We start from the raw sequence: 72,089 nt of genomic DNA on the forward strand, positions 1-72,089 counted from the left end.
TATTCCAATCCTAGTCCTCCATCGTCTCCTCTCCCCACCCCTTTTGACAGCTATAGGCCAAGCGATGTCATCCAAGTCACGAGAATTAACCTATGGGGCTTATTTAAAACAGAATTCCAGACCTCTTCCCAGAGATTCTGAGTCAAGAAAACTCAGGGAGAGGAAGGAATTTGCCTTTTTAAGCACCCTAAATGATTCTTAAGATCAGGTGACTTTGGAAAACACTGGCCTAGAGCATTAAATGAAACAGCGGGACAGGAATTGGTGGCACCATTTCTTGCATGCTGTACACCTGAGTTCCTTCCTCCAAGATGGAAAGACATACAGGCTTGGAATTAACCCGTAGGTTAATTCTTGTGACTTGGGAGACCCTCTCAGTCAGCCCCTTTGCTGGCCGCTTCCCAAGAAGGGGAAGTGAAAGCCTGGCTGCCAAGACCACCTTGTGGAGATCTGGGAGAAGTCTGGGGTTAGTTCCTGGGTATTGACTATCTAGTTGATGAGGGTGAAGGCCAGAGGCAGAGAGAATTGGGCCAGAGGGACTTAGGCAATAATGGAAGCCAAAGCAAAGAGAAACAGCTTGTAGGAATGGAGTTGTCCACAGCGGTGGTGAGGGGTGCAGGGGAGAAACTACAACCCTCTAGTACTTGGCCATTCAGGAGATGGGCCTTAGTTTCTTTTTCTTTTTTTTTAATAAAAAAGACGGAGATTTATAAATGTGTAAATATCCATGCATACTTTTACAATAATAGCTACTGGAAGAATGAGACTTAATAAAATGCCAATTTACACAAGATTCCCTTTCAATCCCATTGCTTCTTTCCTATAAGTTGTTAATACCAGGAGTCCTAAGAGAGCTGCTGTGGTCAATGCCACGTTCACCCCAGCCTCTTTTCTAAGTGTGTAGCTGATGATGAAAATGTGATGAATCTTCTACCTCAGCTTTGGTGCTTTTTCATTAATTCACTTCTGATAGTAAACTGTGGCAGGTCTTCTATTCAATGCCATTAGCTACTTCCACGACCTTGTCTAACAGTCTTTGTTGTAACTGCAATCCAGGAAGAGGTGGCTGGCCCAGACCATGGAGAGACACAGCAGCTGGTCCAGGCGGCCGACACCACGGGTGGGTCCCAGTGGTCCGACAGGTGGCTCGGGATGAGTTCCATGCAGGCCTTTCCTTGCTTCTTGCTGTGTGGCTGCCTTGCCACTCAACCAAGACCCCTCAGCCCGGCCTTAGTCTCCTGACTCTCAGCCTGCGGGGACCGGAAAGACCCACCTTGAACCAGCAGCTTTCTAGTACAGACTGAGGAAGCCGGTGGTCGAGGCCTCAGGCAGCTGGATGCTGGGTAAGCCCTCCTCCACCCCCAGTGTAGCAGCTAAATGAACTCCCTTTCATGGGGAAGGGCTTTGTTCACCTGGTTCCTGGGAGTGTCAAAATAGCACAAAAGTGCAAAACTCGTGGATTCTTGATACTGGATAAGATCAATGTCATCTGAATTAACAAAAGATGGTAGATAAGAACTCACTAGTTGTTAAACTCCAAGTACAGCTAATTATTTACTGTAGTATAGAGTCTATAGTACAAGTTGACCCTCTCAGGACTACAGAACCCTGGGCCTCCCACTCCTAATATTGTAGATCCAAGAATACAGAAACATCTAAGGGATGGCAGTGAAAATAAAACTGCTGTGGTAAACACAGCAGAAAGCCCTGATCAAATGAAAGAAAAATTCAAGAACTTTCTCAGAATTTCCTTTATGTTTATAAAGATCTTAAAATTAACAGACAGAGAAGGAAAATATTTTAGGCTAGAAAGATAATCCTCACATATCTCTGATCTGGTCAGCTGGTTCACTCTAGCAGAGCTTTACAAATTGCTGGTCATGACCCACTAGTGAATTGTGAGATCTTTCACAAAAAGGAAATGAGAGGGAAAAATACCAGAACATGTTGCATGTAGAAAGGATAATATTTCCTGGGATTTTTAAAAAAGTAATATTTGTAAGTATGACGTGTGATAGTTTACAATGTGAACTGCATTTATTGTGGCTCACAATGACAATAAAAAGCTTAAAATGGATTTCATAAAATAACTCCTACAGTTCTGTCCCAGGGCACACTTAAACATGTGATTCAAACATTGTTCTGCACATGAACTCACATGGCCATTCTGCATTTCAAGATAGTTAATGTTTTCAAGATTAAATACTAAGGACCAGACTCCACCTCAGCTTTAACTGCTTAATCATTTACTGAAACTAAAAACGTAATGGAGTGGAGGGATAGATGAAATAGGTGAAGAGGATCAGGGGGTACAGACTTCCAGGCATAAAACAAGTAAGTTATAGGGATGAAAAATACAGCATGCAGAAATAGTCATTCATAATGTAATAACTTGGTATAGTGACAGATAGCAACTCTTACCGTGGTGATGACCTCACAATGTATATCAATGTCACATCACTATGATGCACACCTGAAGCTATCATAACTATCATTTAAAAAACCCTCAACACAAAGCACCTTAATATTCCCATTAAAGTAATAAAATATAAATTATTTATCTGCACAGCTTTTAAAAATAAAGAACAAAAAATACAAAACAAAAAAGTTATTTAGAAAATGTGATATTCTACAAAGATTGTTGACTGCTATTTACTGGATTAGTCTTAAAGAATTCATTTTGGATTTTGTTTTTAATTTATTTGTCTCTAATAATTGTATTTCTTTTATATGTAAAATATATTTATATTTATTTATTTTTATGGAATTGAATTATTCCTTGGGATAGCATGGTGCAATTTGAAGTTATCTTTAAAATTGTGATAGGGACCATTAAAACCTCTATTTTCACTTCACTATGACTGTTACAGAAAACTGCAAATATACTGGTGATACAACGAAATAAGGTCACCGACAGCACTTAACTTGAATTTATGATCAAAGTATATCTCCTTGAAGACCTGCAAGGTCAAGTTTAGCAAATTCTAAAATATCATCCAACCTTTCAAAATTCTAGGTGACCTTTAAAAAAGTTCTGCCTTAGCTTTAAATTCCACCATGAGAATCTTCCCTCATCTTCTACTGCTCCTCATGTCATAAACCTTAGACAGCAATCATAGTTCCTTGGTACAAACAGATTGAAAAGTAAAGTAAAATAAGCTTTTTATTAAGTGTAATTCTGGAAATGATATTGATTTCATATATGTATTAAGCTAGGAAAGTATGAACATTAAAATAATTAAACTCACACTTTTAAAATAATTCACCTATTATGAAGAAAGGCACTTCTTCAGACCAACATTTCTACTTCCACAGTGCTCTTCTCATTTAGTCTACAGTTAATTACTAATGTTAACTAAAGCTATTGATCTGCTAATTGGTTGAACAACTCAACTTCTCTGATGTGAGTTATGGCTATCCACTGTCTTTGCTAGCAAGTGGTAAGATCCTTACAATGGTGGTTATAAAAACTGACATCTATAAAGGCCCATCTAAAAGTAAGTAGTTTATTTTCTTTTGTTTTCATATATTAAAATTATTCCATCTCCAGAATCTGCCTTTTAGCTATTTTACTAAACATAATGTCTGGCATATAATATGTGTCCTATCAGTAATTGTTGAACGAAAAAATTACTATTTCACTCAGAAAATGACTGGCAAAGAAAGGAATCATAACTCACGATCCCTCTTAATAGGCATACCTTGGAGATACTGCTGGTTCAGAGACTATAGCAATAAAGAGAATATTGCAGTGAGTCAAATGAATGTCTTGGTTCCCCATGGTGTGTAGAAGTTATATCTACACTATACTGTAGTCTATTAAATGTGCAATAGCATTATGTCTTAAAAAAGTACATACCCTAATTTAAAAACAGTTTATTGCTAAAAGGTACTAACCATCATCTGAGCTTTCCACAACTCAGTCTTCTTGCTGGTAGAAGGTCTTGCCTTGAGGCTGATGGCTGCTGACTGATCAGGATGGTGGTTGATGAGGGTTGGGGTGGCTGTAGCAATTACTTAAAATGAGACAACAGTGAAGTTAGCACATTGCTCTTCCTTTCATGAACAATTTCTCTGCTGCATGCAGTGCTGTTGATAACATTTCACCCACAGTAGAATGTCCTTCAGACTTGGAGTCAATCCTCTCAAACTCTGCCACCACTTTATTAACTAAGTTTGTGTAATATTTTAAATCTTGTTTTCATTTCAATAGTCTTCATAGATTCTTCACCAAGAATAGATTCCATCTCAAGAAAGCACTTTCTCTGCTCATCCATAACAAGCAACTCCTATCTGTTCAAGTTCTATCATGAGATTGCAGCAATTCAGTCATGTCTTCAGGCTCTACTTCTCATTTTAGTTCTCTTGCTCTTTCTACCACATCTAGTTACTGCTTCCACCGATGTCTTAAACACCTCAAAGTCATTCATGACGGTTGGAATCCACTTCTTCCAAACTCTTGTTAATATTGATATTTTGACATCTTCCCATGAATCACAAATGTTCTTAATGGCATCTAGAATGGTGAATCCTTTCCAGAAGGTTTTCAATTCAGTTTGACCAGATCCATCAGAGGAATCACTATCTGTGGCTGCTATTGCCTTATGAAATGTATTTTTTAAAGAATAAAACTTGGAAGTCAAAATGATTCTTTAACCCATGGGCTACAGAATGGTTGCTGTGTTAGCAGGCATGAAAATAACATTAATCTCATTGCCCATCTCCACCAAAGCTCTTGGGTAATCAGGCACATTGTCAGTGAGCAATTATGTTTTGAAAGGAAACTTTTTTTCTGAGCAATAGATCTCAACAGTGGACTTAAAATATTCAGTAAACCATGTTGTAAACAGATGTGCTGTCATCCAGTCTTTGTTGTTCCATTTATAAAGCACAGGCAGAGTAGAGTTATTCTAATTCTTAAGGGCCCAGGGATTTTTGGAATGATCAATGAGCACTGACTTCAACTTAAAAAGTCACCAGCTGAATCAGCCTCAGGAGCCATTCTGTCTTTTGGAGTTTTGAAGCCAGACACTGACTTTTCTCTAGCAATCAAAGTCCTAGATGGCATCGTCTTCCAATAGAAGGCTGTTTCATCTATGTTGAAAATCTGTTGTTCAATGTAGCCACCTTCACGGAGTGTCTTGGCTAGGTCTTCTGGATAACTTGCTGAGGCTTCTCCTTTGCCTTTGCTTCTTCACCTTGCACTTATGTTATGGAGAAGGCTTGTTAAACTTTCAGTAACCAACTTCTACTAGTTTCTAGCTTTTCTTCTGTAGCTCCCTTCACCTTCACAGGATTGAACAGTTAGGGCCTTGCTCCAGAGCAGGCTTTGGCTTAAGGCAATGTTGTGGCTGGTTTGATCTTCCACCCAACACACTAACTTTCTCCATATTAGCAATATGGCTGTTTTGCTTTGTTATCATTCATGTGTTTGCCGGAGTAACAGTTTTAACACTGTCAAGAATTTTCCTTCACATTCACAACAAGGCTAACTGGGGCAAGTGACCTAGCTTTAGGGGTGTCTCAGCTTTCAGCATGCTTCCTCCCTAAGCTTAGTCCTTTCTAGCTTTTATTTAAAGTGAGGCATGTGCAACTCTTCCTTTTGCTTAGACACTTAAAGGACACTGGGGGGTGGGGGGTTATTAACTGGCCTAATTTCAATACTGTTGTGTCTTGGAGAATAGGGAGGCCTGTGGAGAGGAAGAATGATGGGGCAATGGCTGGTAGGTCGAGCAGCCAGAACATGCACATGTTTATCAATTAAGTTGGCCATCTTCTATGGGTGTGGCTCATGACACCCTAAAAAAATTACAATAGTAACATCAAAGATCACTCATAACAGATCAATGTAACAAATATAATGGAGAAGTTTGAAATGTCATGAGAATTACCAAAATATGACACAGAGACACAATGCTGTTGGAAACATAGTGCCAAGGACTTGCAGGGTTGCATAAACCTTCAATTTGTTAAAAACAAAAAAAAACAGCAATTGTTTAGTGCAATAAAACAGGGTATGCCTGTATTTACCACATTGTATGGGCATGTGGTCCAGCTCCATAAAGGCAGGAAAAGCCAAGGCTGAAGATGGAGGAAGGGACCAGCGAGGCAGGTTCTTGAAACCGCTGTTAAGGAGTTTGACTGACATCTGTAATGGAGAGCTACAAAGGGACACACGAAGCAAGGAGGTACAAAGCATGGTTGGAATTTTGGTGGCCACTCTTGGTCTTGTGTGGAGAACGGAGAGGATGGATGGATAAGGTTGAGACATCGGTCAAGAAGCTATTGAGATCTAAGTAAGAGGAGAAGGTGGTCCAAACCAGGATAATAGCAGAAGAGACGGAGAGAATAGATCGAATAGATGTTAGGAAGGCCGAACTGAAAGAAGTGGTGATTGGGAGGGAAGCAGGAGGTCAGTCAAGGATGAGGCCCAAGTTTCTGGCAGGGACACGAAGGAGAATAGTCATGCCATCACAGCATAAGATTTACCAAGAAGGAAGCCAGTTCAACTTTGGATGTAGACTTGAGAGTCTTCTTATAGAAGATTCTAGAAAAAGTATGCCAGTGACTATTTTAATTATAGGCCTGAAGCTCCAGACAAAACTGGAATTGAAATGTATCATTTTTACTTTAATCTACATCAGTGTTTTGTTTTCTTTAAATTATTAAAAACTGGAGGTAAAAGGTTGAATACAGCTAAGACCAAAGGCTTATTTTTCCCATGTTCTGAATTTGGTATATTATTGCTTCTTAGAAAGCCAATTATCAGGAAGAGGTATATACATTTTCTTCTGATATTTAATACTCTGTTAATACTATTTTCAGTGCTAGTTATTTAATGGATTAGGAAGAAAATCTTCGTTTACTTTCTTCTCCGAGTAAAGTACATTTAGAAGACTGCTCCTATTTGTTCTTGCATAAAAGAATGGTATTTTTAAAATACTCCAGCATTGTAGCAGTAAATCCTAAACATGAAGTCTCCCTTTTCATATTTGTGAAAGTAGGACATTTAAGGGGACATTTGGTGAGGCTGCTTATAGTAGTAGCTGAGAGGGTGGATTCCTGAGTCAGACTCTAGGCCCCCATATGATAAGTTATTTCATCTCTTTGGCCTCAGTTGTTTCATCTGTAAAATAGGAGTGATAATAATACCTAACTCTCAAATTCATGAAGATGTTATAAAAAAGCACTTAAGAGCAGTACCTGGAATATTGTGCGTACTCATAGTCAATACATATTATTAGTAAATAATTCTGTTAAGCATATTTTCTTTCTCCTAAACTCAACATGACCACTTTTTAAAAATCTTGGAATTAGATCAGATTTTCCAACCCAAAATAGGATTTCATTTATTTAACATCTAATACTAGCTTTCTCTGAGAACTCTTAGAGGGAATCTGTAAGTCATTATATAGAGTGGACTCTTAGAAAAATAATTTCCAGACGGCTAGGGGTTAGGGGGAGAGCAGCAAGGATTAATATCTGAAGTTTTCTGAGTAACAGTCTTATAGTTCAAACAGTCATGTCCCCATCAAAAAATATGTAGAAGTAAGAAGGTTTAAAAAATGAAGTGTAAATTCAATTTAAACACAGTGATTTATCCCCATTTCCATAAAATGAAAGCTGGTTAATCGGGACAAACACATTTTCCTAAAGGGATCTAAATAGGGCCAGTGAAGCAGTGATATGCACGTACAGTAAGCAACCCCACCAAGATGAAAGACATCTCTCCTTATCACCAGAGACCTTTCTGCTCCCAGAAAGATTAGTTATGAGTATGATTGAAATGAAAAACTTACCAAATCAGGAGCATGATACGTGCTTTTGAATTGACAGTTAACACTCTTGAAAGCAATGGTTTAACAATGGTTATAAATGATGTATTGCTTAAAGTAAAACATACTATACTCAGTTACAAATTACATCCACTCCGTATTAAGTTGAATGCATACCGTACTTTAATAAATCAAGACAGTTCAGGTGTTTTTCTGGAGTAGTTTCAAACAGTTAGCATATAACCCGTATATAACAATATTGCTGTTTCTAGTCATTTTATAATTAAGGGTCCAAAATATGTTCACAAAATAACACTGTCCATAAATGCCAACCGGTGTTTGATTTGTATTTCTGCAAAAACACTCTACCCTGGTTATACACACTAACCTGCATCACTAAAAATAACCAAAAATGATAATTCACAGAGTCTCACCTCCACATAGAAGTTCTAATTGGCTTAGAAACCTGCAGGTCAAGTTCTCAACCTTTGAAAATGAGCAAAAAATGTTCCAGAGCAGTCACTGTAGCCATAGATTTGGACTTTGTATATATAGCTTTACATTGGTGACCTACACGAGGTCATGCATATCGCAGTAAGCTAAGTCTCATAATAAATTGCAAAAGGAATTGATTTTTATAATTCCAGTAGCACAGACTTAAAAAACGGAATGCTAAAACATACTCCCACATCTGAATTTCACTAAGAGGTCATTGCCATGCTTACAGGTTTGAGGCAGGAATCTACATATCGATGTGATTAATCAGAGTGCACTACGGTGAAGCTGACTCCCATGCCATAGGATTATTTTCACCCGTCCCCCAAAGAATCATTTGCTTTTGAAGTGATAGGCTTTTAAGGCACATTTGAACAAAAACCCATCATATACCCCACCTTAAAATGGAAGCTCTACCTGGTTACAGTAATACATATACCTGTGTGTGATTTACTAGATAGGCAAGTGTCTGTCTTGAGGATCAAGTCGCATTAGAAAAGCAATTCTTTGCTTATTCAACAAGAACTACTGTGTAAAAAAATCACAGAATTAAGTTTATAAGAACGACCCATATGCACCAGGCCTGTTGGCAAAGACCCAGCAGGGAGTATATAGGTCCAAAGTTAAGGAAAAGACTTCCCTGGAGCCCTGGGTTCCTAACCCATCCAGGTTTCCCAGTAGGAGTCATGGAGTTAGGGCACCTTAGTGATTTTTTACAAATTTCCTCCTAAAATGCAGACCCTTGGGGGGGAGGGGCTCAAATCAGTTCCCATCTTAAATTGCAGTTACCAGTCAAACAGGACTTGGGGAAGGAAGAAGAGGACAGAAAAGAATCCCCAAATACAAGTAGGGTAATTTCAAGGACAGGTTGCTGTAGGAAATTGATACATTTTTGCTAGGACCAGCTTTTACTGTCCCTATGAGGCTCTGGTAAAAAAACAAGAAAACAAAAAACCTCCCAAGCATGCTTTAGGACACTGAGTCTTGGGCTGGACATTGGTTCTAGCTACTTGGAATGGTTTAGGGTGGGGGTAGACTCAAGAGTCTCCTAACTTCCCCATAGTCAAGTAAACATGCCAAGGAAGAATTTCCTAGAAACAAATATGTAGCAAACTGTAGTGCCTCTGCTGGCCATTCTCTTTCTACTGATATTTAGGGGTTTTCAGGACAGATGTTTCACTGTGCAGAGCGTGCTACCAGTAAGCTGAACTCTGGTTCAGTCACAAGGTGGGAACGGGCAGAGTCCACTAGGCACACTGCAGCAGATGAGGCTCAGGGGTGACAGCTGTGCCCATCAGCATTAATCACTGTGCTAGAGAGATCTAGACATTCCCCATGGTTACAGAGCAGTAAAAAAACAAAAACAAAAAACTGGTTCTAAGTACTTTAAATGTTGCAGTTACAGGCCCATTTAACATGGGCCAAACATATGTAACTGCACAGGTTTTTAAATCTGCAGTTGCCAGCCGCATTTGGGAAAACATGTGGCTCTGATGTTACTTGGGTGTGGGTAGCAGTTACAGAAAAGCTTCCAGAAACCCCACAGTTCTCAATTCTGTCCAGTGATCGGCACCACTTTGGAAATGTGGTCCCAGAGGTTCTGAAGAACTGTAATGCGGCAAAAGGAAATGACCCCTCTGTATAAGTAGGCAGAAATGTGTTGAGGTAAAGAGCTATGTCAATGGCACTAACATTACTCCACGAAACTCCTGTTTACACCAGTTATTACCAGACGACAGCTCTTACTGCTCCTAGAGCTTGCTGCCCACCCCCATCTGTTCCAGCTCTAATGAAAAATGATTTTTCCTCAACAATTGGTAGCAAAGATTCTCAGATTTATAAAAAGTCATTGCCCACTCACTGCCTTTTGATTAATTTCTGATTGCCATATACACATGGACTACAGTATGCATGTCCTTGACTCCACATACAGAAAAAAGCTTAGAAAAGTTGTTTTATCAAAGATCAGTTCAGTGAAACATGAAAAAGTGCAAAATATATACAGTTCCTGGCAGTTCTTACACAGGATTTTTCTGACTGCAGACCATAAAAGTTTACGTTTGTGTAATGCAATTACAGTGGATTTCACTTCATTGTTAAAATACAAGTGTTTGCTTCAAAGTGCTTACTTTATTTAAAAAAGACTAAGAGGGTTGCAGGAATTTTTTTCTTTTTTACAACAAATATGTCATGTGTCCCAATCTCCTCCTCCTTTTCCTTTAGTGCAACACAGCACAGCAGCCTCAGTGAAAGGTCTGATTTCAACAGACGGTCCTGACACCTTACTACAACAGCACTCTTGGGGTCCCATTGGGGGGGGCTCCTTTCTTCTGCAGCCGATTCTGAACCTTTCGTGATTTCACCACTTTCATTCTCACCTCGAAAACTTCATGGATGGCCTTCCGGAAGCAATGAAAATTATAGTCAATAAGCCCTGGAGAAGAAAACAAAGATATTTAGAAATGGCACAGAAATCATCTCCATCTTTTCATGGCTGCCGTGACCAGGATGAACAAGTAGTGGGAGGCAGAGGAACAGCCTTAACCGTAAGTCCGCAGAGTCCCCTAAAAGGTCTGCAGCTGGGCTTCAGGCATTGCAGGCAGAGTCTTATGAATGTATATTTTTTCCTCAGCAAATGTTCCAGAGTATATACCACACTTTCAAAGACGTCTACTACTGAAAAGATCTGAAGAACCAGCTGAACTGTCACATTGTTCTAAAACCTGTCAGGATGAGAGATTTCTTACAATAAAGCGGTATCTTCAGTGAAATTATTTTCCCTTCAAAGGATTATTAAATTGACACTAAAAAGGAGAGGCAGACCCTGACTTGGAGAGTGGCTGATCTCAAAGCTATGGTGCCAATCGATCAACTGCATATCTATTATATTTAAACCATTGTCAAAAGCCCAGGGGAAAGCAAAGTCCCTGACTGTAGAGTGGTCACAAGTCACCTCAGGTCAGCTCCAAGCTCAGGAATTCAACAACCAAGGACACTCTCAGTTTTTCAATATTAAGTAAATTTTAAATGGAGAAATGGCAGAGGAGAATCTTATGTTTCCAGAAATATAGAGTGGTACAAAATATAGTGGTACAAAAATAGAATCAGAGCTGCCGTCCAAAGTCTGGAGCGCATTTTTCATCATCACCACTAATTTGTACAAGTGCTGAGAGCAACATTACGCTTACACCACTTAGGATAAGGCAGTTGGTTCTATTTAACACCCTTTAAACTTATTAAAATAACTTGCCCAAAGATTACTTCTATCCACTCAGGTGATTAGAGTTCCAACCAACAAAAAAAGAACTGGGATTCCCCGCAATGAGTGAAATTCCCCAAAGCAGTTGTGTAGCTGAGGCAAGGGCACTGTAGGAAACGGTCACCGGGCTTCCAGAAGCAGGAGGCCCTGCGTGGCGCCCTCTGCTGCTTCCGCAGAGGTAGTACCCACTGTGCAGTAAGACCAGGAGACATTTTCTCAAGGAAAGACAATTAAGGCAATAGGGGGAGAGAAACAGGAAATACACAAGCTGGGGTATGGATACATCTTCTCTGTCTGAAGCTTCCTTGGCCCCACAGAACTTCCCTGACCGCACACGGACAGGTACCAGGGCTCTGAGGGTGCCCCTCAGACAGTGGCACGTGGGAGCTGGCGAGGTATGCCACAGTCTTGCATACTCACTGGGCCGAACCTGAGTTTGTGATTCCCCCACTGGGACTGAGCATTAAGTGCTCATCAATGACACATGGATGGCCTCTCTACCTGTATTTTCCCACTTTCTCACTTGTTTCTTGGGATCATCTTTAAAATAAAGCATGTGATTTAAAAAAGAAAGAAAGAAAGAAAGAAGGAGCAAAGAAATTATTTATTTTAGTAGGAATGTGGATACGAGATGTGAGAACACCTCAAAATTCTCTGCCTGTATGTGCAGCCAACTGTCTTAGGAAGAAAGCCCAGCCAAAGGGCTTTGGCTCAATAAGAACTTGGGAAATTTCAGACATCTTACTCGATTGTTCCTAACAAATCTTCACTAATTCATCTTTGCACAATTAAAATGTAACGGTAATCTTGCTGTATCTGGATTTTAAAGAGCAAAATTCACAACTGAGGTCTTTAAAAGATATAAGAATTCATATAAAGTGTTTGTTGTTTATTTTAACCCATTCATTAAAAGCAGTTAAAAATACAGGAACACAGACATGAACAGAACGTTGTCTTCATCACCACGCACATCTGTGGCCCCACAATTCTTCAATGGGTCAGTGGTTATCAACCCCAGCTGCGTATCAAGAACATCCAGGGAACTTTTGAAAAACTAAACCCCAGGTCCTCCTCCTAGGAATTCTATTCTAATGGTTTTCAGGAGGGCCTAGATGTTGTATTTTTTAACCACCTCCCTTCCCAAAGTGCCTCCAGCATGTGGCCAAGGCTGAAAACCCCACATCTGCTTCCCATTGTCTCCTTTCTGCAAAAGCAGTGACAGAGATCAGTACTGAACACTCAGATGGAGCCCACCAGGAGGAAAAGCTAATCAACACGCACCCACAGGACGCGACACCACTTGACGTTACAGCAACAAAACCTAGCCAACTACCCCCAAGCATTGATAAGCACTAAGTTCTCTTTAAAGACAACTACCTGATAGGGGAACCAGCTCATCCTATCTGCTCGGGACATTCTAAGTTTCAGCACTGAAGGTCTCCTATCCCAGAACACCCTCTGTCCCAGGCAAATGGAGACACTTAGTCTCCCTAAAAAGCACACAAGCTTAACATAATGGGGTTAAACTCTGTCTACCTCTTTATTTACATTTCTTAGTTGTAACATTAAAACGAATACCTAGGTTTCTGGTTAGTTTAATAAATTCTACAAAATCTGCCTGTCCTCAGAGATGATCCCACTTAGAAGGTTTAGCAATAACTTACCAAAGATCCACATGATAAATTTCCACTTAAATTTACTTCCACAACCACAGATGGATGTTAAAATTAATGGGCAAAAGTCTGAAGAGAAACAAGAATTGCAAAGTTTGAAGTACTTATTAACTACAAATGAAAGACGGAACTTTCCAGTGGGAAAATCCTGGCACACAGCACCTTAACTAAATGAAGGTCAGCATCACCAATAAGCTATCTATATCATGAACCACTTGATAGGATACACTGAGGACACATCATTTCCATGTGGTATTCTTGCCAAAGTGCACAATTTCATTCCAACTGGGTGAAAACATCAGGCGAATCCAATTTGAAGGGCAATATATAGAGTAATTGATCAGTACTCTTCAAATGTGTCTAGGTCATGAAAGATGAAGAACTGCCACAGACTTGAGACTCGGAAAAATAACAACTACATCAATTTGGGATTCTGTATCAGAAAGGGTATTTTTGGAAAAACTGGTGAAATTTGAAAAAACTGGTGAAATTTGAATAAGGTCTGTAGTTTCATTACTAGTACTATACCAATGTTGATTCCCTGGTTTTGGCAGCTTTAAATAAAGATGTCCACATTTGGAGTAACTGGATGAGGAGTATATGTAAGTTACATACTATTTTTGCAACTTTTCTGTTAAGTCTCAAATTAGTTCAAAATAAAGAAGTTGTCAAGGTTGATCCTAATGTAGCCTATGTACCCTAAATTTTAGGGCCTGTCTATCCTAGATGGTTTTGGGGCTGTAGTCATACTATTTGTATTACTCTTTCTTTCACTTCCAAAATCAACTTGAAATATTAATAACCAAATACAAATTCTGGAATATCTTTAACCATGGGAATGTATGTATAATGGTTTGAAACACAATATATGCGACTGGTTCTATACAGGGAGAAGCCCAGGAATCTTTACCCCTAACTGCCATGCACGGGTGGTGCGACCTTGAGAGAAAGTCATTTCTATTTCCTGGCTCTGAGGTAAAATCACCTGTAACAGAGTGAGTGAGACAAGCTGTGGTCCTGTGTCTTAAAAAATTCCATGAATCTTTTATATAATCTGTTCTATCTTTCAGGAAGATGAAAATAGGGAGTCCAAAGGTTAATACCACTTTGTTAAAAGTTTTGAGGGCCCCTTGGCAATTTGGATTGGTAATAAGGGCAACACAAAAGTCAATTTGGTTGTTCATAGTCTATAAATACGGGAAGGATCCACAATTTCATTAAGAAGCAAGGAAATACAGATCTAAAGGATATGCCAGTTTTCAGTTATCAATTTTTTTAATGCTAATACCCAGTCACGATAAGAATACAGCAAAAATGGACACATCCATATTCTCTTAGTAACATAAACCCTGAAGACTGTCTGAAGGACATTTTGGTAATATGCATTAGAGGCCACCAAAACATGCCTACCCTTTGATCTAAATAATTCCATTTGCTGTGTACCTCTTCACAAATATTTAATGCAAAGGTCATCATAGATTATTCTCACATCAAAGCCTAGAAACAATATAAATCACTAACACTAAAAAATGAACAATTATTAAAATATGACAAAAAGATTTAGTGAACTGGAAAGATGTCTCCAAATTTAAGTGAAGGTTATAAAGTAGTATTTATCATACAATTCCATATATAGACATAGATATAAATGAAAAGTTATACAGAAAATGTTGAGTGATTATCAAAGAAATTTATCAATAATTACTTTTTTGCTTATTATTTCTAAATTTTCTAAATGAAACCATTATTTTTATAATAGAAACAATAAAAATCTAAATTATGTTTTCATGTTCAATGAATCAAGAACCTTTTCATGACATAAATAAGTGAAAGCAACAATATATAAAACTATATAGACAATACAGCCCCTCTTTTATTGGAAGGAAGAAAGGAAGATGGGAGGGAGGGAAGGATGGAGAACAACAAAAATCTCAGAAATCTAACATGGGGTTTAGCTCCACATAGTGAAATTGAGTGGTTTTATTTGTTCCTTATATTTTTGTAAAATTTCCAATATTCTTATAATGAACATGCATTGGTAATAAGGAAAAAAAGGCCATTATTTCAGTAAATGTTACTACTCCCACTCTGTAGGGAATTTTTTTACCCAACAAATTGGTACATCAAACACTAGTTACTAGCAAAAACCCCTAGCTGTGTCAAGTAAGCTGTTATTTCCCAGGGTAGATAGTACAGGGAAAATGAGTTATCTTTATGAAGTTAATTGCTTTTGTTTTTAAGTAGAACTAAGTTTGTCCTACAAAGATACATAGTGATGTTATTTAGTATATTCATGTCTGTTCCTTTGGGAATCATGCCACCTGTGTTTTTGGAACTAAAAATGTACAAAGGCTGAACAGAAGCCAAATACGGTCTAGCTGTAATGTGTGAGTCCCTCCTTTACACGGGGAGCACGAGGGGTCACATGGTCCCTCCGACCTTCAGGAGGTGTGGACCTCACTGTAGGCAGGGAGGCCCTTCTCCTGGTAAGAGACTTTCCTTCGTGACAACAACGCCCCTGCTAGCTCCACTCCTAGAAAAGCTAAGGCCTGGAGAGGACCGTCTGGTTTCACTTCCACCTCCTGACAGCAGTATCACTAGAGGGCAGGCGGGCTCACGGATCCCTGACTGATGGGGGCAGGATCCCGTGGGGGAGGGCGGGGGGGAGCCTCTGACTCAAGTCTGGAAGCCTCAAACAAGTCCACCCACATTCAACAGGCAGTAAAGGCAGTAATAGTTGGAATCGAAATGCTTCATTTAAATCGCACAAAAACATTACCTTTTCTTTCAAAGCTTTCCTCTCTGACAAAGCAAACAAGAGCCAGGAACTTTGTCACCTCTTTTAAATAAAGAACCGTTGTATTATTCAGCTTTATAATGGCTGTTGATTCCTTGTCATAAGGGGTTCCTGCTCCATCTTCTTTGAGACTAAATGGGGACAGAAACCAAAACATATCTGACCATTGAGAAGGAACTACAAATCACAACCCAGTGGCGGAGACCAGCTTTAACACAGGAATATATTCATAATGACAAGTAGTTTACACTTACAGCACCTTCCAGCAAAAGATCCCAGAAACACACAATCACAAGAATAACAGTGTATGACAGTCACTTTCCTACTGACACAATGAGTGGCTGTTGCAGCAGCTGGGCAACTAACTCTCTAGGCACCTGGGAACACAGGTGAGGGACGGAAGTGAGCTCCTCTCCCCTGCGTGGCCCACAAGGGCTTCCTGTTTTCCCATGACAGAATAACAAAGCTGTCAATCACACGGACTGATGAAAAATCAAGATGCGTTTTTCCAAAGAGACATGACAGACAAATGCTGGACTAGACCCTGGGTAAGGGAAAGACATTCTATAAAGGACAATTGGGAACACTGGTAAACTTTAGATATGGACTATCCATTTGATCATAGAGCAATGTAGCCCTGCTAACTATGCTTAATTTGATAACTGAACTGTGGTCCTGTGAAAGAATAATGTCCTTGCTCATAAGAGATAGATGTTCAAGTAGCTAAGATCAATCAATCATGATGTGTGCAATTTATTCTCAAATGGGTCAGCAAAAATCAACAGTATGCATTAGAAAGAGAGACAGCAAAGTGTAAACCAGTAACAACTGGTGAATCCCAGTGAAAAGTGTATACACGTTCACTGTACTGTTGTATATTTTCTGTGGGCTTGAACCTTTTTCTAAAGAAAAAGTTAAATAAATATATTGGTCTATTTAACAAATGGTGGGGCTTGCAGACATACGACTTGGGTTTGAATCCCAGCTCACTCACTATGTGAACTTGAGCAAGCTGAGTAAGAGCCTCCATTTCCTCACCTATGTACTACCAGTACTTACTTCAACATTTCCTAATGCAGTGAAATAATACATACATAGCACTGAGCATAGTGCTGAGAATGTAAAATGCACAGCGAATGTTCGCTATTATTGTCATCATGGCCTTAAGGACTGAAACTGTACTCTCTGAAGACACCGAGGCGATCAAGGAGTTATGGATTCTTTCCGCATAGACAAATGAGCACTTCCATGTACCTCTTTCCCTGCTATCTGAAACTGTGTATATATATTTTCTGATTTTTTACTTCCCGAATTTATGAACAATTGACCAGAAATTGGACTTAACTGGAATTATACTAAACTTTACTAATACAGCATAATAATAATAACTAATACAGCTGGTGCTAAACCTTATCACTTTTTCATAATTAAAAGATTTTTATTTACTAAAAATTTACTATATGACCAGCACTATTCTTAGTTCTTGCCAGGCATTAGGCACTGTGTGGCACAAGAATACCCTAAGCTAGGTATTCAGGAACCGAGGCTGGCTGGGGTAAAGTAAGGTAACTTGGTCAAAACTGAAGATGGGGGTAGAGCCAGGAACTCAAACTAATCTGACTCATTTCAAAGCTACTGCTTTTAATCTTGTACATATCACAAGGGGGTAGAGCGACAAACCAGATTTTGTGAAAAGCCTGAATTGTAGGGTGCTTTAAAGGAACTGTAGATTTCCAGTTTTGACAATATTTTAAACTGGCACATATATGACTATTTAACGGTAAATTGAGGAAGTTGGTTTTTTTAAAAAAAGATTCAACTCACTATAACCAACCAAAACATTAGAAAAGACTTTAAGAAGTGCTGGATCTCAGTTGATAAAGAAGATTTAACAGAATTCCTAACTTTCTTTGTACTATGTTCAACTACTATTTTTCTAAACTTAATTTCTCTTGCTTCTAAGTAATGTTCTGAGAAGAATAATCTGAAACACTAAAAATTTTTTACCCAATGAAGAAAACTGCATTTAAAACTTCCAAGTAAATATAATACTTACAGACACTAAACATTATTTATTAACAGAACTTAAAATAACACAGGAAAATTCTTAGGTGATAATGCTAAAAGAAAAAAGCAGGATATAAAGTCATATATATATACAAAGTGATCACATTATCCTAAAAATTACACACAGAAATAAGAACAAAATATATAAAAACATGAATAGTGACTGTTTCTACGTGGTAAGATTATGGGCTATTTTAATTTTATTCTTATACGTTTACATATCTTCTGCAATGAACCTGGATTACATTCCTAATCAGGAAAAAAGTAAACATTAAACAAACTGGAAAAACAAAAAAGACCAAATGAAAAACTACAAGTAGAAATTGATAAGGTTTTATGACTCCAACAACTGTCTTCTACTACCTAAGTGTCCATCTTGAAAGCAATGAAAACACACGAGGGTGGAAGGTATTGCAAAGTGTGCATGTGTCTGGGCGCAGAGCTGCGTCCGGCCGGCCCTGCTGGTCTCCACGGAGCGGCTGGGAACTGGCCGCAAGCCTGTTTTCTCGGCTGCTGCCAGTTAGCTAGGCTGGCGCGGTGCTCCAGGAGACAGGCTGAGTCAAGTCCAGGGTTTGTGACCCAGGCTGGTTCTTACGGAACTTGGTGGGTTCTGAGAACACTGCGCGGCACCACAGAGAAACAACCTGCCAGCAGGACCCAGCTCCCTCCTCCCACCCGCTCCCTCCCTGTGTCTGCTCCAGCTGGGTAAAAGTGACATCATTTACAGGAACAACTTGCTGCTTCCGTCTAATTACCATATGCACAATAATGACTGCGTATCATTAAGTATGTGCCAGATGAATGGTGTGATTCATTACATTTGATTATCACAGCAATCTAGACGGTGACCAGGGTACATTCAACTTCCATGACTATTTCAAGGTCATCCACTATGACTTAAAAACAATAGAGTACTGCAGGGAGGTAAAATAAGGCCTATCTCGAAAGGCAGATGGCAGTTATTTAACAATACCAATGTCAACAACAAAAACAATAGGGCTGTAATCTTGGGAAATGAGGTCTATTTCCCAAACCAGACGGCAACGTTTAATAATAATAATAATAATGATGTATTTTGTCCTGGGTCTACCAGGTAAAGCCTAATGATACTTCGTCCTTTCTACAGTCCTGTGAGGTAAATAAAACTTTTCCTTTTTCTTAATGGAACAGGCTGTGTGTGCATGTGCGTATAACGGTGTTAACAGAAAATGTGAACTGAGTGGGGAAAGGATTTTCAGACAGTGGGAGAGAGAAATGGTGAGACAGACTCACAGAAGCTGACAGGACAGAGGTGGCTGTGTAGGGCAGCTCAGAGCCAGTGCATAAAGAGGAAGATGAGCAAGAGTCTTATCTCCTCAATGACTGCTTAAGGATCTGAGATCCAATATAAACAGAGCGCAACAACGTGATGTCTTAGTAAGACAGACAAACTAGCTCACACCCATTCACTCTGTGTGTCATGTATTCAGCAAATTATAATTACATGGAAATATTTCTACAATATATTTTCCTCACTCCTTGTTTATTTTACAGTAAGTGTATAGGAAGTTCTAGTTTTTAGAAATCTAAGACTTAGGAATCTAATGTAATAATAAACAGGTAATATTGTTTGCTTAGTTCTATAATTCTCTGCTACCATCACAAGAAGATAATCAAAAGTATACTATAAAAAAACCAGTAGTTATTTCCTGTAAGAAGATAATAGAACTGTTGTAAATATGAGGTATTTATTTAGATTTCAAAGAACCTATTAGCCTTTCCCAAACGTATACGATATATGACAGATTTTTGAGTAGAGGAACCAGGAATCAGACTTGAGTTCAAACTCTAGTTCCATCCACTACTGACAGCGTGAGCAGAATCTAGAAACTGAACCACTTTGAACCTCAGTTTTCCCATCTGTAAAATGTAAACAGAGTAATTCCCGCCTCATGGAATGGTGGAGAATTAAATGTCATAATATATGCAATGAGATAATCAGCAAAATGCCAGGCATTTACTCAGTAATTTTCTGTTGTAATTGCATGGCTAAATGGCATGTTTATTTACAGATTTCAGTCATTTAAAACGGAAGTATTAATATCAAATAAGTAAATGTAAAATGTCTCAATAGTTATAAAAGAGAACCATGGCTGTAGCATCTTCCTATGTTGACAGATAGTAAATGCACTAGTGGGGATGAGGATCTAATAATATGGTAACTGTTGGACCACTGTGTTGCATATTTGAAAACAATGTAAGACTGTGTATCAAAGATACTTCAATTAAAAAAAAAAGAGAACCATGGTTTAACTTAAGCCTTTAAGAATGTTTTACTTACCCATAAATACAAGAGATATCAATAACCACATCGATCATATCACAGCAGAGCTCGTAGGTTTGCATATCCACTGGAGTACTATCAGTTGCAATATAAATTTTACTGACCACGTCAAATAGAAAAGCTTTTTCAATTCCAGAATTCTAAAACAAAAAGAAGATGCTGCCTTAAAGTGACAGCTGATTCCAGACCTTTTTATGGTTGCATAAAATTATATGCCATCCTCAGTGTAAAAACTAAGTCACTAAGAATTTGGGCTCTTCCATTTTTATTGTAACTTAAAGCTCATATAACCTTCTTTATAAGGGGCTTGCCTAAGAAATGAAAAGTAGAACTAGTTATCACAAATTATTTACTTTAAACAAACTGAGCATTTTCCTGACTCAGAGATGCACCTGTAGTTAGGAAAAAGGAAAGTAAAAACACTAATCTTACTGACTGTAAGTTAAGAAATAAATTTAAAAAATCTAAACAGACTCAAAATATTGCAGTGACAGAGTAAATATGAGTGCAACCAACAGTTTTGCCTCAATTCTGCGCAACCTGTGTAGAGCTGACAGCTCACAGGACTCATTCAGCTAGCATATCATTCAGTGTAAAACACAGGTAAAAAATCTCAACATCTTATTGCCAAAAGCAGCTTTTATCTTCCCTACCTCTAGTAGGGCTCTATGAACACTGAATGATTGCCTGCAACTAGAGTAACCACTCCAACTATACCTGGGAAGCACAGGAATCTGTTCTGGGAGTTAAAATTTAAAGGCCCCAAAACAGTATGTAGGAGCAGTTTCAAAAGTATATTTCAGTGACCTTGAACAGCTATAAAAGCAAGCAGAAGTAAGATTGTTTTCACTTTTGCAAAGTTATTCTTGAATTGTGCAAATGACTGTAATAGGATGTATTTATTTACTTACTGAGATAAAGATGTTTAGCAAATTCTCCAGGGTGGGGAGTTGTGGGATCAGTTTCTGAACCACTTTGCTAAAAGCTTCAAATATTGAATGGTCATATATGCTTGTCAGATAAAAGCTGAAAGAGGAAACAATATCTCATCATGTTTTCCTTTTGGCTAAGGAATAATTACGTAGGCTATGCCATACCACCAGCACCCTGCCTTCTGTATCTGCAGTTCTTACACACACATTCTAGTCCCCTCCAGATTTCAAAATGACCTTGATAAAAAATGAACATGTCTTAACAAGCTACTTCTCCCTAATTCCCAAAAACCAAGAACTGTGTCCATTCTCATCTGCTGACTGGCTGGATTGGGAAGCCTTAAAATGCAGTGGCATGGCACTATACTAGCTTCCTAACATTCCGAAAGAGAATCCACACCAGATAATCTTCACACATACCTCTTAGGTTAGTTACTGGTTGTTAATGACACTTAAGCATTTAAGTTTTTCATTTGCCAACTGGTAAGCTGAGTGATGATACTACACACACAAAAAAAAATGACTGGGAAGTGGTTTTCCTCAGAGAGTATTTCTACTCGAATAATCTTCAGAGAGTACTCCTTTATACTTAGGACTACAAATATTATCATTTTGACCAGGAATGGCACATTTCAGCATTGCTAACTTCCTGGATTATATTCCTGGGTTTTATGTTATGTCTTTTTATATGGAGACCTTGACTCTGATCATTTGTTTAAAAAATTTTACAAAATTAAAATTAGCACATGCAAAGCTTGATTTCCCCAAATACCCTCCCAATGCCTACAGCACAAAATAGGGTAAACAGGTAAATTACTGTCCATGTCAAACCACTGGTAGTGACTTTGCACCCCAAACCTGTTTTCTTCTTTCAGAAACCCTGTGATCCCTGAGGGGTTTCTGCTCTCACCTGAGGTGAATTTTTTCTAATCCAGCATCAGCAAGGTCATCGTTTGCCCTCTGATGAATATCTCTTTGGGTCTCGATTTTGTGGTCGTCTGACAGACCGTCCACCTTATGAATAAACACCTCGAAGTTGATGTCAGTGTTCACTTTGTAGGCCCTGGTCACGGTGAGGTGGAGCCTGGCCAGGGCTTCCATGTAATCGTCCTGGGAAGGAAGGCACACTTCTGTCAGGGGGGGGCGCTGCTTTGCTTCGGGACCATTCTAGGCTGTCTTCCACAGATACTGTGCTTTTTCTAGCTGTACTGAGGTATGACTGACAAATAAACATCACACACATTTAAGGTGCACAATATGATGTTTTCAAATACTTATACATCATGAAATGACCCCCCCCTCCAGCTGAGCTAATTAACCCATCCATCACCTCACCTCACAGCCACCATTTCTTTCCGTCACATACATTCCTAAATCTGGAAACCACATGGGTATGACCCTCAAACATATTTTGCAAAAACCCAAATAAAAGCTGGTTTCATAGGATCCAAGTTTGAAAACTTCGGTTTTAACAAAGAGATGAAAAAGAAAGGCTAGGAAAATGCTGCTGTAGGCTGTTATGATTTCCCTTGATGGTCACGATAATTATCAGAGTTGCAGTTGTATGAATTCAAAATAACCTCACAGCACCTAGGGCCTTCCCTGAGCATGGTACTGTCTTCCCAGGTTGGTGGGAAGTCTCCTGATGCACCGTGATGGAAATGGGATGGGGGTCACAGGGAGGGTGAGGAAAGAGACAGGAGGGGAGATTTTTAAGAACCACTGGTCAGCAAACGGTAGCCAGAGGATCCAATCAGGCTCACTGCTGGTTGTTAAGTAAAGTGGCTGAGCACAGCCACACTCATCTGTGTACATATTGTCTATGGCTGCTTTTGTGGTACGTGGCAGAGCTGAGTGATTTCCTCTGTGGAAACTCCTCAGAGACAGTACAGCCTGCAAAGCCTAGAGCATTTAGCATCTGGTCCTTCACATAAAAAGTTAGCTGACCTTTGATCTGGAGTTAATTGCCCCAAATAACATACCATTTTTTCCTCCTTCCTACAGATGATACCTATGTAACAACACGATGAACGCCTGCATATGCCATCTCCATGCTTAAGAAATCAAACAGGAGACACTGAAGCCATGTGTCATCTTCCCAGCCTACCCCATCACTCTACCTGCAACCCTCCAGAGGTAACCCCTGCTGGAGTTAAGTGTTTATATTCTCACTCATCTCCTTACATTGTTACATGTACCCATAAACAACACACAGAATTGTTACACTGTCTTAAAATTTACAAAAAAATTTTGGGGTGCTGAGAAAGGACCTAAAATAACATTTTGGGGGTGGTAGACAAGTCTTTATCTTGATTATGAAGTGGTTCCAAAGTATGTATGTTTGTTAAATTCACTGAACTGTGCACTTAAAATGCGTGCATTTTATTGTATGTAAATTGTATCTAAAAATGGTCTTGCCTATGATACATTATAGGGGAGTCAAGGCGACATGTCTGTGAGCAAAGCTAGCCAATGTCAAGAGAGCATCACAGTATGAGAAGATAAAAAATCTCTCCTCTAACCTCCCTGCCAAGCGTATAAAATGATATGGTTATCAACTGATGAAGTGGCATATAGATACAAGATCTAAAACTAACATTAAAAAGAATTCTTGGCTTACTGGAGCAGAGGGATTGGGGATGACTTTTCCAACTGTCTGTTATTATCTTCTACAAGTAGAATTAAAGGAAAAATACACTGCTTAGTTTTTGTTCAAAATTAGATCTAGGAATTACAGGCAGGTCGCAATCAACATGGGTCAAGCTGACATGCTATTCAGGATCCCAGCAGGTGTGAAGTGGCTTCAGGGGGCCAAGGGCAGCTCTGCAGATGTGGTGCATTCTGTGGGCTCTGCTGGGCGCGCGAGGTGCCACCCATTTAGCTCCTGGGAAATCACTTCGGATGATTTCATTCTCTTTTATTTTACAACATGCTGGGAGGACACGTTTTCTCCTTGGTCATAAATGTATCCGGCAATCCTGGGATTGTGAGGAATTCACAGGCAGAAACTAAAACACGAGCTGTCAGACCAACGGAGCACTGCTTAGAAACTAAGGCAACGATGTGCAAGTGCTGCCAGATGCTTCCCCAAAGTACACTTTTCTTCTCAGTGCTTGTATCACATCTGTAAAGATTCCCTGGAACATTATTGTATTTTATAGTCTGTTTTCAGAAGGAAAGTATGTATTAGATAGGCTCTGAAATGGCTGATTTAATTTTCCTTCTTTTTACTAAATGACCACTCATGTGTGGAAACACTGTTTTCTTTAATATCTAACTTAAAAGGTGAATTTTTTCTTCTTACGCCTTTCTCTAACTCACTTTTTAAAAAAACTCCAAACAAGTAACAAAATAAAACAAAAACACATTTACCCACCCAAATTGAAGGTCCACTTTCCATGTTCAGATAGAATTAAAAATTACAGTTGCAGTTTAAAAATAGGTCAGTGTACCAACGTTAGCCACATTATGGGCACATTACAAACACCTGAGATAGAGCTGCGCTGGCAATCTCAATTCCAGGAACGCAAGCTGCTATGTCCTCACAGCGCGGTAGTGATAAGAACTTACTGAGCCACTGTCTTGAAATGCTGAGTCATCAGGTTGGGATCTACTTACCTACCTGGCGGGCTATTACTACCTAGGCTACCAAGTTCAACTACAGAAAACAGCAGCCGAGTGACTTCGGGATACAAACGGAGCATCGGAGGTCAGACGACAGTGACACCCGGAGCCCCGCCCCCCGTGCAACAGCAGGTGCACAACCCAGCTGCCCTTTTCCGGCTTCCTAACTTATGGTGCTGGCAGACCCGAGGCGCCTGAGGCAGGAAGGCGGGGGACAGTGCCCAAGCCACAGACGGGTCACGAGTCGGTACCAGTGTGACAGCCAGAGGCAGCGCCCCACGGCACGCCCTGGGCCTGAGGCCGGCGTCGAGGGGCACGCACTGTCGGCGGGCAGCACTGCTGCTCGTTGACCACGACCTGCAAACCACGGCCTCCCCCCTCCACGCCCCCATCCCCAAACAAAGAGCCCTTCTAACCATATGGCCACACTCCCCCAGCTACGCTAGGGGGACACAGTGCAGTCGCTTGGAACCAAAAGGCTTAGTTGAAAGCTTCATTATTATATTAAATAGGCGCTTAGTTCCCTGAGTGAATCTATGATGCTCTCAGGCATGAGGAAGGTTCTCCACGTGCTGGCTCAGACCCTTATTTCTAAGTCTTCATATCCTTTGCCCCCTGACCCTGTGGCGCTCCTGCAAGGGCTGGGGGGCTCTGCGCACTTGTCTGCAGGTCCACGGTTTCAGGGAAATGGCGTGACGGGGACTCAGAGTCTGCTTAGTGCGTTCCTGCAGGGCTTGTTGCCTTTTACTCCCCTACAGCTGCCCAGGAGAGCCCTGGAGCGAGCTCTCAGGTGGGGCCACGCATCAGGGACACTTCCTCAGAGTCCCCTGGGCTTGGAGAGGATGGGGAGGGTCACCGTCCCGTCCTGTCACCCGTGATCCTTCCTGACACTGACGTGCCTGAGGGGCAACCACGGCCCAGCTCCTGCTCTACGGGACAAGGGCCCAGCTATGAAACCGGGGTGCCAAAGAGACGATTTCAGGAAGGTGATAAAGTGAAGCGTTCTGATGAAGTGAGTTAACTCTAATGCCTGGGTAATAAATAATAAAGGCTCTTCACCGTCAAGGGGTTCCCAACCTTTTGCTTTTGGAAAGTTAAAGGACCGTCCGATCAGGATGTCTATCAATAAACTACTACCAACAATTTTTTGTGATAGGAAACTGGGAAATTTAGGGGGAAGTAACTTGGGAGAAGCTGAAATAATCGAGTGAATGCTAGTAAAACAAAACTCACCCCAGATCCACCCACTCATTTGTGTGAACAAGGTTTCTCCGCGTTTACGCTTATACAAACAGAAAACAAAAATAGAACTGATGCTATATCCTGTCTTAATCAAGCCTGGATATATGAATCAAGTGGAAAAATATCCATCTTCTTAAGAGACGTTTTCCTCAAACTTTACTTTTTATATTGAACAGTTACCTATAAATACATAATTGTTAGGCTGTCTTCTGTACTAGTAATATCATAATAATTTAATTCAGAAGAAAAAATGTCACACTTAGAACTGAACTTTAGAGGAAATAGTAAACATTTTAAAATGTAAATATATATATGTATTTTTGTTGCAGAGAACCTGTAACCTTTTACACACATCTGCCAAGAGCACACAGCCGCTGCCCACGGCCTGTATGCAGGTCCCCTCCATCTGTGAGGTTTCTGAGGTCTGTAATTTGCTGAGATGTACACAGATCACTATTGCAGTTGCCTGTTACTCAGGGTGACAAAGAGGGAGTCTCTTCTCCTTTGCAAACCCCAACAGCCCCAACTGAGAAATGTCTGTTTGGCAGAAGGCCTATTCCCGATTCTAAAAACCAAACCAAAACCATCATAAAGGAACTAGTGTGAACATAGGGAAGGGGCTGCCTGTGCCGGGGGAGGGGGCTGCAACATCATCGCACCCACGCCTGAGCTTTACCTGGGAGTCTATGACAAATATCAGGGCTCCTGTTCCCCGGAAGATCATCTCATAGTCAAATGTAGGGTCAAAAAAGTCAATCTGTCCCGGGAAGTCCCAAATCTGGAAATTAACAAAGGAGCTGTTGGAAACATCTTCCCGGCAGATCTTGTTGGTGCTCTCCAAGAACAGGGTTTCGTTGGGAGACATTTTGTGAAAGACAACTTTCTGAATGGACGACTTGCCGCTTCTCCTCAGGCCCATGAGCAGGATTCTCGGCTTCACTTCAGTGCTGAATGGATCGCTGAAGTCCAGAACTGGAGAAACCACAGAACAAGAATGAGGGTGAGTCGCTTTCACAGCGGTTAATTAGAGGAGTTTCACTTCCACCTCAGATGTAATTTATGATTCACAGACAGTGCTACTTTTCCAAATAGGCAGAGTGCTAATGACATCACCCCACTCATCGAGGGGCCAGCTTTTAGTTAAGTGGGAAACACTGAAAAAAAAGCCATTTCACTACCTCTTACACCATCCCAGAGGGTTAAAAATCTGTATGATTCCACACCACAAGCAGCAAGTCTGGAGTATGAAGAGTAGAGATTTCCTGGATCAGACTGTCAGGGGGAAGAATCCAGTCTTAGCATTCCAGAGCATTGTCTTTCTCTGCCTAGAGTCTCCATGCACTGAAGAGATGCCTGTTCATTTAAATTACACTTTAAATAAATAATTTTGGATTCCCCTGAAATTAAAAACTTTTGTGCTTCCAAAGGACACTACCAAGAAAAGGCCACCACAGAATGGGAGACAACATTTGCAAATGTGTATGTGATGAGGGTCTAGCAACCAGAATACATAAAAAAACTCTTACATTTAACAATGCAAAGACAACCTGATTTTTAAAATGGGCATAGGATACAGACATGTCTCTGAAGAAGATACACAAATGGCCAATAAGCACATGAAGATGCTCCACACCATTAACCATCAGAGAAATACTAATCAAAATCACAATGAGATGCCACTTCATATCCACTAGTACAGGTGAAATAAAACTGACAGACAGTAACAAGAGTTGGTGAGGATGTAGAGAAATCAGAACTCTCATACGCTACCAGTAAGAAGGTAAAAAGGTTTGCTTTGATAAACAGGTGGCAGTTCTGCATACAATTAAACACTGACTCACCATATGACCCAGCAATTCCACTCGTAGGAATGCAAGAAATGAAGACGTATGTCCAAGCAAAAACTTGTTCTCCAATGTTCATAGCATCATTATTCATAATAACCAAGAGGAAATAACATAATGGGATTAACAAAATGTGGTATACTCATACCATGGAATATTATTTGGCCATGAAAAAGGAAAGGAGTACTGATTCATGCTACAACATACATGAACACTCAAAACATTCTGTTAAGCAAAATAAGCTATAGGCAAAAGGTCACATATTATTATATTCCATTTATATGGAATGTTCAGAATAGACAAATCCATAGTGATAGAAAGTATTTTGTGGTTGCCAGGGTCTAGAGGGAAGGGAAAATGGGGGAACTATGATGGTTTCTTTGAAGTGATGAAATGTTCTGGAATTAAATAGTGGTGATCATTGCACACCTCTGTGAATATACTAAAACTACTGATTTGTATTTTAAAGGGCAAATATTTTGGTATGTGAAATATACCTCAGTATTTTTTTTTTTTTATTGAAGGGTAGTTGACAACAGTATTGCATTACATTAGTTTCAGGTGTACAACACAGTGATTCAACATTTATATACATGATAATTCTAGGTACCAGGTATCACCATACCAAGTTGTTACAATATTTTGGCTATATTCCTTATGCTATACATTACATCCCGGTTACTTATTTATTTTACAATTGGAAGTGTGTTTATATATATATATATATATATATATATATATATATATATATATATATATATATATTTTGTGAGGGCATCTCTCATATTTATTGATCAAATAGTTGTTAACCACAATAAATTTCTGTATAGGGGGGTCAATACTCAATGCACAATCATTAATCCACCCCAAGCCTAATTTTCGTCAGTCTCCAATCTTCTGATGCATAACGAACAAATTCTTACATGGAGTACAAATTCTTACATAGTGAATAAGTTACATTGTGAACAGTACAAGGGCAGTCATCACAGAAGCTTTCGGTTTTGTTCATGCATTATGAACTATACACAGTCAGTTCAAATATGAATACTCATTTGATTTTTAAACTTGATTTATATGTGGATACCACATTTCTCTATTATTATTATTTTTAATAATATGCTGAAGTGGTAGGTAGATACGAGATAAAGGTAGAAAACAGAGTTTAGTGTTGTAAGAGAGCAAATGTAGATGATCAGGTGTGTGCCTGTAGACTATGTGTTAATCCAAGCTAGACAAGGGCAATAAAACATCCACGGATGCAGAAGATTTCTCTCAGAACATGAGGGGGTGAGGTTCTAAGCCTCACCTCTGCTGCTCCCCATTTTCTCACCAGATGGCCCCCCTGCGACTGTGCCTGTCTTAGGTTGTTCCTCCCTTGATACCTCAGTATTTTTTAAAAAGGCATCATGACGGACCAAAAAATTAAATAAAAATTTTAAACAGTATAAAATTTGGAGAAAAATCGAGAAAAGCCAATGTTTTAAGGAAAAACACAGAATATAGTCAAATATAGATATATACATACATTTAATTATTTTTCTAAATCTCGTTTGTTTTTTTCTGACCTACACCTCATCTCTTTCTCAGTTCCTGGTCCCAACCTAAGCCTAATCCAAAGAGACTATAACGCAATCCTTTACTTCCCTTACTGTAACTAACAATTTTTTCCTAAAACACATAGTAATACTTGATACTATCTTGGTGAATGTCATTTACTATATACAGTATTTTGATGTTTGAATTTGCAATAGGCATAAGTAAACACACAAACTTCAGGTAAAACAATGACTGAATAAAAAATAAGCAGGTCTAGATGTGCACAGACACTACTCCACTCCTTATACTCACCCTATTCACAGGCTTTTCCAGTTCAACTTAACCCAATGCAACAAACTGCCGATGATTCATTATAGGAGCAGTAATGTGGAAGCAAACCTCCCACAAGGTCACCAGCTTTCTCTTTCATCAGGGATTATAGGCTACCTATTTGCAGTATTGTCATTACAAGCCAATCTTAGCAAAAGCAAGATAGAAATTGAAAAAGACAACAGGACTTCCATTTTTAAAAATATCGGACTGGTAACATGTCACAGTCTTCACCTCCCACACTGAATCCCTAAAAATAGAAAAGGTAGGAACAATACATAAACACACAAACAAATAAACAGGGGTAGCTGAGCTTAAAACATAAAAAGAGAACTCCAAGTTGACAAATTACTGAGAAATTTCTAAGAAACACAAAGGTCAGCTTGGAGAGGGGAACTGCAGTCCTTGGCTACGAATGGCAGGATTCTGCTGCCGAAGGGAGAACTAGTGGGAGCCCAAACAGGCCGGGCCAGGAAGACAACCAGCAGGGCTGTTATTTGAAAAATCACAGTGAGCAAAGCCAAGCATATAACCTCTGGGCACCACTGCCCTCCCAGCCAATACACACACACACCAGAGTATCTTTCAGGTGGGAACACCCACATGACCAACCACCCTCCAAGTATTTAGCTCGCTACAAAACGTATGGAACAGCACCATCGTTCCTGCAGACATTTTCTCAAATACCTCATGTTTCGGGAAAACCAAGATAGAGAAAAGAATACAGACTCAACAAATGGAAGAATGTGCATTTGAAGAAGCAGAGTTCATAAAGGAGTCAGAGTAAAATTTCAAGTTAAGTGTAATTAAAATACTCAGAGATAAAGAGGAAATATGACATCCATCAAAGAGGAACACACAGTTTCATAAGAGCAGTTGTGGATTGAAAAGCAGAATGGACACATGAAGAGGGCGCAATAGTCAACTTGAGAGCAAAATTCTCTCCTAACACAGTAGAAAGGGAGAGAGCCCTGGAAAGAATGAAATATGGATTAGGGGAACATGACGAGTAAGATTCAGAAGTCCCATTAGTCTGTCAAAGTTCAAAAAGAAGAAAATAAAGAAAGGAAATACACAGGGGAAAGCAATATCTAACTATAAATAAGCCTTTCCCACAGTTAGGAAAAACTCAAAATGAACAGGCCCACAAAGTAAAAAAGGAGAAATTTACAACAAAAGCAAGCCCACACCTAGAATAATCATAGTAAAACTTCAGAAACACCAAGGACACTAATATAAGTCCTTAAAACTCTCAGAAGAGGAAAGCAATTCTCTGCAAAGGAATCAGAAAGACATCAGACTTCTTAACATGGGATACAAAGAGAGAATAGAATAGTATATTCAAATACCTGAAAGAAAACATCACTGAACCTAGATTTATAGCCAGTCATGCTATTTTGCAAATGTAGGAGTGAAGTGAAGACGTTTCCAGATATTCAAAGACTCCAAAAGTTTACTGTCCACTTAATCTCTTTGAAAGTATTCAAGTAAGAGCTCTTGAAAGAAAAATACTCAAAATGTAGTGCAATGCAATAAACAATGGAAAACAAATAAGTTTTATCAAAATCTATTCATTTTAATTATTTATTTAAATTTTTAAAATAAAAATCAGAAACTAAAATTCCAGACAGTGTAGACATGGGGGACTGGTGAAGGAGAGAGAGGCAAAAAGTAACAGCAAGAATGCTGTGGTTTTTGTTAGAAAAGCACAATTATGTTTATCAATTTTTTAAAATTTAAAAATAATCTCAAACCAGTAGCAAATACAAATATGTATAAAAATGATTAGAAAAGGGTTCAGAAGCACACAGAGCAAACAGCAAAGAGTGCACAGGGACAGGATTTGGAAATTCTGGCTTTAATTTTGAAAAGGAAACAAACTCCCATACACATATAAAATTCAAATTAGTTTTGAAAAAGAACCAAAAGATGTTTAATGTATAACAGTCAGGAAGGACACAGAATTGGGAGGATTAGAAGAGGACAACCAACACACTGGTTTATGCTTTAATTTAAAAAGCTTAGACCTTAAGTTAAATTTCAAAGATATACAAACTTACTGAAAACTTTTGATATCTTTTGGACTTAACATGCAGAACATGTTTCAAAATACTAAATAGTCCTTAAATTGTAATTTTAACTCTCTATTTTCTTTTTAAATGGTTGTCTTAAGATTTGTTTTTTCAATACTATAAATATATTGGTTAATGTACCCAAAGTGTTTGATTAATAAATGCTGGATGGACAAAAATATGTACTTATCTTGGAGAAATGTAAAATCTAGTCTAGACAGTGTGGTGTTGGTATAAAGATAAACAAATAGATCACTGGAACAGAACAAGAGTCCAGAAATTAACATATATATACATGGACAACTGCTTTTTGAAGAAGCCGCAAAGCCAACTCCATTGAGAAGGGATAGTCATTTTCACTAATTGGTATTAGAACACATGGACATCCATATGCCAAAAAAGGAAAGAAAAAAAATGAAATGAACGTCAATCCATATCTCACACCATATAAAAAAATTAACTCAAAACAGATCATAGGCCTACATGTAAAGCCTAAAACTGTAACTTCTAGGAAAAAAACTTATTTTTTGTAGGGGGAAGCACAAATGTGGTCCCACTTTTAGGGGAATCACAGGGGTCAGGATATCTGGGGTGCAATAGATAAGCCTCACCCTAGGAAAACCACTTTTCTGATCATGGTATCTCTCCTGCCAAGTAAGTATGGAAAAAACATTTATGACCTTGGGTTAGGGAAAGACTTCTCAGATACAACATTTTCCCCCCAAAATAGATACAGTGGTGTTAAAATAAAAACTTCTGCTCTCAGTTAAAAACATAAAAAGGACAAGTCACAGACTGGGAGAAAATACTTGCATATTTATTATATATCTGATAAAGGATTTGTATCCACAATATGCAAATAACTCTAAAAATTCATTAATAAGAAAACAAAAATCCAATTTTTAAAAAAGTGGGGGAAGTAAAATGATTTGAATAGACAATTCACCTAAGATTTATGGAAAGTAAATAAGCACATGAAAATATTCTCAATCATCAGGAAAATGTAAATCAAAACCACAATGAGATACTATTGCATCCCCACTAAGATAGCTAAAATTAAGACAAACAGTAAGAAGTGCTGGCAACAATGTAGAGACACTAAATTCTCATATGCTGCTAGCAGAAATGTAAGATGGTACAACCATTTTGGAAAACAGTTGTGTGGTCTCTTAAGAAGTTAAACATATATTGATTGTATTATCCCAGACATTCCACTGCTCTGTATTTACTCTAAAGAAATGAAAGCATATGTTCATACAAAAATTTGTACTCAAAGGCTCATGACTTTATTTGTAACAGTCAAAAACTGCAAACAACCGAAACATCCATCAGCAGGTGAATGGATAAAGAAACTACTGCATCTCAGAAACACACTATTGATACATAAAAGGTGGATGAATCTCAAAATAATTAAGCTGAGTGAAAGAGGCCAATTCAAAAAGGACCTACTTTATGATTCCATTTACACAGAGTTCTAAAAACTGTAAACTAATCTAAAGTGACAAATAGCAGATCCGTGGTTGCCTGGGAAATGGAAGAGATGGTAGGTGTGGGGATCAGAGGTATTAAGGGGTATGAGGGAACTTCTGGAGGTGCTGGGCAGGCTCATCTTGATTGTGGTGATGGCTTCACAGGTGTGCAGGTATGTCAACACTTATCAAATAGGTACACTTTATGTCAATTATACCTCAATACAGCTGTTTTAAAATACGTACTTCTCAAGGAAAAGAATGGTAACCTAAAGAGCTATAATTACTTTATTATCACTTTCCAAACAGCAAGTGTTAGAACAGAGCCAAGTAGGGGAGAAATGCCCTCAGGCTGTTGGGAGGAACCCAGGTGGTTGTTACAAGGGCTCTAAATGCAGACAAAGCAATTTAAAGAATTTGAAGTGAGTTCACGGATGTGAGGGGGAAGAGGCTCTCCAAGAGAGGGGAGCCCAAATGTAAGCAAAGTCTCAATGCCTTGCACGAACAGGAAAATATACATGCAATGAAAACTCAGAGCAACCACGTATGAAGGTGCACCTGCCATATGCAAAATACTGTGCTAGATGCTCCACACACTTCATCCCATTCATACTCCTTCAGGAATAGATATTATCATCCCCGTTTCACAGTTGAAACTCAGGCTCAGGAAGTTCGAGTAACATTCAAACTCAGGATTGACCTATACAGTGTATACATTCTCTCTCTGCTGGGCAATACTGCCTCCGAAGAAAACAAAACTCCGCATGTAAATTATGTACAAGCACAACAATATTTAAGTATCTATAAATGTCTTTGTTTCCTCCCAACTCATACTGCTGGATGTCTACCGATTTTAACTGCCCTTGGGCAAGGTCTCCAAGTCTCATGTGGCATGATGATGCACGCTGGTGCCCTAGAGGTTGGATCTCCTCCTGGGAGAGGGGAGGTAGTGTACACGCATGTTTACATACAGAGTGTCTGGGAAGCAAAATATACATGCAGCTGTAAAGGACATACACAGCTGAAGTACTTCCTTTCCCTGCCAAATTCAAGCATGGGCTACCAACTGCAAACAGCTGGGAAACAGGCCGGATCAGTAAGTGTACCATCAGTTCTGTGGAGATCCCTTAGATCTATGCAGATGCATTTTATCCTGTTTAGCTGGTGTATACCGAAATATACCATGAGCCACGGACTTCACCCGACATTTCTACAAACTTTACCCACCCACTGGGGAGGTGTAAGTCTCTCCCCTGAGGAATCTCTCGGGGGGTCCAAGTCATAGGGCTGGTATGTGGTGGAGTCCTCACCCAGGGCCTCCACCACCGACTGGATGGCATTCAACAATAACCGCAACAAAGAAAAATGAAGAGACTAGAAAATCAGAGTACATTATGAAAAATAAAAATACTGCAAGTGAAACTCTCTTAGGTTCACTTACACATGTGGGTGCTGGTTCACAATATTTTTTATTGTGGACCACAGTCAAACAATTTTTGTAGGCCACTGCTGTTGATTAGGTGAGATTTTGTTTGTTTAAAAGGGAAAGTTCATTTGCTCAGTAACCAAATAGGATGCAAGCACTATCATGACAAATAAACAGAAATATGCAGGTCAACATAAAGCATTAATTTTGTCCAAATGAAGGGAAATCCCTTGAAGTGTCATGACAACATACTCAAATACTGCAAAGAAGAATCTTTTCTTCAACTGATTTGTACATTTCACTAAAATAAAAGGTAATGGATTAAGTGGAAATGAGGTTGTGATTTTTTTCTTAAAAACAAAACTCCAACTCTACTAATCCATGCCAGTTAAATGCCAGAACTGAAATTCCCAAATGAGGGCAAAAAGGGATAGAGTCAGCTACCTTTTTTCTTGAACAATCCACAGGAAAACGGTTACTGCAGGAACAGCGGGCACCCTATCAGGACTGACCAACCCATCCAGAATACTGTTGTACTCAGTTTCAGCCAGGAAAGGTTTCTTACCTCAGAAAGGACTACTGACAAAAATCTCCTCTCTATAGCCCTCTCCCAGGCTTCCCTCAAGTATTTCTGCTTCTGAACCCCTGAGGGGTTTCTCAGAGAGTCTCGGAGGGGGTCTTCCCACTTTGGGAATGGTGGCAATGAGCTTAGATCAGGAAATGGTCCACTCCAGCCCCCTGGAGAGGGCTGGGCTCTCCCCACCGGCATTTCCCTGAGCACCACCCACTCGCTCAGGACCACCCAAGAAAGGGGAGAATGTGAAGGAGAAGAAACTACAGGAGGACTGGAGATTAGAGATGGAACCCCAAGAGGGCTCTTTAAAAGTGTCAGTGGGTTTGGAGGAAGTTGCTGGACGGAGGTGAGATTCACAAGGGGGCAGATTGTTCTGGTTTCATACAGGTTCCCTGAACATCCGCCGAGAGGATACAGGGCTGAGCTGGCGGCTGCAGACACAAAGAAAAGATTCAAACATGCATTCCCTGGTGATCAGAGGGGAAAATAGACAAGAAAAAAGGGCAGTTACAACACGCTGCTCTCTAGGTGTTAAGGGCTCAGGGAGAGAGAGCTCCCTGGACAAATAACATCTGTGTCTGAGGTCGAAGAGATGGAGACAAAGGTAATGCCAGGAAGATATTTTGGCCTTCCTGGAGTTTGAGGAATGTAGTTTCAATGCCAGAAAGGCTGCACACTGCGCAACAGCTTCCCAGAGCACTTAGAATGCCATCAGAATGCCTTCCTCCCCGCAAGAGGCCCCACTGGGCTACCCTCTCTCCCCATGCCTGGGTCAGCCAACCCACTAGTTCCCTACCTGCAGCCTCACTGGCCTCCTGGCTGCACACCTCCTGGCTGCACACCTCAGGCCCTGGACTTGCTCGGCCCTCAGCCTGGCGGGCTTTTCCCCCAGGCTTCCCCTCGCCTTCTTCCCACCCCGCCCAGGGCAATTTATTTTATCCCCTCGCATTGAAATCAGGCTCCATCACTTCCTAATAATCCTGCAACTTCTTAATCATACTTATTGCTATCTTTTTACTTGATATGTCTGTCTTTTTTGTGTATTTACTTACTTGTCCATCTCTCACATAAACACTTACTGGAGACTGAGGCAAAATACAATGTAGCAGGTGGTATGAGTTCAATAAATATCTTTATATAAATTGGGGGGAAGAGGGGACCCTCTTGTCCCCTCCTGGTGTGAGCCGGGAGCTCTGTCCTTTCACTTTATCTCTAAATAAAAGCCTGTACCTTGCAAAAAAGAAAAAAAAAATTGGAGGGAAGAGGTTAGCTCGGGAATGAGATGCTGGGAAATTTGGATCTTACTCTGAAAGCCAGAAGGAATTCACTTAGGATTTTAAGGGGAGACTAAGACGATCAGATTTACACTTCAGAAGTTCACTCCAGATACAGACTCCCTAGAGGGGGTCAGTGTGGAGACACTGAAGGGGTCTAGAATAAGCCACTGTGGCATAAAAATTATATTGAGCTAAAGACATCTGAGTCCATGGAAATCGCTTATTTTCCTAAAGCAGAGACTCCCCAAGGAACTCAAATGTCATCAATCTCTTTCTTGGGAGCAACTGTAATCATCTCTTGCTGGAGACTGAGACAAAAGAGAAGTTGCACCACATCAGACAGACACTGTCACAAGACTATCAAATCTCCCACCTGCTCTCCTATGGGCCTGCTTATCTTTTCAAGAAGTCATTTGTTTTATCATAAATGCCCTTTCCCCAACCCGCTTCTACAAAGTCATGTGTTCTCACAGAAGTGCCTTTCTGCCCTTCCCCATTAGGATGGTACAAAACTGGAAATTCTAAACACCTCATTTCGAATATTTTGTGAACTCTCATGCATTAGTATGTAATTAAATCCTTTCTTTTTTTCTTGTTAATCTGTCAGTTTAATTTGCAGGCTCCCAAATCGAAATGTAAGAGAATAGAGAAAGTTTTCCCTCCCAGACAGCAGTTACGAGGCTGTTCTAGAACACAAATGAGAAATGGAAGAATCAAGGCGCAGGCTGTGGAAATGGTCAAAAGGAACAGATTTGTGACAAGTTCAAATGGACTCAACAGTGTTTGGTGATTCACAAGTCCACAAGGGCCCGTGTGCCAAGCAGCCAGAGGGGAGGTGGGAAAGTAACTCAAGGTGTTGAGTCTGGAGGGCCTGTTGGCCTGAGGCTCAAGGGAGGAATGGGTTCAGGGCCTCCAAAGGGGGTCAAGGGTATGAGACTGCAGACAGGTCTGGGTGGGAATGCAGACTGCAGAGGCAGTCCCTGCCCTGACAGTCCCTTTTCACCCTGAATGGGCTGGCTGAGGGTAAAGGCACATTTGAGAGGTTTTAGCCATAGTCACTGACAACAGCTCAAACCAGCTTGCTTCAACCTCTTATCACAAGCACTTACTACTCCTGACCTCCTGTATAGCACAGTGTCATCTCTAATCCTCCAGTTGGTCACATTTATCCTTTACAGATGTAAAAACTGGGGCCTTAGTGCCTACCACATACAATAAACACTCAAGAGATGTCTGTTGCTTGGGATGACTGAATGAGAGAGACTGAGCAGAATTTGAAGCTAAATTAACTAAAGCTTTAAAAAGAAACTTCCTATCTGACTTTGGCCCAGACTGGCACTTGGGTATCAGAAGGATGAGCTGTCTGCCTAGGTAAACTGTACCTACTTGTGGTCAAGGACACTGCAAATACCTTAGCTATCTTGCGCTGGGTCCTAAAATTTCCCAAAGAGCCCAGCTTTGTAACTAGACTGCTGGAGACCCCGGGAAAACTAAACACCCCCAGGAACAGCACTAAGGGGAGGAGGTCACCTAACTGAGCCAGTCAGTCTTTAACACTGCAGGCTAATTACCTAATCAGTAACTGGCAAAGCCCTTCAAAAACCAACAGGCCTTATATAGTAGGAAGTGAAAGCTGGATCAGTGCCTTGAACACAAAGCTGCCTGGAAGCCACTCCTGGTTAATCTGTGGGTTGGGAATGTTCACCAAAAAAAAAAGGAACCAGAAGTCAGGAAAATGGGACTTGAAGGCCAATGCGTACCTCTTCACAGTTCCAATAGGGTTGGCTCTGCCTTAATGAGCTCAAGGGATTTTTTGGGGGAGAATAAAATATCATATGAAATGCACTTCATAAATTCTGTATTTATACGACTGACAGCTATTACTGTAGGCTCCCTCTTATCCATGGTTTCACTTTCCCTAGGTCAATCTCGGTCCAGAAACAGATGACCCGATCCTCCTTTCAACATGCCATCATAAAGTCAACAGTAGCCTAACTACGTCACAACGCCTACAATGCCTATGTCATTCACCTCACTTCACCTGATCGCATAGGCATTTTATCATCTCACATCATCACAAGGGTGAAAACAGCACACCAAGATACTTTGAGAGAGACCATAGTCATGTAACTTTTACTATAGCACATTATGATAACTGTCCAATTTTATTATTATTGTTGTTAATTTCTTAATGTGCCTAATTCATAAATGAAAGTTCACCATAGGTATGTATATATAGGGAAAAAATAGTATATATAGGGTTTGGTACTATCCAGTTTCAGGCATCGACTGGGGGGGGTCTTGGAGCAGATCGCCTAAGGATAAGGGGGACTACCATATAATTAAGGAAAGTTCTCCTAGAGGTGACACTTCTCAACAGGTCCAAAATGGGAAAAAATAAAGATTTAATGAAAGAATTAAAATAATGCAGTGGCAAAGGAATCGCAAGTAGAATGGTTTAGAAAGTACTGAGTTAGTGACAGAAGGGGGTTCAAATCCCAGCTTGGCTATTTACTACCTATGTGAGCTCATACATATGTCCCCAGCCCACGAATCTTTACTTCCTCATCCATCAGTCTGTCACGGTGTGTGTGCGTGCACACACACCTCCTTTTTCTTTTTTTCCACAGCCCAAGCCTAGGTAACCAGAGGGTCTTTTGTGGAATGGGACTACAGTGGGAGCTCACTCAGCTTAGAGGGAAAGGTAGAATTCCCTTGCTATTAGTATTCTGGGGGGTCCACAAAGGTTTAAGGTTTATATACCTTTGGTTTTAGGAAGAGGCCTCTGGTTTGCTTCTATTTGCACATCATCTGCAGCTCTTTCCATTTCTGATCAATGGAACTATTTATACATTCAAGGCCCAGGAAGGAGTTCAGTAAGAAATTCCAAGTTAATGGGAATTAAATATATGAGTAATGGTACCATTTCTAAAAGAATATGCAAAATCATGAAGATTCACTGTCCACTTCATTACTTAGTAAGGACAACAAAATGCAAACAGAACATACATTTTCAAAGGCATAAAGGCTTTTGAAGGTGATTTTATGCACTAGGGAACAGAGCTGGAGTCTTCCCCTGAGATCCTCACGAGGAAAAAAGTTGACTGGCTCCCTGGACACATTCAGCCAGGAGTGAAAAACCTCTTTGTCTTGTGTGTCACAGCAGAACCAGGGAAAGCCACTGTCATTAAGAGAGCTTTAAGGCTTTTGCAGAGGAGGGAGAATAAAGAAAAGGTTTTTTGTTTTTTTTAAAAAAGGTAAGGTAAAATAAAGGAGGTAGAGAATAAAGAAGAAAAATGAGCAGGAAAGTGGCTGAGGCAGGAAGTGAAATAGAGTCATCAACAATGACTGTGGGGGGTGGAGGGGCTGAATAAAGCAGAGGGTGAGCTGGGATGATACTCAAACACCTGGGGAGAACCGATCTGTTAAACTCAGAGCCATTGCCCTTATCCAGAACTCCAGAACTTGCTGTTTCTTGATCCCTTTTTCCCATTAGACTGCCCTCTATCTGTTCTAATATTAAAATGTAAGAAACTTCTGATAAAAGTAGAGACTCAAGATTCCATGATACCCTGAACAACTGACGTATGTTTACAAAGTATCTGATATGTAAATATGATCTCTCTAAATATATGTATTTGAACAAGCACTATGCCTAAGGTGTGAGACTTTGGTCACACTTTTTTTTATCAACGTGTTGTTAATATATAATCTTATGTTGGTTTCAAATGTCGATCACACTGGTTCAACAGTCCCCGTGATCAACTCATACTGTGATTGCAAATTACTGGTCACAAAACTATTCTGTATTTCCACCTGTTCCAACTCTTCTTTAGCTTCGTACTTGCCAGGGCCACAAGGGAGTCCAAGAGATTAGCTACAGCCAGGGCTGTAGTCAAGCCAACTCTTTTTGGAGAAGGGAGAATAAAAGGAAAGGGACTTACATTTCTACAAACTTGACCTTGTCTTAAAACTTTGATAGTTCTAGCTCATGTTGTGGCTACAGAAGTCTCCTGGCACCTGTGAGCCACAGTTTCAGAATCATGAGAACAATGATCTTTACTTACTCTTAAGGAACAATGAGAGATGAATCCACTAAATAACTTTTTAATTATTTTAAGAAAAAAAAAGCCAACACTAATTGTTAATAGATGTAAATTGCTGGATTCATCACATTCACACTGATCAGGGAAGTATCACCTGATGACCCTGGGTTTGCTATGCCTCTGGTAACCACCTAAACTGTCACTTCCTCAGCCCCTGAGGGCGCTCACAGGCTGCTATGGCAACAAAACCGCACTTGGCTGGACTGGGTGAGCCGCTGTCTCAGCCAGGTCTCCCCTAAAAACTGGAACTCTTGGGAAAAACAACTTTGCTTTCTGGTTAAATATGATCTTTCAATTCCTTCCCTTTTTATAGTTTTTAAAACAGTAATTTACTAGAGATTTGAAGTCCATGTGGCTAAAAGCAATTATTTTTGGTTCAACTGTTTTTAATGGCTTAATTATTTATTGCCCTCTCTGGAGTTTTATCTGGATCCTGGAGACTGAGGGTGAGACTAACCTTATCTCTGATTAACTACCCTGAAAGGGGGGTTGAGAAGTGCTCCAATCGGTCCTTAACAGAATTAAAGTGCCCAGTAACACTCCTGCTATTCGTGGTGAATAAAATTTAGAGTGCAAGCCAGAGAAACGCAATTTAAGTCTCACCTTAGCTGCACTGCATTTTCAAACATTGCACAAGGTGGTAAAACTAGCAAGACATTCCGTTTAAAAATAAGATAGAGGTTCCTTATAAGACCAAGGGAAAGGAAAATCACACTACCCACCTTCAGTCCACATTCGTTTGCACAGCTCCTGATAAACTGCTTTGCAACTTACCTGGCACACCAGCCAGTCCTGTGTCCCACCCGCCAGAGTAGATTTCTGAAACTCATGGTGTAGAGAAAATGGAAATTCCACGGCCAGGATTCTCACCTGACCCTGGTCTGCTTGCCCACTGCACAAGTGCAAACTTCGCAGGTGCAGGCTTGCACACGTGTGGACAGGAAGTTATTATGGACTCTATATAAAGACCTCCATCCCGTGCCCTGCAACTGCAGGGCTGCGAGGTAGGGGATGGGACAAGCCCGGAGGCAGACGTGCTACATGCAGATTTGCCCTGAGGTAGACAGGACTCTAACGTTTGACCTACCACCATGAAAAGACTGGGTATAAACCCTTTCACTCCAAGAACGTTCCATTGTCATTTTTCGGTCTCACGGAATCCAGAGTAAATTTGCTCGGGGCTGAAACCCTCAGGCAAGACATTTGGCTAGACACATGGAAAAAGACCCAGGTATCCACTAAGTACTGGCACTAACCAACCCGGTTAGGAATATAAGGCAGACGAGGGTTCGTTAGAGAAATGCTTTGCTGACCGTTCAAAGTATACCATATTCATCTTTTCTGAGAGTAATCTCCCCACCCCAATTCCATTTCTTAAGTTTGAGAGTACGTATATGTAAATTTTACCAAAAATAACACAATTATAATGAATCATGTGCCCAGGGCCCATCAGAAATCGGCTTGATGCTTTGGTGGCACCCTGAGGTTCCAGGAATGGAAGTCCCAAGTCCTAACCTCCACTCCTGATTTCCCAGGGACAGTATCAGTTGGCATGACTGATACTGTCAGGGACAGTCCTTGCTCGAACTGCCACTGAGATGATTATCTGCTATTCTAGAAAGCAAAAAGTTCTCACTGATTCTGCATTCAGACCTAAAGCCCCCAAATTAAAACTAGGGACACGTGGAGAGAACAGCCTGAGATAACATAGGACGTCTCCTAAGAACAGACTACCTACACACAGCAGGCCAAGTGAAGAAAGGCCAGACCGCAGTATTGTTTGTTGGAGCAAATACTCATTTGTTGCTCCTCTTACCACATAAATATACTCAATGCTTTTATAGCAAGATTCCAGGTTGATCCCAAGAACTGAAAAGGGAGTATTTATTACTAAAGTAATGAAAAGCATCATCAGTTACAGACAGGTTTGCCTCTAAGTAGGAGCAGTGGGGGGAGCTTCCAAGATGAGGTCCCAGGGAAGCCCCTTGTTCAGGAAATCCCACCTCTCAGGCAAAGCTTTATTTTCTCTTCAATTTGAAATCCCCAAGTCGAATTTTAAAAGTGACCCCTTAAAGAACTGCAGAATACACAAACAGATCTTGTGCTTTTCCTGGACCCTCTCTAGCCCCCAGGACGATATCAAATTACAGGGCTCTTCTTCCCAGATATTCTCTCTTTATTTTACTTTTCTTTTTTAAAAATATCACACATGCACCCTATTGTGTGTCTATCAATTCAAATTCCTTGCAAAAGCAAGCCACCCTGAAGTCTCCTAAGACTCTAGGAGGAACTAACGATGCAACCTGAATAATAATGAAGCCACTGAACAATTTAATTACCAAAGGTAGCCCTAGAGACTGCAACAAAAGGGTTGAAAGCCTTCTTCCACGAAAATGTGGCCACATGCTCAACTGTGGGACCAATTACGGGAAGTTCAGAAGAGATAAGTGCACAGGTGCACAGGCCAGTTTAAGCAAATGGAGAAATTTGCACAAATCCTCCCTGGAGAAAGGACACTAGGACAAAGGGTGACTTGGGGAAAAAAAGGAGTTAGAAAGGTGACTTGGAGAGCTGCTTTCTCATGTAAAAAGGCTCAAGGTTTAGTTAACTTTCTTCTGTTCCTGATTAATTGAAAGTAGCACTTTGCTGTTATGTATAAAATAACAGCAAACTAACCTCCAGAGAAAGGCTCTCTATAGGACATTCAAAATAAATTCAATGAACTTTCAATAAAAGTTCTTCAAAATCAACAGGATGGTTGCTTTTCTCTCACACATGTTCAAAATGAAAATTTTAAAGTTCCTTCCTTAGGATGCCTACAGCTTCATCTAGACGTTATGTTTAATAGCCTCATTCTACTGATCTTTCCAAGTGAACTTAATAATAAAGGACTTTTTCCTTGCTTTGGAGGAAAACAAAAAGATGAACTTTTCTAAAAAGTTCTCAACTTCCTTAGGCCTTAAGAATTAAATGTAGGTAGCCCCCACAAGCTTAACCATTGCAAAAGTCTCGCTTCTTGAACAGCAAACAAGAGTTTGCTTTTGAGCGGCAATACATTATCCCCGCCCCGCGCTCACTCCACGGCAGGCACTGCCGTGCCCAGCAACTGCCATGGCCAAGTGGTGACACTGAGCAGAGATAAGGGGTCCTAACAACCGCATTTGCCTGGATCCCGGGAAACCCGCAGCCACTCGGCGACTCCCGTATCGCCTGCGCGCATCCCCCTGTAGCCCACGTGGACTGCCCCAAGACCCCTCCCGCGGCGACAAGGGGCAAGACTGACACTCGCAGCTGCCGACGACCCTGCCAGTCACGCTGCCGCGCGCTGCCTTTTTTTAGCCACGATATCTGACCCCAGCTTCAAGAGCGGCATTCAGGGAGAGGTCCCAGGGAGCGCCGGGCGGTCCCCTCACCCAGCCCCCGACCCTGCAGCAAGCTCGGGGTGAAGGGTGGGGGAGGCAGCGGCCCTGGAAGGGGCCAAAGAGCGCGCGCTCCTCCAGCTCAGACGCTTCCCCTCTGCCCCCTCCACCCATCCCCGCTACCCGCTCCGGCGCCCCTCCCCACCGCCACCCCGCAACTCCGCTGCCCTGGGTCCCCTCCAAGTCGGCGGCCCGCGCGCCTGGGGCGGGCAGACCGGAGGGACGGGACCCCGGCGGACTGAGGAGGCGCTCACCTTCCTCAGCGCCGCTGTCCGGGTCGGCGTCCGAGGACTCGGGCCCGTCCCCGTAGTCCGCCAGCCCCACCAGCTCGTCCTCCTCGTCGTCGTCGTCGCCGTCCCCCGGCGGCGGCTTCCCCAGCACCTGGCTCATAGCGCCCGCGGGTGGCGGGGGTCCCTGGTGGGGGCCAAGCCTCCCCGCCGGAGGGGCGCAACGAATTTCCCGACTAGGGTTTTGTCCGGAGGTGCGCGGGGGGCGGCGGTGGGGAGGGCCGCGCGTGCCCCGCGGGGTCGGCGTCCAGGGCTGCGCGCGGCGGTGCCGGAGCCCCGGGAGCCCCCCTCCCCGCCCGCCCGCCGGCGGGGGAGTCGGCCGGAGCGCGGCAGTTCCTCCCCGAGCAGGGCGAGGGAGACTGCGTGACCCAAGTCACCTGACACACTGCCACACACACTGCCACACACACACACACACACACACACACACACACACACACACGCACGGGCGCGCGCGCGCTCTCCCCAGCGCAGGCACCGATCGGCGGGGCTCTGGGCCGCGGCCGCGCGCGCCCGCGGGAACAGCAGGGTGGCCCGGGGGCCTCCGCCCACCCAGAAGGGCACACGGACCCACGCCGGGGCCTCCGCCGGCCGCGCAGTCACCTACCGCGGCTGCGCGCCAGGGGTCTCCACGCACCTTTTCTGCACGTGGACCCCGCCCGGGCGGGCGACCCGGGGGCTTGCTCACTCCGAGGACCTCCCGCACCACCCACCTCGGACGCACACGCCTTACCTTGGGCGGCCGTCTCCAGCTTTCAGTCCCAGGCGACGATGGCTGTCCCGAGTGGGCTGCGCCCCCCTCTACTTACCGCCGCACCTCCCCACCCCCGCCTCCAACACTGCCGCGCCCAGGCCCGCATCCAGAGCAGCGTGCCTTGCACACCCGTGGATGCTGAAGCGCCCCAAGAAGAAAACTCAAGGGAAACGCAACTCTGAGGAGCAATCTCCATAGCAATTGCCTTTTAGTGTGCGTTCATGGTTCAAAGTGCTTCCCACCAAGAATATTTAAAAATCAGGCCTACCCAAATGCAAATGTTCCTGAAAAAAAAAAAAACATGCCTCGCGGATGCCTAGACTGAATTATAATTCCCCAGCAGCTTTTCGGAAAAGGTAACACACTCAGGGCCAATGCACGGCCACCTCCTCCAGTCTCTTAGTTGCCTAGACTGTAATCTCACATCTCAAAATGTTTCAAGGCTTTGGGAGGGGATGGGTGAGGAGGGACAATTCTTATTTAGGAACAGCAGTAATGTGGGGGTGAGATTAAAACCTGCATTCCTCCACAAGCTTTTCACCGCAGGACATTCTGTACCCACCCTTCCTGGATACTGCAAAAAATCACGTGGACAGACTTCCTTCTGTCAAGCACAATAAGAAACAAACCAGCTGGCCAGCATGGTGATCAGATCCTACAGGTGCCAGTACCTCAGCAGGTGGTGTGGGGAGCAGAACAGGAGGGGAGCTGAGGCCTGAGACTCCTGGGGCCCAAGGGAGCTGCCTTTAGGGAGCATGTACTGAGCACCTACCAAATGCCAGAGGCTGGTCTGTGTGTGTGCTCAGCACAGTGTTTCTGCCCTGGAGGAGCTCTCAATCTAGCATGCCTTGGATTTTGTGGTAGTTGTGGGTGTTGAGATTGGTTGCAGACATCTCTTCTAAGAGGTGGCTGCTTCTAACTGGAAAGGTCTTGGGGTTTTCCAGGTGGAGGCAGCATAGTTTGGTATAACTATGAGTCAAATTTCTTCCCAGGATGAGAACAGATGGCACATGCAGAGATGTTACCGTACAAGGCTTTAAATGGAGGCACAGATTACAGGAGTGTGAGCAGAGTTTGGGGACTCAACATAGATCAGTAACGCTCGGAAGAGATTATCACTCCAAAACTAGTGGGAGTAAAGGAAGGGAGTGAACCCCAGAAGGGGGGCAAAACCAGGAGCTGATGAGGCAGCGACCGCTGCCAGAACCACCTCACGGCAAGGAGACAGAGCTGGAAGAAACAGCTGACCTCTCTTCTCACCCTACATTGTCCTGGTCAAACCCAGCGGGAAGCCAGAGGGCAAGGGAGGCTGGAACCTAGTCCAAGACACAGAGATTGGGTAGGGAGGCCAGAGAGAGGGTCTGAAAGTGGGATGGGGGGTGTGAGCGTGGGGGTGAGCAACAGGCTCTACTTGCTTTAATCAGAAGTTACTTGCGATAATTTCCTAGCTTTCATCCATGCTATAAAATGAAGTCCCAGGGAGGAAGAGCTCTCCCAGAGTGGGTTTAAGCTACCCCAGAACAAACCCACCAGCCTGGAGAAGGCAGTTGAGCTGGTCTGAGTCAGACTGCAGAGGGCTACTTAGGGGCCCTAGAAGCCAGTCCAAGGTCAGCCCAGACCACCAAGTCATCCCTGGGCTAGTTGCTGGAGTGTTTAGCAGGGAACACCAATAGCATATTGGAACACTCTGTAAGATAGTTGAGAATTGGACTGTTCTTGAGAAAAAAAGGAAAAGATTCATAAAAATATCAATAAAAGCCAAATCCTTAATTATGCTCAACTTCAAAGTGAAAGAGTCATAAACAGGTTTAAGAGATTCTAATTCACTGTCATTTCAGAAATACACAGTATGGATGAAGTCTGAGTAAACAAGGAGAAAACTTTATTGCTTTTCTTCTTTTGCTGCTATTTCAGTGCTGTCAGCTTTCAAATAAGCGATATGTTGAAAAATATCTTAGACATAGCAGTTCTTAAATTTAAAAAGTCACATCTTTCAGAATTTAAGTAAAAATAGAAAGGCACTAAAAATGGAAAGCCTTTGAGAAAGTGGGTGTGGGATCTGTTCAGTGCCTGGGTTACTGCCTTGAGCTCTCTGGTCTGGCCCTCAGACTATGTCTGCGATGTCACTCTGGGAGAGCTTTCTCAAGAATGTGAGGATTTTCTCTGGGCTAACTATGATTTTTGCTGTTGTATGTAACTATGGCAGCTTGCCATATACATGGTAGGTGCTTAATAAATGTGTTTGGAATGAGTTAAAAAAATAGAAGGGAGAAAGATAGATGGTACACGGCCAGCTTTCTACACAGTTGTGGCTTTTTTTTGAGATAAACTTGAGGAACACAAAGAAGCCAAATTTTGTACTTACTCTAAACCCTGGGAAATAGCAAAGTGAGGTAGACAGGAACTGTGAGCTACAGGAGTGTAAGGGCAGCTGACGTGCAAGAGATGACTTTTAGGCCTTCATCCCTTCAGGACTGCCTGAAGATATGAAGGAATTACTGTTAAATGCTTGTTTTATTTTTACTAACTCTCCCTTCTGAAAAACTCTTTTAACTTTTAGAAATATTTGTAGCATCATGAGATATAAGCTTTTTCTGTTGCCCATTAAAAGGTAAGCAACTAATATTTACTGAGATTTTCCATGAATGAGACACTGTTCCAAAATAATATGACCTTTAAAATATTCCCATTAAGTAAGTAATGTTATTGCCCTTACTTCAAAGATATGAAAACTGAGGTTAAACAATTAGACCAGTGTACCACATGGCATGGATGGGCAACTACTTGGGACTTTGCAGGATATTAGACCTTATTCCTATTTAATGGCTGAAGGCTGAAGTCAATTACATTATAGCCTTAAGCTGAAAAGGAGGAAAGGGAAATAAAGTGATGGTTCTCAGTCTCCTAGGTAAAGAAGCAAAACACACATCAAACACTCAAAATTGGCTCTGTTGTCTCAAGTTATTTAACTTACAAAATTCATCAAAAGGAAGAAAAAAACACGGAAAATCTTCCTAACCAACAATAGTTAGAAAACTACCTGTCTGGGTCAACTATACTTCAATAAAAAAATAATATTAAAAAATAAGATTTATAAGAGGACAAAAATTACTCATTATAATAAAATGGTTGAACATCATCACTCCTTTTATCAGGAACACAAATAGCCAGTGATTAGTACCCAGTGGTTTTTATGGCTATATTGTACTGCATGCTAAGCTAAAGTATAATTAAGTGTTATTGTTTAAAACTTGAATTTTAAAGGCCAGAAGTTTTGTGCCCTTTATTTTAGTGAATTATTTTGCTGTTACCAATTAGATGTCTTGTGACGAAGAACATGAGAGCTATTTCAAAGAGACCTGTACAATTTAGGCAGAATAATTACAGTCCTGGATAGGGCAAGCAATTAAATACAGCCTGCATCCTGCATCTGAGGGTATTTTAAGGCATTTGATGGCATTGTGCCTGGTTTGTGGGATTCACATGCTGAAAGCCTTTTAGGCTTTCTTTTTAAATATGTATTTAAAGCCATCAGTTCTCTCTTGAAGCTAACAAAAGAAACAGGCCTCTCCAAAGTCTTGCTGGACTCCTGCTAATCCAGAGAAGCCAACAGAATTTTTCAAGAGGGCACCTCAAGGTCTGGTTCTCCTAAAACAGTTGATGACCCGATGAAATCATTAAAAATAAATAAATTTCCACTGGAGCAATCCATTTTAAAGAGATTTTATTAAAACGATGTTTTGCTATTTTAATAACATGCCTATGGTAAAATGGCCATAGTGAATATCCAGTGAAATACTAGTTTCTCTCCCTCTCCTGATCTAGTTTCCTGGCTCCCCTCTACAGAGGGAAACCTATTGCTTTTATTTTTTTTATTTATTTATTTATTTTTAATAATTATTTTTTATTGAAGGGTAGTTGACACACAGTATTACATTACATGAGTTTCAAGTGTACAACACAGTGGTAGAACATTTATATACATAATTCTAGGTTCCAGCTATCACCCTACCAGGCTGTTACAATATCTTGACTATATTCCTTATGCTATACATTACATCCCGGTTTTTATTTTACCATTGGAAGTCTGTCCTTTTTTTTTGTTTTTGTTTTTGTTTTTGTTTTTTTGTGAGGGCATCTCTCATATTTATTGATCAAATGGTTGTTAATGACAATAAAATTCTGTATAGGGGAGTCAATGCTCAATGCACAATCATTAATCCACCCCAAGCCTAATTTTCGTCAGTCTCCAATCTTCTGAGGCATAACAAACAAGTTTTTACATGTAGAACAAATTCTTACATAATGAATAAGTTACATAGTGAACAGTACAAGGGCAGTCATCACAGAAACTTTCGGTTTTGCTCATGCATTATGAACTCTAAACAGTCAGTTCAAATATGAATACTCATTTGGTTTTTATACTTGATTTATATGTGGATACTACATTTCTCTCTTTATTATTATTATTTTTAATAAAATGCTGTAGTGGTAGGTAGATACAAGATAAAGGTAGAAAACATAGTTTAGTGTTGTAAGAGAGCACATGTAGATGATCAGGTGTGTGCCTGTAGACTATGTGTTAATCCAAGCTAGACAAGGGCAATAAAACATCCACGTATGCAGAAGATTTCTCTCAGAACGGGGGGGTGAGGTTCTAAGCCTCACCTCTGTTGATCCCCAATTTCTCACCTGATGGCCCCCCTGCGACTGTGCCTGTCTTAGGTTGTTCCTCCCTTGAGGAATCTTACCCGTCTCTGGCTAACCAGTCATCTTCCGGGGCCATACAGGGAAATGTGAAGTTGGTAAGTGAGAGAGAAGCCTTATTGTTTGAAAAAGTTAGCTTTTTACTTCTTTGCATATTTATGCCCTGTGGCTTCTATGCCCAGCATTTGTCTTGAGGTATCTTTACCACTTGGAAGAATTATGATACTCGGTAAATTTGATATGAGGCACGAATTCTATTTAAGGGTTGTAATTAGGAAGGAAGAAGAAAAGCTATAGAAGTAGCAGGTGGAAGAAAACATGGGAAGATTGATTATTTCTTTGATATATCTTCTTGTAGAGTAACTTCAGCATGTACAGGTTTTAAGCTACTACTTAAATTGCACACACACATTAACATAATAGGAGTATAGTTACATAACCAAAGCATACCTGTAATTACCAGCCATCTGCAGTGAAACCAAGAAAACCAGTTAGGCACCTTAGGCATTTGTGAAAACTTATCTATGATATGGTGGATATTGTCCAACTGAACTTGAACAGTCTGAGAGAAATCAGACAAATTAAAACAACCCATTCCTGGGGACTGTTCACATGCCATATGTTCTTTTAACAGTAAATAGTTTGTAGTTGTAAGACTTTGGAGCGCTACAATTTGCACTTCTCCAAATTCTTGGTTGAGTTCCAACAGTATAGATCCAGTCAAATTTGTTGTTTTACTGTATGCACAGGCCAGCTTAGATATCTCCTTCCTCATTCCCATGGCAAGTCCAGGAACTGGTGGGATGAGTGCATCTACAGCTGTAGCAGTGCGTGGATCTTTGTTGGGGTTTTTTGATGATCATCTTCTGGCATGAGTCTTCCAGAGAGTGCAGATGTTGGAAGTTCTTTTTCATATCGTATCTTAGTTCATTTTCGGGGTAGCCCAATTAGGCTTTGATCCTTTGTATAAACACAAACAGACCCTTTGCCTACACTTTTATATGCCCTTTATACCCTTGTGTAGAACTCGTTGGAGGTTACCACACAGGAACTGCCCTTTTTTTTTTTTTTCTATCACTAATCTACACTTACATGACGAATATTATGTTTACTAGGCTCTCCCCTATAAACCCCTTTACAGTCACTGTCCATCAGCATAGCAAAATGTTGTAGAATCACTACTTGCCTTCTCTGTGTTGTACAGCCCTCCCTTTTCTCCTACCCCCCCATGCATGCTGATCTTAATACCCCCCTACTTCTCCCCCCCTTATCCCTCCCTACCCACCCATCCTCCCCAGTCCCTTTCCCTTTGGTACCTGTTAGTCCATTCTTGAGTTCTGTGATTCTGCTGCTGTTTTGTTCCTTCAGTTTTTCCTTTGTTCTTATATTCCACAGATAAGTGAAATCATTTGGTATTTCTCTTTCTCCGCTTGGCTTGTTTCACTGAGCATAATACCCTCCAGCTCCATCCATGTTGCTGCAAATGATTGGATTTGCCCTTTTCTTATGGCTGAGTAGTATTCCATTGTGTATATGTACCACATCTTCTTTATCCATTCATCTATTGATGGACATTTAGGTTGCTTCCAATTCTTGGCTATTGTAAATAGTGCTGCAATAAACATAGGGGTGCATCTGTCTTTCTCAAACTTGATTGCTGCGTTCTTAGGGTAAATTCCTAGGAGTGGAATTCCTGGGTCAAATGGTAAGTCTGTTTTGAGCATTTTGATGTACCTCCATACTGCTTTCCACAATGGTTGAACTAACTTACATTCCCACCAGCAGTGTAGGAGGGTTCCCCTTTCTCCACAGCCTCGCCAACATTTGTTGTTGTTTGTCTTTTGGATGGCAGCCATCCTTACTGGTGTGAGGTGATACCTCATTGTAGTTTTAATTTGCATTTCTCTGATAATTAGCGATGTGGAGCATCTTTTCATGTGTCTGTTGGCCATCTGTATTTCTTTTTTGGAGAACTGTCTCTTCAGTTCCTCTGCCCATTTTTTAATTGGGTTATTTGTTTTTTGTTTGTTGAGGCGTGAGAGCTCCTTATATATTCTGGACGTCAAGCCTTTATCGGATGTGTCATTTTCAAATATATTCTCCCATACTGTAGGGATGCTTCTTGTTCTATTGATGGTGTCTTTTGCTGTACAGAAGCTTTTCAGCTTAATATAGTCCCACTTACTCATTTTTGCTGTTGTTTTCCTTGCCCGGGGAGATATGTTCAAGAAGAGGTCACTCATGTTTATGTCTAAGAGGTTTTTGCCTATGTTTTCTTCCAAGAGTTTAATGGTTTCATGGCTTACATTCAGGTCTTTGATCCATTTTGAGTTTACTTTTGTATATGGGGTTAGACAATGGTCCAGTTTCATTCTCCTACATGTAGCTGTCCAGTTTTGCCAGCACCACCTGTTGAAGAGACTGTCATTTTGCCATTGTATGTCCATGGCTCCTTTATCAAATATTAATTGACCATATATGTCTGGGTTAATGTCTGGATTCTCTAGTCTGTTCCATTGGTCTGTGGCTCTGCTCTTGTGCCAGTACCAAATTGTCTTGATTACTGTGGCTTTATAGTAGAGCTTGAAGTTGGGGAGTGAGATCCCCCCTACTTTATTCTTCTTTCTCAGGATTGCTTTGGCTATTCGGGGTCTTTGCTGTTTCCATATGAATTTTTGAATTATTTGTTCCAGTTCATTGAAGAATGTTGCTGGTAGTTTCATAGGGATTGCATCAAATCTGTATATTGCTTTGGGCAGGATGGCCATTTTGACGATATTAATTCTTCCTAGCCACGAGCATGGGATGAGTTTCCATCTGTTAGTGTCCCCTTTAATTTCTCTTAAGAGTGACTTGTAGTTTTCAGAGTATAAGTCTTTCACTTCTTTGGTTAGGTTTATTCCTAGGTATTTTATTTTTTTTGATGCAATTGTGAATGGAGTTGTTTTCCTGATTTCTCTTTCTGTTGGTTCATTGTTAGTATACAGGAAAGCCACAGATTTCTGTGTGTTGATTTTGTATCCTGCAACTTTGCTGTAGTCCGATATCAGTTCTAGTAGTTTTGGGGTGGAGTCTTTAGGGTTTTTTATGTACAGTATCATGTCATCTGCAAATAGTGACAGTTTAACTTCTTCTTTACTAATCTGGATTCCTTGTATTTCTTTATTTTGTCTGATTGCCGTGGCTAGGACCTCCAGTACTATGTTGAATAACAGTGGGGAGAGTGGGCATCCCTGTCTAGTTCCCAATCTCAGAGGAAATGCTTTCAGCTTCTCGCTGTTCAATATAATGTTGTCTGTGGGTTTATCATAGATGGCCTTTATTATGTTGAGGTACTTGCCCTCTATTCCCATTTTGCTGAGAGTTTTTAACATGAATGGATGTTGAACTTTGTCAAATGCTTTTTCAGCATCTATGGAGATGATCATGTGGTTTTTGTCTTTCTTTTTGTTGATGTGGTGGATGATGTTGATGGACTTTCGAATGTTGTACCATCCTTGCATCCCTGGGATGAATCCCACTTGGTCATGGTGTATGATCCTTTTGATGTATTTTTGAATTCGGTTTGCTAATATTTTGTTGAGTATTTTTGCATCTACGTTCATCAGGGATATTGGTCTGTAGTTTTCTTTTTTGGTGGGGTCTTTGCCTGGTTTTGGTATTAGGGTGATGTTAGCTTCATAGAATGAGTTTGGGAGTATCCCCTCCTCCTCTATTTTTTGGAAAACTTTAAAGAGAATGGGTATTATGTCTTCCCTGTATGTCTGATAAAATTCCGAGGTAAATCCATCTGGCCCGGGGGTTTTGTTCTTTGGTAGTTTTTTGATTACCTCTTCAATTTCGTTGCTGGTAATTGGTCTGTTTAGATTTTCTGTTTCTTCCTGGGTCAATCTTGGAAGGTTATATTTTTCTAGGAAGTTGTCCATTTCTCCTAGGTTTCCCAGCTTGTTAGCATATAGGTTTTCATAGTATTCTCCAATAATTCTTTGCATTTCCGTGGGGTCCGTCGTGATTTTTCCTTTCTCGTTTCTGATACTGTTGATTTGTGTTGACTCTCTTTTCTTCTTAATAAGTCTGGCTAGAGGCTTATCTATTTTGTTTATTTTCTCGAAGAACCAGCTCTTGGTTTCATTGATTTTTGCTATTGTTTTATTCTTCTCAATTTTATTTATTTCTTCTCTGATCTTTATTATGTCCCTCCTTCTGCTGACCTTAGGCCTCATCTGTTCTTCTTTTTCCAATTTCGATAATTGTGACATTAGACCGTTCATTTGGGATTGCTCTTCCTTTTTTAAATATGCTTGGATTGCTATATACTTTCCTCTTAAGACTGCTTTTGCTGTGTCCCACAGAAGTTGGGGCTTAGTGCTGTTGTTGTCATTTGTTTCCATATATTGCTGGATCTCCATTTTGATTTGGTCATTGATCCATTGATTATTTAGAAGCGTGTTGTTAAGCCTCCATGTGTTTGTGAGCCTCTTTGCTTTCTTTGTACAGTTTATTTCTAGTTTTATGCCTTTGTGGTCTGAAAAGTTGGTTGGTAGGATTTCAATCTTTTGGAATTTTCTGAGGCTCTTTTTGTGGCCTAGTATGTGGTCTATTCTGGAGAATGTTCCATGTGCACTTGAGAAGAATGTATATCCCGCTGCTTGTGGATGTAGAGTTCTATAGATGTCTACTATTAGGTCCATCTGCTCTACTGTGTTGTTCATTGCTTCCGTGTCCTTACTTATTTTCTGCCCAGTGGATCTATCCTTTGGGGTGAGTGATGTGTTGAAGTCTCCTAGAATGAATGCATTGCAGTCTATATCCCCCTTTAGTTCTGTTAGTATTTGTTTCACATATGCTGGTCCTCCTGTGTTGGGTGCATATATATTTAGAATGGTTATATCCTCTTGTTTGACTGAGCCCTTTATCATTATGTAGTGTCCTTCTTTATCTCTTGTTACTTTCTTTGTTTTGAAGTCTATTTTGTCTGATATTAGTACTGCAACCCCTGCTTTCTTCTCACTGTTGTTTGCTTGAAATATGTTTTTCCATCCCTTGACTTTTAGTCTGTACATGTCTTTGGGTTTGAGGTGAGTTTCTTGTAAGCAGCATATAGATGGGTCTTGCTTTTTTATCCATTCTGTTACTCTGTGTCTTTTGATTGGTGCATTCAACCCATTAACATTTAGGGTGACTATTGAAAGATATGTACTTATTGCCAGTGCAGGCTTTAAAGTCGTGGTTACCAAAGGTTCAAGGTTAGCCTCTTTAGTATCTTACTGCCTAACTTAGCTCGCTTATTGAGCTGTTATATACACTGTCTGGAGATTCTTTTCTTCTCTCCCTTCTTGTTCCTCCTCCTCGATTCTTCATATGTTGGGTGTTTTGTGCTGTGCTCCTTCTAGGAGTGCTCCCATCTAGAGCAGTCCCTGTAAGATGTTCTGTAGAGGTGGTTTGTGGAAAGCAAATTCCCTCAGCTTTTGTTTGTCTGGGAATTGTTTAATCCCACCGTCATATTTGAATGATAGTCGTGCTGGATACAGTATCCTTGGTTCAAGGCCCTTCTGTTTCATTGTATTAAATATATCATGCCATTCTCTTCTGGCCTGTAGGGTTTCTGTTGAGAAATCTGACGTTAGCCTGATGGGTTTCCCTTTATAGGTGACCTTTTTCTCTCTAGCTGCCTTTAACACTCTTTCCTTGTCCTTGATCTTTGCCATTTTAATTATTATGTGTCTTGGTGTTGCCCTTCTTGGATCCTTTCTGTTGGGGGTTCTGTGTATTTCCGTGGTCTGTTCGATTACTTCCTCCCCCAGTGTGGGGAAGTTTTCAGCAATTATTTCTTCTAAGATACTTTCCATCTCTTTTCCTCCCTCTTCTTCTTCTGGGACCCCTATAATACAGATATTGTTCCTTTTAGATTGGTCACACAGTTCTCTTAATATTGTTTCATTCCTGGAGATCCTTTTATCTCTCTCTATGTCAGCTTCTATGCGTTCCTGTTCTCTGGTTTCAATTCCATCAATGGCCTCTTGCATCCTATCCATTCTGCTTATAAACCCTTCCAGAGTTTGTTTCATTTCTGTAATCTCCTTTCTGGCATCTGTGATCTCCCTCCGGACTTCATCCCATTTCTCTTGCGTATTTCTCTGCATCTCTGTCAGCATGTTTATGATTCTTATTTTGAATTCTTTTTCAGGGAGACTGGTTAGGTCTGTCTCCTTCTCTGGTGTTGTCTCTGTGATCTTTGTCTGCCTGTAGCTTTGCCTTTTCATGGTGATAGGAATAGTCTGCAGAACTGGGACGAGTGACGGCTGGAAGGACTTCCTTTCTTGTTGGTTTGTGGCCCTCCTCTCCTGGGAGAACAGCGGCCTCTAGTGGCTTGTGCTGCGCAGCTGCGCGCAGACAGGGTTTCTGCTTCCTGCCCGGCTGCTATGGAGTTAATCTCCGCTGTTGCTGTGGGCGTGGCCTGGCTCGGGCAGCTGCTCCAAAGTGGTGGAGTCGCGTTGGAGCAGGAGCTGCTGGGAGGCTATTTATCTCCGTAAGGGGCCTCCCTGCTCCCTGCAGCCCAGGGATTAGGGTGCCCAGAGATCCCGGATTCCCTACCTCTGGATTAAGTGACCCGCCCTGCCCCTTTAAGACTTCCAAAAAGCACCCGCCAAAACAAAACAACGACCACAAAAAAAAACAAGAAAAAAAATTTTTTTAATTAAAAAAAAAAAAAAAAATTTTAATTAAAAAAAAAAGGTGGTCGTTTGTTTTTCTTTATTCTCCGGTGCCAGCCTCAGGCCTCTGCTCACCGGTCTTTCTGCCCTGTTTCCCTAGTATTGGTGTCCCTGTCCCTTTAAGACTTCCAAAAAGCGCTCGCCAAAACAAAGCAGCAAAAAAGCAAAAAAAAAAAAATGGTCGCGCGCTTTTCTTATGCCCTCTGTCTCCCAGCCTCCAGTGCCTGCTCACTGTTCTTGCTGCCCTGTTTTCCCAGTATCGAGGGCCCTGCACTCTGGCCCGGATGGCTGGGGCTGGGTGTTCGGCAGCCCTGGGCTCCGTCTCCCTCCCGCTCTGCCTGCTCTTCTCCCGCCGGGAGCTGGGGGGAGGGGCGCTCGGCTCCCGCGGGGCCGGGGCTTGTATCTTACCCCCTTCGCGAGGCGCTGGGTTCTCTCAGGTGCGGATGTGGTCTGGATATTGTCCTGTGTCCTCTGGTCTTTATTCTAGGAAGGGTTGTCTTTGTTATATTTTCATAGATATATGTTGTTTTGGGAGGAGATTTCCGCTGCTCTACTCACGCCGCCATCTTCCGCCCCTCTATCCCTATTGCTTTTAAATGTGCAAACATATTTGATAGCCATTATAGAGACGTGTATTAGACATTTTTTTCTTTAACAGTCAATAAATTTTATTTTAACTGAACATGAAGACAATTTGATTATCAGGGCTGTGCTTTGAAGGAAATGAAGAGAAGGAGGTGAAAGACGAACTGTGGGGAGACAAGGAGCCTGATTCGGTGGGGCAGCTGGGGAAGACCTCTCCAAACAGGTGACACTGGAGCTGACCATGAGCAGGAGATGGCAAGGTCAAAGTCAGGATGGAGGTGTGCAGGTGTCTCAGCAGTTGGAAAAGCCAAAGATAAAGGAAAGGGCTTGGTGTTGGACTAATAACAATGTTGTGAGAGGGGGTAGGTATGAGAGACAGGTAGTCTTTTTAGCTAGGGTAAGTTTTAACTTTATTCTAAGTGCCACTGGAAACATTAAAGAGTTTTAAGAAGGGAGGTAAAATGTGTGGTCTACTTTGTTAAGAGTTCACGTTGATAGATGGTTTCCAAAGATGGTCTCAACCATCCAGACCATCCCAAGTGCCCTTTTGTAAATGTGACTTTGCCACTCCTCGCACCTATTTTCCCTCCTCCTGAATGTGGGCAGGCCCCGTGACTTGCCTTAACCAACAGAATGTGGCAAGAGTGACAGTGACACCAAGCAACTTCCGAGACTGGTCCATGAAAGGCTCTCCTACTTCCTTTTTTCACATGGAGCCACCATGGAAAGAAGGCTGCACTTCTGGAGAGACTCCATGGACAGAAAAGTCCTGAAGGATGCCAGAGCACAAGGATAGAGAGGCCCCAGCATTCCAGCCATCCCAGCTGAGAGGCCAGACGTATGTGTGATACCATCTTGGATTCGCCAGCCCAAACCGCAGCCATGTGAGCAAGACCAGCTTACACCCCACGGAACACAGACTTGCTGTTTCAGCTGAACTCTGTGCTGCCAACCCATAGGATCATGAGCGAATACAATGCCTATCTCTTAAAATCATTATGATTTGGGGTGGTTTGTTACATAGCAGTCAGTAACTGATGCTCATATTCTGGCTGACATGGGGGAAATGGATCACAGATTTAAGGGCAGAAAAAACAGGAGGCCACTGCAGTCGTCCATAGGAGAAATGAGTGGTGACAGTGGAAATTGAAGGAAGTGGATAGACTTGATATAAATTTCAGAAGTAGAAAAGGTTTCTTGATAGCTTATTTAACACGGGCTATCAGAGAAAAGACTCCTCCCAGGTGGTTGATTTGAGCAGGTAGATACATGATAATGCCATTTTTTAAAGTAAGTAAGATCCAGATAGGAATGGAATGGGGAAGGGGCAGGACGTGGATCAAGGTCCTTGATATCTAACATTCTAGTTACTGTATGTTGCCACAGGGCAATCTCTCCTATTTTTGTGATTTTGGCCATTTCTTAGATGTCTGTCATGTTGTCTTTGGAATAAATAATGAATTTTTCCAACAATAAGCCCTGAATGAAAGATGACATTTTTAATTATTAAAAAAGAAGTCCCAAACTAGTGAGATGGAACTACTACATATGGACTTCGGTAAAAAATTAACTTTTAATTCATACAGACTTTTAAGGACAAGGTTCTGACATCAGGAGAGCCGGAAAGCTCTTGACATTAGAGGCAGCCCCGCAGAGGTCTTAACAGCTCTGCGTGTCTAGAGATGAGTTCAGCCAACCCCAGCTTTGGCTAGGAGAGTTACACCAACTTATATAATCAATGATACAAGAAAGCAGATTCTGTAAGACAAATCACCTTTTAAAAATCTCCTAGAATGAGATACAGGAATGAGAAAATTAGAACTCCATTCCCCCAAGCCAGTGCTTCCCCACCTTGTCCAGCCATAGTGCACGTTGAAAATGATAATATTTGTACGGTATATGGACCTTAAAGGACAGGCTGCTTGCAGCCAGAGGTGACTGGTCCAGAGACCTTGCCTCCTTCAGGCCCTACCCAGCTGCCCCAAAGGCTGATGGGATCAGTAACTTGGCCAAATCTATGGGCATATTTGGCTATTCATGGCATACAAATGGTGGTAGCAAACCAGAGGGGAAGTTCTGCTTAAATCACTGAAGATGGAGTGCACTGAACACTGCAGTACAACATATACTCACTGATACAAATTATACCTTCTATGAGTGGAGGGAGGAGGGGTGACCTCTGATCAAATAACCGGTGGTGCAGCTCAGAAATTATGTCCTATGCAGAGGATCCTGGCAAAGGTGTCTCAGGTATTACAGGAGGTAATGATGGATTCCTTAGAAAGGGAACTTGTGTTTGCCTCTCTGTACTTCTTACTTCGTTCTTTCCTCACTGCACCAAAACTGGCTTCTGTGCTTTTCCCAGCAGATGGCAGGAGACGGCCGCTCACCCTTCCAGCCCCAGGGACAGTGGGCCCAGACTCTAGAACCAGGCTACCTGGCTTTAAATCCTAGCTTGCCCTCTAAGTAGCTGTTTCACCTGGACCAAGTTACTTAGCCTCTCTGTGCCCTGATTTCCTCATCTCTGAACTGATGATAATGTTGTATACTTTAATAGAGTTGTGATTAAAAAAACAAGGTAATTAAGAATAAATCCCGGAAATGAAAAGTTGTGAGGTTTAGGAGTCTCCTTTCATTAGCAGCCCAAAGATGGGGTGCTCACTTGGAGATGAGCAAGGACGATCTCTAAGCAGCTCACCCACTGTTTGGCTCTCGTGAAGCCCCTGTGCCAGGAATTCTCACTAACCAAGGTCTGAGAACAACAGCAGACCAGTCAGCTCAAGGAGCATTCACATGTCTTACAGGCTGGCTTGAGCTTTCTGTTCTTTTCAGCAAAATTAATGCACGACTTCTCGGACTGCCCATACATTTAACTTAAAACTCTACCTCACTGTGACTTTAGGGTGATAAAAAGCACCCCCCAGAGGCATGGAGCACTCTGTATCTTTGGAAGTTTATTGGAGGGACTAGCTAGGAAAATAATTTAATCTGGAAAAGTATAAGAAAGAAATGATCAGGTTGAAAGGTCATGGAGATATATATCTCTTGACTTTGTGTACTCACCTAGAACTCAGCAGTGCCTGGAAAGAAATCCAGAGCTACTAACAGGCAGGGAAAGGAAATACTTTAACCTAACAGCTCCCGCTGGGGAGTGACAGGTATAGGGAACAAATCTGCGGAAGGCCAAAGCACACTGGGAAGAGAGGTTTCACACCCTGCCCAGTAGAACTACAGCTGTGACTACGGGATGAGGGAGGTTCTGCAGCAGTAGGGGAAAAACTGAGCACTTACCCTTCCTTGGTGTGGACAGGAGCTGAAGGATTTCTCCTGCCTCATGCCCTCTGAAGGAGAGAGAGAGACAAATATCTTGACAAAAATGAGATCATTATGTTTCTTTACCCCCGGAAACCAGGCCTATTTCAGAGGGCATAAGAAAAATCAAGTTCAAAACGAGCTTGTCCCAAACCTCAGGTAACACTGCGACTCCTTTTAGGGCTCCATCTCCCCCTCCTCTCTCTGTATGTGGAGAGCAGCTATCCATCATGCCTTTTCAGAAGGTTGATGTCCCATTCATTCATGCATTCATTTAACAATACTTTATTGAGTGCTCACTATGTTCAGGGAACTCTTCTAGGTACTGAAGAAGTAACCGAAAACAGACCAGAACGGACTGAGTCAGTGGTACGGAAAGTGTGACTTGAATATAGAAGTCAGCAATGCTCAAGGCACTTGTCTGTTTCATATGGGATGGTTCCCACTAACTACTCATAGACAAGCTGTCTGGTTTCCTTTCCCCCTTCCAGCTCTCTTTTGAATCTGTATTGAGACAGGGACCATGGGCTTAGAGTAGGGTGAGGGCCTCTGGAAAAAAACAAAAGCAAGATAATCCATTGTGAGATTTGCTTTGGCCTACTGGCGGGCCCAGTTTATTTTTCTACCTTTACCCAAGTGCTGCTTTTCTTCCTCCAGCCTTAAACAAATGATTTGTTGCACCTTAGGCAATGTAGCAAGCAAGCTCAAAACAACATAGTAAAAACAGGAAGGATTCCATTTTAAAACCCAATTAGTAAAAAAAACTTTCTTACCAAACCTTGGGAGCAAAGCAGGCAGCGTTGAGTGATATGCTCCCAGACCAGGAAGCTGCTATCCTGGCAGGAAATCAGCAGTAAAATTCTTGTAAATAACCAGGAAGACTAATAAGAAACTTAGTGTTTCTTATTAGGTATTTGGGACCACTTAGCAAGTGTGTGTCCCTAGCCCTTTGTCTCTCAAAGGCCTATAAGACCCCCAGACAACGCACCACCCCGGGGCTCCCTTGTCCCCTCCTGGCCTGAGCCAGGAGCTCTGTCCTCTCGCCTTCTCTCTAAATAAAAGCCTCTGCCTTGCTCTCCTACCTTGAGTGTTTGCGAAGTTCATTCTTCGGCTCCGTGAACAAGAACCCCCGACATCAGTATCATTCATCATTGTTCAGTTTCCACTCAACCATCCCCGCCAAGTGAACTATGAGTATATTGAAAAGGTAGCCAATCGGCCACGGGCTGAGGGATGGCTTCTCCCCACAATCCCCCTCTCCCTCCAACAGACCTGCGGGAGCCCCTGCTGGGGTTTGCAGCCCCCTTTCCTCCCACTCTTCGGGAGGCGGGCACCAACGGGCGCGGAAGGGTCCCCGGCCCCAGGTAGGGGCGGCCGCAGCCCCGGGACCGCCCCTGAGCAAGGACGACCCCCTCGCCCCGGCCCCCGCCGTGCCCGCACCGGCCGCTGCGGGGCGCTGCGGGCCCCAGAGCAGGAGCCGCGGGCGGGCCGGGCCGAGAGCCGTGCGCGCTGCGGGCGCGGCGGGCTGGGCCACAGGTAAGCTGCGGGAGCGCAGCCGCGCGGGCGGGCAGCCGAGGCCCGCGGGCGCCGGAGCCAGCGGAGCCCGTTCCCATCGCCTCCCCTCGCCCCCCGCACCCTTTGTCGCCGGCAGTGGCCCCTGCGGCGCGGACGCCTGGAGCGCGAGAGGAAGGTACCGTGCGCCCTCGCCGGCCCCTCGGACCCCTCGGGATCTGAGAGCCGGCGCCCAGCTCCCGGGGACCCCTCGGGATCCGGGGAGGTCGGCGTCTGCCTGGGGCGGAGACCCAGCCGCACGCGTTGCCCTCTCTGGGCAAGCCGGCGGGAGGGGGCTCCTCCCGGGGTCCCTCCCTTATCGCTTTGCCTAGAACATCGAACTTTGGGGCGAGGAACAGAGAACTTTGTCGTCTTTGCTCAGCCCCTTCCTCGTTCTGCATAAAGCTGAGTTTGGAGAAAGTGGTGGTGGGAGGCAGGGATCACCTTGGTATTTCGCCCGGACGCGGTGGCCGGCGGTCTGCGGGGGTACAGAGGGTCCCCTCTGGTCGCCTAGCGCGCCCCGCCGTCCCCGGGCCTGCGGGCCGGCCTCAGGGAGCCGGGGCTCGGCCGGGACGCGCCAGCAGCCTGCCCCTCATCCCCTGGCCCCTCTGAGGACTGCAAAGGGGTGCAGGCCCGAGAGGGTGTGCGCAGTTTTCCTGCCCCGGGGAGATCCGCTCTGGCTGGATTGAAGCTCTGTAAAGAGGTAGCAAGGGTCTCCCGGGGCCAGGAAGCTAGCACTTGGGTTTGAGTTCAGACCCAGCTTGCCGACACTGGTTTGGGGGATTTAAGTGTGACGCTTCCGGAAGATTTGGGAGCCGGGAGACGAAGCAGAGCATTGGGACCCGAGAGGGAATGAATTTCATAAAGCTGGTCAAGAATGTTTTCCCCGAATCTCAGTGAGATGGTGCAAGTAGTGGTTAAAACGTCCACTTTGGCGTCGTGAGATTGTATCTTGATGCGACCACTTGTTAGGTATGTGACTTTGGAAAACCCACTTCTTTAAACCTTACGTTTTAGAACTGTAAACTGGGTGTATCATACATAACCTGGTAGTGGTGTTGTGGAAATTAAATGAAGTGATGCAAATAAATGCCTGGCCATACTGCTCTAGATCATTAGGCATCCTTTCTGTGAACCTGTAGGATACTGATATTCGCGTGTCGGTTATACCTACCAGGCCAGGCAGTAGAAGTGGAAGGGGCCTGGGCAATGAAGACAAACACCTGGGGCCACGATGGGGCCACAATGTACTTACTAATTGTCTCTGAGAGGTTTTCCATCTTTAAAACAGCAATAGCAACCTGTTGTTCTTGCCAGTAGAAGTTGGGACTGTGCATCTTTAACTTCCTTCTATCATCCCTAGCAGGTGCTTAGCATAGGGCAAACAAACATTTTTTTTAAAATTAGGGATATCAGTTAAAATTGGAAGAGTTTTCTGCTCTCCAGGTCATAAGTAGGAGGGGAGAGTAGGAGATGGGTGAAGTGGAGTAAAAGAGTTGGGAAACAACTAGTTGCACATTATTGGGAGGTATAAACCACTGCAACAAAGAAATGCTAATTTAACTCCTTATTCCTCTATGATGGCACCAAAAATTAACTTTCACTTTCCACTTAAACCCATCACCTCTCCAGTGGCCCTTTAGCTAAGCTTACACCCCAAGTAAAAGCTGATAGCTTGTGATCCAACCCAGTTTTGAGACAAGGCACACTTCCATGCTGCCACTGTGAAATATGCATTCAGAAAGTGTTAAGCTTAAGGAGCAATTAAAAGAATAAGAATAAAACATACACCCAACTACCCATCATGGAACTGAAGAACCAGAGCATCTCCAGGACAGAGCCCCCAGTACCCCTCCCCATGGCCTTCCACTCACTGCTCCTTCTCCCCGCAAGGAACCACTAGTTTGGATTTGGTGTTAATTTTTCCCTTGCTTTTCACACATAACATCTTACATGAAAAACTCTGTGAGAGGGAAGTTTCCAAACAAGTATCTCTGCAATACCCTCTAGCGTTCTTATTGGACTTAAAAGCAAATTGAGAGTAAGATGCAAATCACAAAAGAGCTGGAAGTCTCAAAGACCTGGGATAGGGCAGTCCCTCGCAAGGTGTTGCCCGGTTTCCTTGGCACAGGCTTCATGGGTGTGTTCCGACTGTGTAGGGGAGGCCCAGTCTCTTCCAAAATAGCTTGGAGGCTGTAATTTTAAAAGCATCGCCTGAGTCCCTAAGAATTGGAAAAACAGTAATTTGCATGCCTGTGTTTTAGAAGTTTTTTTTAAAAAATACAAATTATCCAGGGGATACTGTGTGGGATTTGAAGGATTAAGCTGTCTGAGAGCAACCTTTAAAAAATAGTTTTATTTTTTAATAAAATTATTCTTTTCCTTGTGAGTATGTTTGTGTTGTGGACTTTAAGTTATTTCTTCAGGGTCGCACAGCTCTGCTTGGTGAATCTTGTACAGCTCTATCACTTCTTGGTTAAGGCAGAAATTCCTAAATTTGATTCGTGGCACCCTTAGTATCTTAGTAATTTTTTCCACAGTGCCTAATGTTAAATAGTAGTAGTGGGTTCAAACAGCTTAATAAGTATTTATGTCCTAACCACATAGAAGCTGTTTTAAAAGTGTATATACATAAATTGAGAGAAAAAAAATTATGTCATTCTTAAATAACCACAATTTCAGACATGATGTGGGTGCCTGTACTACTTCTTACACCTTGGGATCAGTTGGATACCTCCACTCATACTTCCTATTCCACATTCATTTTTCTGCAGCACTAGCTCTTTATCACTGCAACCAGTGAAAATCCAAGCTTTGCAAAGATGCAGTGTTGTTGATAGGAACGTGATGTGATCTAATGTTGAAACTGTGAACTGCTTCCAGTCTGTAGACATAGCAGTGGCCAACACGTTGAGTACACTGTGTTTCCCTTGAGAATTTTCAAATATTCCAAGCTGTCCCTGTGAACTTGCTATGGCCCCTGGTGGGCCTTGGTGCACAGTTGGGAAAGTGTTGGTCTAAGGTAAGACCCTCTTCTGGAGAGAGCAGTTATTAAGGATGGGGTCTGCCTGAAGTAGCCCCAGGTTAAGCTTCTTTGTGGAGTGGGCTCAATCTTGTTTTCCTATCTATGTGAAATGGAGTAGCTAAAGCCTACCTCATAGGGTCACTAGGAGGATTGAACTAGATAATGTACATAAAGTGTCTATAAAGGGGCTAGAATATAACAGTCTCAGGAAATGGTAGCTGTTTCATTATTGTTAAATAGTACTAAATAACTGTCCAGTGATGGGTATATACCATTGTCTGTATTTAAAATAGCCAGTACTTCAAATCTTAATCTTAGCAAATAAATTATGAATTAGTTTACATTATAAAATTATTTATCATTTTTCAAAATTTATCGTTTCAAATGAAAATGTATCACTTTCAAATTCCACTTAACGGGCTAGAGCAGTGGATTTAGGATCTCAGAGGGAGGTATTTTGTCTTGTGTCTTGAGAGTTTGGACATGGGTTACAGGCCTGAAAATGTTTCAGGTAGGATTTTACTTATGCATAAATTTATAGCACAGGAGGCAGATAATCGTTTCAGATGAAACAGTTGTATCAAACTGCAGGGCGTCCCTTGATAATTCCTTCAATAAGTGGTACTTGTTGAACTTTGAAGGAAAGGCTACTTGAAAAACAATGTCACAGATGGCTGGCATGGTGCCTTTGGGAAACATAGACCCTTCTTCCCTGTCCTGTTCATTTTCTCTACCCCAAACCTAAGCTAAGACCTGGTGCTATTTTAACAATCTGTGAGAATACACTCAATAATATTTCCCTAGTGTGGTTGTTAATTTTACAGCTGCTTTCTTCAGTCATTTATTGTTAGAAAGCCCGTGCAGAACCATAGGTGAGGCTTCCAAATTGACAAACATTACTGGATACAATTTTTATCTGTTTTGGCTCATACGTTGAAGGCTTTCTATTTCTTTGTAAAATTTGGAAATACATGTGTGTGGGAGAAAGTACTTTGATTCTTAACTAGTTCTCCTTTTTCCATTTGATGCCCAGCTAAGAAATCATTAACATTATTTTCAGTTAACATTGATCCTTTTAAAAAAATTAAAAGAACTTCAAATCTTTCTCTGGGCTAAACTGCTTATATTTAATATCAGCATCTTGTGATTTGAGGGTACAAAGTAGAAGATTATATTGTAGATAATAAAATGTGGCTAAGCGTGATTGTTTTCCCTTTTTTGTCTGTTACTCTTTTACTAAAAATTGAAAGTCGAAAAGTTTGAGCATCCATTTCACTATTAGAATTGATAGTCTAGGCACAAAGATCTTTAGGAGATGCTTGACTCTTAGTGTTTTCACACAAAGCTATGAAAGGGTATGTAAGGATTAAAGCATTTTATTTAAATTTAGGAGTTTATTGGCAGCTGAAGTGGCCTTAACTCAATTCCAACATCACTGATTTATCCTCAGTACAAGAACAGAGATTATGTGAAATACTACTATCTGTAATAGTAAAAAAATTTATGTCATTCTTAAAAAACAAACAAGCATGCATTTAATGGAGATATAAGCAAATAGTACCCAAGAATGGAAAAATCGCCCAAAGTAGATTAATCTTAATAGCTGAACATGAACCAGCAAAGCCCTTTTTTGCTTATTTTTGTTTGTATAAAGGACATATGTTTTAAGACATCTTTCTGAAATGAACAGATACAGAAGAATAAAGTTGATTTTCCTTACAGATACTAAGTATATAAAAGATGAAGAACAACCTGGTTCTTTTGAGGCTGTGACCTTTTCCTTAGCTTTAGGAACCCTCTATCTTATCTGATCAGGTTGGATGAGGCAATGGGAGAGAGCATATCTGGGGACCTTGGGGAGGATAGAAGGCCATTGGTGGACCCAGAAAGCTAGTCCTAGCCACCAACTCACTGTGGAGGTCTAGACACTTAATTTTTCAAGAACCTTAGTTTTTTTCCTCTAAATAAGGGGAGCAGACCAAGGTGTTTCTTTCAAAAATGTGTGTAGTTCTGTGAAATGGTACATATGCAGAGTGGCCACATTTTTGTTCTCCCACACTTCTGGAGATAGGTACCTCGAATTAACCTGCTGGTCTGTGGACCAAAGAGAACTAATGAGATTGTTAACCTGATGAAACATGATGATTTCCCCTTATTACGAACATAAGTAGCTTACAGGGTAGTGTCTTTTAAAACTGTGTGTGTATTCACATTTCGGAATATAAACCAGAAGTGCCATTTTATTCTTAAACTTGATTCCAAGGTCAAAGAATTCATTCTTATTTCAGTGAATTAGAATTTTCAGTTTTTAAAAAATGTCTGCTTTTTATTCTAATTCTAGGAAAGTCCCATGGGAACCTGATCTACAAGGAAATTGCCTCTATGTGGTGAGCTTTAGGGGTATTAGGGTTTTTCTTTCTGTTACTTTACCAGAACTTTAAAGACTTTTGTAATGAGCATATACTAAGTTAATGTTCAGAAAAATAAATAAATCAGGAAGGAAGTTTTAAAAAGAAAATTCAATATTAGTCAAATGTGTTTTTTTAAATACTTTGTTTCCATAGTGGAACTATTTGGATATTCAGTAACTAAAATATCTGCTTAATGAGAGGTAAAAATGTAAAGACACGGGATGAACTTCTTTTATCAGGCTTATATGATAATGATTTGAATTTATTGAGAATAAAAAATGAATCATGAATAATCAACTAGGAAAATTTCAGTTCAGATTTTTCACGGAACAAATTTATTTTTCTTCTTTGATAGGGATAACATGTTTCATGCCAGTCTTTAAACTTATTTTTTTAGTTCAAAAATGCCAAGTGAACTCCAAGTCCTAGCATGATATTCTGAAGTCAACCCAGTTTAGGTAGAATGCTGAGATGCACTGCATCCTATTTTATATTATGCTATCTAGAGTGTAAAATAGGTAAGTACCAGAAAGCATACTTCTTGAGTGGGTATATATGGATGCATTTGATATGCCCTGTAGATATTTAGGGCCACCAATGGTTGAAAGGCATGAACTTCAGAGCTGATCACACTGGGTTTGACACCCAGCTTTGCCACTTAACTCTATGAAAAATTTTGACAGTTTACTGAACCTTTAAATGCCTCAGTTTCCTCATCTATCAACTGGGGATTTGAAACATTCTGTACTTTATTGTGGTGGAGGTTACATGTATCTTTATATCTAAAATTCATAGGACTGCACACACACACACACGCACACACAGCACACGGGAAAGTGAAATACATATTACGGTCTATAGTTAATAGAATTATGCCAATGCCAGTTGCCTTGTGTTGATACTTGTTCTGTGGTTGTGGTTTATTTCTAGTGCACAGTCCAAATCTGTTGTTTCTGGTCGGGCAGTTCTCCTGGCTAGCTTTCCCTCACGTGACGCAGGGATAAACGCTCCTTCCTTCCTGTGGTTCCGCCACGTGGCCTCACTATGAGGGGAAGGGACTGTGGAAATGGCACGCTAGATTAACTACCTTCACCAGCAAGTGAAAAACATTGCTTCTGCTAGCATTCCATTGGCCAGAACAAGTCACATAGCCCCACGTAGATTTACGTAAGCTGAGAAATGTAGTCCCTGGCTGGGCGACTGTTGACGAGCAATAATCATTTACTTGGAAAGGGGAACAGAACTCTTTGGTGGATAAGTAGCCATCTTTTATACAAATATGCTAGTCTTTTTACTGGAAAGTTAAGTGTAAATGCCTTCATATAATCTATTTCTCACTTTCCAAACATCTATATATTAATTGTTATGTCTTTGTAGTGTAAGGTTCTAGGTGAGACCTCCATACAAGAAGCAATTGTAATTGCCGTGTGGCCAAATAAAAATGGGATTAAGCCATCTACGTTCATGCATTTATTAAGGACTAAAGCATATATGGTTTATTCAGAGTCCCCCAGCCATGCAGAGAATTGTACGTTTGAGAAAGAGGGAACAGAGGAAGATTAGCAAAGAACAAGAATATGCATGTCTTATTGGCATCATGAATGTTATCATACAGTTTAAAACTACTTCAAGCTGCTGGCAATAGGCAAGTGTGAAACTTTTATCCTCTCCAAAGAAAATACATTGCCATGGAATGTATTATGCAATCATGATGTATGTGTCACTTTGACTTACTTGCTCTTAATGGAAATTAAAGTTGTAAAGATTTGGACCTCTTTGTCTTACTTGCTTGAAGTAAACGTGTGCCCAGGAGGGTGCCATTTGGCTATAACCAGCATTTGACAGCTACACATGGAGCATAGTGATTAATAAAAGATCATGTGAAAGATCCCAGTGCCTAGTTGGAATCCTGGAGAAAATGGCCCACAATTTTAGGAATGGACACTACCTGTTGTCATGCTTCACTTATCCAATACTAGTTGACATTGCGATATTCTACCTAAGGAAAATATGCAAATAATCAATATTTACCATCTTTTAAGTCCTAAATTTTTAAAAAGTTGTATTTCATTGTGCCCATGTTGGAACTGAAGATGCCCTAGACCAGTGGTCAGCAAATCATAGCCATGGGCCAAATCTAGCCCACTGCCTCTTTCTGTAAAATTGTATTAGAACACAGTCATACTCATTCTTTTGCATATGGTCTGTGGCTGTTTTCACACTGCCCTGGCAGAGTTGAGTAGTTGTCACTAGACCTCATTGCCCACAACATCTAATATGTTTACTATCTATACTTTTCCAGAAAAAGTCTGCTAAGCCCTTCATCACTAGACTTAAAATCAGTATAACTGGATTTTAGAGTAACTGTGCTCCTAGTTAGGACATACTTCATCTGGCCCACGGTTACTTCACCATGGTAGTCAAGATAATAAAACTTAAACAATGAGGTAGTTAAAACAAAACAGATTTCAAGTTAAATGATCTTGGGCAAGCTGCTAAATTTATCTGCTGGTTAGCTAGCTATCTTCTAGTTAGCTTACTTAGACCAATACTTTTCAAACTTAGCATGAATAAATCATCTGGGAAATCTATTAAATTTCAAAGATTCCCACCCTCACTCCTTAGATTCTGATTCAGTAGGTCTGAGGTGGTACACGTTTAATGAGCACCCCAGATTCGGATGCCCTTGTGGCAATTTGTCTTTTGTTGCCTGAAATAGTTTCTCAGCAGCTCTAGTTATATGTCTTGACTCACCAGAATTGGACCCTTCCCTCCTTGCTACTAGGAGAGCTTGGAATCAAGAGGGGAATGCCCAGTGGGCATTAATAATCAGCATTCTGAGCATGTTCAGAGAGACGCGGTTAGTGGGCTTATTCAGTAAATCAAATCATGCACTGCCTGACCTCACCTATAGAGCTGTCTGTTGCTTTGCTTCCAAATAGAAATGATAGGAAAGTTGGGACTCTGAGGCTTTCGTCAATGTGACTGGTTTACACTGGAGCTCAGTGTGTCCCTTGATGCTGAGAGAACAAATTAAAGCTAAAATTAGCATGATGGCTCTGGTTACCTGTCTTTTTCAAAAATCAAGGTGAAAGTTAACAGCAGTAGGAGTTGCTGTGAAAGAGGAACCATAAGTCCTAGGGCTTTATAGATTTCTTAAGGACGGTTGCTTACTTAATTGTTTATAATTTCCTTAATCTCCTAAATGTGTTATCCACGGTTACATGATACTTAATGAATGGCTTGCTTGCTGATGCCTTTGAATAATAGAAAAATCCTTGGCACCTGTTGGTTTTTTAATACAATGTGGAAAAAAGTGAGACTCTCCCCCAAAATCCCAAAAACAAAAACAAAAAAAATAAAAACTTGTAGGAAAAATCAAAGAACCTCATACCTTCAGTACTTTCAGTATGCTGCTGCCAATCAGAAGCACTATTTTAAAACTGAGGATCAAGTGCCTTTAAACATTTTCCATCTTTGCTATTGTGCAGTAAATCTGTATGTTTGATTGGATGTTAGCCAAGGTATTTTATACTTTGAAGTGTAAGTAAAGTAAACACTTTATCATTCAAGGACAGACTTACAGTTAATTAGGTGCCTTCCTGTTGGAAGACAAATAGGGAAATTGATTTAAAAAACATGTGCTACAGATTCAAAAAGACATATGCACCCCTATGTTTATCGCTGCATTATTTACAATAGCCAAGACATGGAAACAACCTAAGTGTCCATCAGTAGATGAATGGATAAAGAAGATGTGGTACATATGCACAATGGAATATTATTCAGCCATAAGAAGAAAACAAATCCTACCATTTTTGCAACAACATGGATAGAGCTAGAGGGTATTATGCCCAATGAAATATGCCAGGCGGAGAAAGACAAGTATTAAATGATTTCACTCATCTATGGAGTGTAGGAACAAAGCAGAAACTGAAGGAATAAAACAGCAGCAGACTCACAGACCCCAAGAAGGGACAAGCTGTTACCAGAGGGAAAGGGGGTAGGGAGGGTGAGTGGGAAGGGAGGGAAAAGGAGATTAAGGGACATTACAATTAGCACACATAATGTAGGTGGGGGGGGGAAGGCAGTATAGCACAGAGAAGACAAGTAGTGACTCTATAGCATCTTACTACCCTAATGGGCAGTGACTATAATGGAGTATTGGGGGTGTGTGACTTCATAAAAGGGGTGAATGTAGCAACCACAATGTTGCTCATGTGAGACCTTCATAAGATTGTATAACAATGTTACCTTAATTAAAAAAATGTGCTAATAGGCATTTTAAAAATCCTACATAAGATTATCAGAAAATTCCTTTAAAGCATGAGCTCCCTTAGAGTCAGCATATTGAATAAATTACTACAATTCAAAGTCTATCCTCTTTTCAGGAGACTGTCATTGCCAGGAAAATGGGAATACTGTATAGAACACATTCCAAAAGGTTTTGTAATAAACAGCCTTCTTCTGTTATTATTAAAATGATAGCTCTAGATCATTCCTT

The 72,089-nt window shown here is 41.5% G+C and overlaps 2 protein-coding genes and 1 pseudogene across 4 annotated transcripts in view; 1 reads left to right on the forward strand and 2 right to left on the reverse strand.

Annotated features, from left to right (window-relative positions):
• Positions 1-7,935: 7,935 nt before the first annotated feature.
• RRAGD (Ras related GTP binding D) lies at positions 7,936-44,886 on the reverse strand. The gene is made up of 7 exons (XM_036882561.2): positions 44,495-44,886; positions 26,864-27,159; positions 22,232-22,431; positions 21,301-21,415; positions 20,387-20,529; positions 15,982-16,130; positions 7,936-10,704 (listed from the first exon to the last, which is right to left on the reverse strand). Exons 1-7 carry the CDS (start codon positions 44,628-44,630, stop codon positions 10,556-10,558), a joined length of 1,188 nt encoding a protein of 395 aa, XP_036738456.1. The 5' UTR covers positions 44,631-44,886; the 3' UTR covers positions 7,936-10,555.
• LOC118910937 (U1 spliceosomal RNA) lies at positions 32,506-32,631 on the reverse strand (annotated as a pseudogene).
• Positions 44,887-62,089: 17,203 nt separating the features above from the next.
• ANKRD6 (ankyrin repeat domain 6) overlaps positions 62,090-72,089 on the forward strand; it is a 170,708-nt gene continuing 160,708 nt past the window's right edge. For all 3 annotated transcript variants that reach the window (XM_036882464.2, XM_057489413.1, XM_057489414.1), the window contains exon 1: positions 62,090-62,288. The gene's annotated coding sequence lies outside the window, so the exon portion shown is untranslated. The remainder of the gene's footprint in view (positions 62,289-72,089) is intronic.

Source organism: Manis pentadactyla, chromosome 12 (assembly GCF_030020395.1).
Source record: "Manis pentadactyla isolate mManPen7 chromosome 12, mManPen7.hap1, whole genome shotgun sequence".
Classification (NCBI taxonomy): domain Eukaryota; kingdom Metazoa; phylum Chordata; class Mammalia; order Pholidota; family Manidae; genus Manis; species Manis pentadactyla.

Bases quoted from the DNA above. Each gene is read 5' to 3' on its own strand.
- RRAGD (XM_036882561.2), bottom strand. From the start codon at position 44,630: ATGAGCCAGGTGCTGGGGAAGCCGCCGCCGGGGGACGGCGACGACGAC. The intron at 16,131-20,386 runs GTAAGTAAAACA...GTCCCCATTTAG, and splicing joins GATATCTCTTGTATTTATGG to TCTCAAAGAAGATGGAGCAG. The intron at 10,705-15,981 runs GTAATGTTTTTG...TTTCTTCTCCAG, and splicing joins GGAAAGCTTTGAAAGAAAAG to GGCTTATTGACTATAATTTT.